The sequence below is a fragment of the Neoarius graeffei genome, chromosome 24, assembly GCF_027579695.1.
Source record: "Neoarius graeffei isolate fNeoGra1 chromosome 24, fNeoGra1.pri, whole genome shotgun sequence".
Lineage (NCBI taxonomy): Eukaryota > Metazoa > Chordata > Actinopteri > Siluriformes > Ariidae > Neoarius > Neoarius graeffei.
In genome coordinates, this window is record NC_083592.1 from 8,768,581 (window position 1) to 8,840,669 (window position 72,089).

General features: G+C 40.7%; 2 protein-coding genes and 1 long non-coding RNA gene across 5 annotated transcripts in view; 2 read left to right on the forward strand and 1 right to left on the reverse strand.

Moving 5' to 3' along the window:
• Nucleotides 1-2,113: 2,113 nt before the first annotated feature.
• On the reverse strand, nucleotides 2,114-5,285 carry LOC132872636 (uncharacterized). Of its 2 annotated transcripts, XR_009651464.1 has the most exons (4): nucleotides 5,265-5,285; nucleotides 2,534-2,663; nucleotides 2,391-2,438; nucleotides 2,114-2,276 (listed from the first exon to the last, which is right to left on the reverse strand). It is a non-coding gene; the product is annotated as an uncharacterized LOC132872636 (long non-coding RNA). The 2 variants fall into 2 exon arrangements; XR_009651463.1 differs by lacking the exon at nucleotides 5,265-5,285 and having other exon boundaries at nucleotides 2,534-2,795.
• A 3,376-nt stretch (nucleotides 5,286-8,661) lies between these two features.
• Nucleotides 8,662-54,448, forward strand: LOC132872637 (class I histocompatibility antigen, Non-RT1.A alpha-1 chain-like). 2 transcript variants are annotated; one of them, XM_060907590.1, is made up of 8 exons: nucleotides 8,662-8,772; nucleotides 12,709-12,774; nucleotides 19,597-19,854; nucleotides 33,609-33,884; nucleotides 34,161-34,457; nucleotides 49,894-50,019; nucleotides 50,724-50,750; nucleotides 50,846-54,448. In XM_060907590.1, exons 1-8 carry the CDS (start codon nucleotides 8,670-8,672, stop codon nucleotides 50,875-50,877), a joined length of 1,185 nt encoding a protein of 394 aa, XP_060763573.1. In that variant the 5' UTR covers nucleotides 8,662-8,669; the 3' UTR covers nucleotides 50,878-54,448. The 2 variants fall into 2 exon arrangements, with proteins under 2 accessions (XP_060763573.1, XP_060763574.1); XM_060907591.1 differs by lacking the exon at nucleotides 12,709-12,774.
• Nucleotides 54,449-63,152: 8,704 nt separating this feature from the next.
• The window catches only part of LOC132872888 (H-2 class I histocompatibility antigen, Q9 alpha chain-like), a gene marked incomplete at its 3' end in the record, with an annotated part of 281,775 nt that continues 272,838 nt past the window's right edge, over nucleotides 63,153-72,089 (forward strand). Inside the window, exons 1-2 of the mRNA XM_060908005.1 lie at nucleotides 63,153-63,210; nucleotides 70,011-70,265. Of these exons, the coding sequence (XP_060763988.1) occupies nucleotides 63,153-63,210; nucleotides 70,011-70,265 (313 nt within the window). The remainder of the gene's footprint in view (nucleotides 63,211-70,010; nucleotides 70,266-72,089) is intronic.

Genomic DNA, 72,089 nt, shown 5'->3' on the forward strand with positions numbered 1-72,089 from the left:
TAGTGCTAGACACACAACGGCTCTTGTGCTACTTGTTCAGCATCTTGATAACAAACGACGCTGGTTGAATAAATAACGTTAGCGCGGAAAAAAAATCCAGACATATGTTTTTTTTTTTTCATTTACCGTAGGCTACCCGGATGAAATTTAATACCTCCCATGTGAAATTTAATACCATAGCTCAAAAAATAGCGAAATATAATGCTTTTTAAGACCTTAAAAAACACATATTAAAAATAAGACTTCTTAAGACTTTTTAAGGATCTGCGGAGACCCTGGATTGTGAAGACGTAAAATCATGCAAATTAAAAATAATCATGAACAAATTTGGTTATACAGTTTGAGGACAGGAATAGAAACTGGGGTATTTTGAATTTAAAAAAAATAATGTTCCACAAAACTCAAGGTGTGTCGGATTTGCTTTGGGTACTCCACACCAAAAATAAAATAAATTTCCAAAAGACATTGGAATGCATGAGGGATGTCCATCTCCCCACTTGTGACAGTGACTCCATCCATCTTGATCGAGACGTTGTTGGAGCATAGGAGGGGATTCACAGCATTGTCGATGACCATGACTGGAAACAGGCTGCATGGCTCCTGTATGAATGAAAACAAAAAGTGTATGTAATGTCCTGATAGAATTTTGGATGTCGTGACAAAAGCAAGAGGGGCAAATTAATTACAGAAAGACTACATACCTCATCCAAGCAGTAGAAAAACTTTGATCTTTCTTTGAAGAGCTCTGGCAGGATGAGGATGGCAGCACTCTTCAGATGATCTAAAATGTCAAAAGAAACCTTGTTTTCATAAAACCATAGTTTTATAGAGGTAATTGAAGGTGTGAGTGGGGAAGAAGAGAAAAAAAAAAAAAACAGCTGGTGCCATACCATCTGTGGTGGCCTCTGTCAGCCAGGTGGTCAGTTGTTCCTTGTGGTTCCCCTGCTGAGCCGCCCTGATGATGTTTGGCGTGATTGTCGTGAGGGCATTCTGGAGATTTAGCTCCATGTCCTGACCGAACCGCAGCCTCATTTCATAATGCAACTAGAGAACAAAGCAACAAACACACACACACACACACACACACACACACACACACACACGCATTTTGAGAGAGAGTGAGGTTGTTTAAGGTTGTCAGTTTGACCAGACTGTCTTTTACAGTATTTAAAATTCGCTTCTCACCAGTTCGGGAATCTGAAAAAAGGGGAACATCTGCATGACTTCGCCTGTTGGCTGGGCCATGACTTCAACCCTTTTATAAAGAGTGCGCTTCATCCTATCCATGATTTGTGTTAGATCTGGCTGTCGCCGGCGTAGCTCATTATTAATCGTATTTAGATGTTCCTGAAAACTCAGGTCATCCTCCCCAACACTCTCAAGTTCCACTACAATCTAAAAAACATCCACAAGTGAGTAATGTGCAATATACAGGACTCATGCAATGTACAGGAATCATGTGAGCAATGAGCAGTGTTTAAATCACTCATATTTTGTGCACCTCTTGTGTTGGATCCAAGCTCCCCCAACATGCCTGGATTGCTTCTGTCCTGCGTCTCTTTGCCCTCTGAAATTAGTGATTAGATAATGGTCAAATTTCTGAACTGCACTGGTAAACAATGACCACACTGACTAGCAAGCTGAAAAGCAGACCCTGATGTTAGTACCTGATATGCAGGTGAGTCCTCCAGAGACTCATGGTCTACACTTCGCTGTTTTTGTCCCAAACTTCCTCTTCATCTCCATAACTTTTGGGAAGTTCACCAAGGGAGACCTTTCCTTTTTAAACTTGTTCCTTAAGCACTCCAGCAAGGTATCCTGTACATGTTGACATAGTTAAGTAACTGAACTAGATATGCTGTGTTTGACATAAAGAAAGTTTTAAAAAAGGGTAAGAAAGAACTTACATATCCAGTGCTGCTGTGGTCTCTCAAAAAGGGAAATCTGGTGATCAGACATCCGAGAACGTCGGTGTATTTTTTATGGTTAGGGTACCTGAAAATTCACAGAATAAAAGTGTTCTTAAATTAAACCCATTCTGACTATTCCAACATTCCTACTAAAACCAAATAATGAGAACGTGAGTATAGATCAAGGCTAACAATACCATGTGTACATTGTTATGTGGTCAAATAGAACTTGTATTAACAATGCTCTCAAGTGTGATTTATCCTTTTTTTTTGAAAGATGGATCTTTTCTGTGTAGAGCTTCCTGTAGCTCTGGTGGCATAACAGGCAGGGTATACAGTGCTGGCCATGACACATGAGCTTGTTGACTACAAACATAAATAGAGACAGATACCATTAGTCTTTTTCCTTTTGTCATAAAACATTTTCTCAGAAGGGCGGAGGCATTTAAGTAAGATAACACTGAAGTGCTGTAGACTTACTGAGTATTTGACTCTACAGGTAGTGTGTCACATGTTGGATTGGATTTTCTATAGACAGGAAAGACAACAATTTGGTGTAACACAGCATTCATGGCAAGAAATTATCCATTTAATGCTGACAAGTAATGTAATTCGGTAATTACTGTGCTGATGATGTGCTGCGCAACTTCTCCAACTCTTTCAAAAACAAGACCTGGTGTTTCATGATGGGAAACAGTTTTTCTACCATCCGCTCTGTTAGTCCCAGTAGTGTTTCCCCATCAATCTGTTGTTCTGTTGATATAAGAATTACAAACAATGCATTTCCAATAAGGGGATAGTCATACAGTAGGCCTACCTATATAATTTTTAACAAATCGATTTTTAAATTGTAAATCCACTTTTAGGCAGGATTTTACCTCTGCACGCAATGATGAAGTGGAAGGAACATGTCATCATCAATGATATAGCTATCCAGAGAATGATAATCTTTTTCATCCCCTGGATGAACAACAACCCATTCCTTTTGTTCCTCCAAAGAGAAGGCATGGTAGTGACAACTGAAATTCTTGGGGGTACGTAATTTTCCAAAGATAAGCCAAAGACTTCTGAACTGAATAAGCTTCGCTATTCTCATGAAGATGGGAATGTCCTCCTCTACCACATCAATTACAATGTTGTCACCTTCTTTGTACGTACAGTTGTTGGTCAGTAGAGTGCTAACAACTCCTACTCTCTCATGTGCTGGTATGTCTTCAACACCACTCTTTAATGCAATACCTTCCTGAATGTCCAATGGAAGAGAAGCGAATGGGACTTGACGTTCACCTTCAGTGTATGAGCTCTGGTGGAGAATGTCCAAGGATGTCAATTCCCAACACTGGCGCAGCTGGTGTCTTTTAGCTAGGGTGTGACAAAGATTTTTGAAGTTGCTGGTGTTGTGGGATAACCTCTTAAAATACTGATGTTTACCCTCAAAGCCCATGCACCACAGCTGTTTCAGTGGACCAAATTCCAACATCAGACGAGGATAGTGAATAAGATAGTGCAATTTAGGGGTGAAGGTCTCTGGGAAAACAGTCTTGAAAGGGGAGAGAAATTCACCAATTTGAAGAGTGAGGAAAGGAATAGTGCTTTTCCTGACGCAGGGAGCGAGGATTATGTCACCTATTTCTCTGCACTTGAGATAAATATCCCAGTGTGTGTCACCTTCTGGAATATAATGGCCAATAAGGAGTGGTAGAATCCGGAATAAACACAGGTTTTGTGCTGCTGATCCAGTTAACTTCTGTTTCAGTACACTCTGCGGTAGTGTCTGTGGAATGTTACCTCTATCATTTTTCCCAATCTTGAATGCTTCCAGCTCTGAGTTAATGTCATTCAGTGTCACAATTTTCAACTGATGAAGTGCAGTGATGACTTTACAAACAACAATTGGTATGACACCCTCTAAAAAATCATGCATTAAATCTGGTGGAAATTGTCGTGTGACATCAAAGTAGTTCAGCTCAGCGAACGGACACTCCTTCACTACACCATAGGTCTGTTTTGTTAACTGATTGTTTTCTTCAAGGGCAGTTAGGTGGTACTTGTGGACATCTGAAGACCTAATTTGAACTCCTTCATTAACATGGGTCTTCAAGTCGCTATATGTGGTCATGCAAAATCTGCACACACGGCCACTGTTAAAACAGCATGTGAATCCTGCTAAGTAGTGGGCAGACAAATTGTCAGCAGAAATAGTTGCTAGAGCCCCCTTCAAAACATGGTGTCTGTCATCCACACAAATGTCAATTCCCTTTGTAAATAACTCCTTCAGATCAAGTAGGAGAGGACGTAAAATGTCCTTATGAGGATACTTCTGAAAGAGCTGATGTCGAATCAAAAGACACAGATGTATGTGCCGTAATTGGGACTTGTATTTTTGTTCAAGATTTCCAATAGTAAAGTAAAAGGCCGTTACTTTATGTATTGCTTTTTTAGCACCTAATGGATTAACAACTTCAAATTCATCGGTGTATAGGTGAATACGCAGAATACTTGGATCACCACAAAATGGTGGAGTTTGGAAAAAACTACCGTCCGTGAAATCTTCCAAAAAATCATTTGAAACCTTCTCACATCCTCTTTGAAAAGAATAAAAAAATGTCCTCTTTCTCCAAAAAAACCTTTAAAACATCATTCAGTGGCACATATTGGAAACTGTCTTCCTTTCCCCTGCTATTAACATCAAGGACATAGCGAATTGGCTCCACAAAATCCAGATTCTCCCTACTAAACTGTATTAATCTGTACTCAGATTTAACATACTCAAATGCACGGTCAAAAACAGTTTCATTTGACAGTAGATTGTCCAATTCCTCATGGTCTTTTAATCTGAAACCCGACTGATCCAAGTGGAACTTAATGAGATCATTGTAATGTTGCTGAAAAAATTGCAGTACAAATTGAAGATTTTCAACAATTGTGTCTTGAGTAATTTTGGGGAGGAGGTGCTTCTCTTGAAGATTTAATATAAAAAGTGCCACATGCTTCTGAAGACCTGAGAGCAAGGTATTTAAATCCACCTGCTCGCTGTCATTTTCAATAGTAGATTGGTCTTCTACATTTTGGTCTACATCAGAGTCCGATTCAGGTTCCGAATTGATTTCTTCATGAGGCACAGTTTTTGTTTGCACATAGTTCCTGTGGTGTCTGTATAAGTGTATCCTCAAGGCTCCAACACTTTTGTACGTTTTTCTGCATGCCTCAACAACACATTGTGCTTGGAAATCAGGTTGGTGTTGGTGCGTGAGCTGCAAGTGGCTGAGATATTTTGGGATAGTGAACTTCACAACACTACAAAATCCACATCGAAAAAAACGCTCCATTATCATAAAAAATTGGGTGTGTTACCAAAGAAGATCTGTTTAGCCTCGGTTAAAGAATTCTGCTTCAGCCACAGACAGACCTCATGGGTGGACCACGCATCAACCATGTTTCCTAGAAAGAATACACACACACACCACAAAATTGTGAAAGTGCTCAAAATTCTGAATGTACTTCACAGCACTACAGGGTGTCAAAAAAGTACTCACTTTAAATCATTGCAATGTAGGTGTTAAATAAATAAATAAATAAATAAATAATAATTTCAAGGTGCAGTATTTATAGACAGGGGCGGCACGGTGGTGTAGTGGTTAGCGCTGTCGCCTCACAGCAAGAAGGTCCTGGGTTCGAGCCCCGGGGCCGGCGAGGGCCTTTCTGTGTGGAGTTTGCATGTTCTCCCCGTGTCCGCGTGGGTTTCCTCCGGGTGCTCCGGTTTCCCCCACAGTCCAAAGGCATGCAGGTTAGGTTAACTGGTGACTCTAAATTGAGCGTAGGTGTGAATGTGAGTGTGAATGGTTGTCTGTGTCTATGTGTCAGCCCTGTGATGACCTGGCGACTTGTCCAGGGTGTACCCCGCCTTTCGCCCGTAGTCAGCTGAGATAGGCTCCAGCTTGCCTGCGACCCTGTAGAAGGATAAAGCGGCTAGAGATAATGAGAATGAGATGAGTATTTATAGACAGCATTTTGTTGTTTTGTCACCACCTGTTTTCGAACTGACATCCTGACATTGCCAATTACACACAATTCTCTTGGTACTTTTGTGCATTCACTTTCAAAGGCTACATTCACTTTCACTGACTGATGGAGCAGGTCTCATATAGCAGCACTTTAGACATCAGGCAGTGGCAGAACAATAAAGTGTATCTGTACATTCCATTACACTATGGAAATTACATGGATTTAAATATATGTGGCATCTTGGCCCTCATAAACGCTCATACACACAACGAAAACAAATAAAACACAATATGTATGATACTCCCTGTTGTATCCAGTAATGTTGACATCTGTAGCCTTTTTAATGCCAGTGAACAAAAGTTATATATCCGCTAGCTAACAAGCTAACATCTGCGGAGCTGACGTTGACAAAGTTAACGCCCCTTGACGTTCAAAACCAATGACTACAACATTTACACACACGACACAGCCCTTGACGCTCAAACAAACACCACTTCACGTTATTAAAGGGAAAGCACCACTTAAGGTATTTTTCATTGGTGTTATAAAGAAAATACACGGAAGGACAAAAATCGTAGTCACTTACCAATGAACGCTTGAAGTGAATGGTTGCCGTTGGAAAGGTTCGTTGGAAATCAAATAAATCTTCACGTGCATAAAATAGCACCTTTCGCTGGAAATGGTTCCATTTTCCCTGAATTGAACTCACAGGGTTCTATTGAGGTATTTCACTCACGTGACCAAGTCATGTGATGCTGCCATTTTGGACGTCACGGCTCGAATCAGTTTGAATGCGAGGAAGGCGACAAACGAAAAACATAAAAGAAAAAGGAGCGAGATGCAGAAAACACCTTCACTATCCAGTGACGTAGGGCATTTACAGGGCGAGCAGAGGGAGAGGTATTTGCAAAAATTGAGGTTAGCAGGCTTAGAGAACGACGTTTACCTGCTTCCACCAGGATTGTTCACTGACGTACGGAAGTACACGAAGCCCTCGTCTTTACCTGACTTTGGCCCACAGGATCTGTATACCTATGTCGTTAAAAACCCATCGCCATACACAGGTATTGATCTGAAAGCGTATAAGAGTTTGGATGCCTACAAATATTTTGTCAGGCTGGGTAACATGCCTACATCAGCGGGTCGTCCCTGGAGCCGGTGGTTGCCATCTTATTACAGCTAAGGTTTGTTCACATTTTCATTTACTTTCGGTCCTCAGGATAAACAAAATGTTATTAAATGTCATTGAAATAACTTCTTAGTCTGTTGAGACATGGCCCGTTATAAATTTGCTGTTACCAGGAAATGACCAAGAACTGTATTATTAGGGTCGGTGTCTGTGTTGTAGCAGTGTACTAGCAGCTAGCTGTTAGCACTAGCTAATGTCAACAACATCGTAGCTAGTATGTTACTGTAGCAATGTTTACGTTCAGTCATTTGGATGACTGTTAAAACCTTTCAGTCTCAAGTTTTTCCTTTACTGGATTTACTAGTTTACTGAGCTAGCGCGCTCGGCCGAGCCGGGAGCCATCGCGCGCTCTCCGGCCGAGCCGGGAGCCATCGCGCGCTCTCCGGCCGAGCCGGGAGCCATCGCGCGCTCTCCGGCCGAGCCGGGAGCCATCGCGCGCTAGCTCAGTAAACTAGTAAATCCAGTAAAGGAAAAACTTGAGACTGAAAGGTTTTAACAGTCATCCAAATGACTGAATGTAAATATTGCTACAGTAGCATACTAGCTACTGTTGTTGACATTAGCTAGCTTGCCGTCCAAAATGGTGGACACCGGGGCGTCACGTGACCCTGTGACGTCAGGTGAAATACCTCAATATAGCACCCCCAAGAACCTTTTTTTCTAAGAGTGTACTCTAACGGGCAATTCCTTCTCATAACAGAATGGACAGGCTTTCTTGTTTTATTTGATCTCGGGTATACATCAACCTTCTGCATTTAACCACATTGGCTCCTGATACATTGCTCAAAATATCCTCACATGACAGGTCAGTTGAGACTCCAGTTATAACACCAAGCTCAAGTTTATTACGCTCCCGTTCAGTACATCTAATTTTCTTTCCTTCCATTACAGTCATTCCAAGTAGCTTATCCCGCTGTGCGGCATTGTAACAATCAATAATTAAACTACCGTCCCTTAGCGGTGTAACCTGCACTGTACCTACAGCTATATGAAGTGCTTTGGTAAGTCTCAGTGGGTTGATAGAGCTAGGGGGGTCAAACTGGAACTTTACCTTTAAACCGTTATGTTTTGCCACTCGCTTTGCTTTACTATCTCTATCTTTATCCGACTCTGAGTGACCATCAGACACTCTACCTCGTTTGTTTCCTTTCTTCTCCCATTTCTCATTTAAATTTCCCTCGTTTTCTCCTTCCATCTCTGGCTCACTTCCAAACAAACTACCGTCACTTCCTCCCATTTCCGCTCCATCACTCAACTCAAGCAAGAGCCCACCTCCACTCTCTACCGCCATTCCACCCCAACGTTAATTTGATCGCACCTTCAATTATTTTGTTTAAAGCCAAGCCGTGCTTTAAAACCAACTTCCCCTCGAAAGGCGTCTCTCTCTGAAAATCCTGCCCGACGCGGGCGGAGTCTGTTTCGTCAGTTGAATATGATTGGATAAACTGCGTCACGTGGCCCCAGCCTACCTGGCTCAGGTGCACGAGGATTGGTCTAGAAGAAGAGTCCAGAGCAGCCCGTCTTTTCGTTATTGGCTCGCGCCTGTATTTGCTCCTCTTCTTCTGATGAAACGCGGTGGATTGTTTAGTTCCGGCTGTTTTCCCGCCACGATGAGCTCCACCGCGGCTTTATTGATTCTGATATTGAGCTCCACCGGAGTTTCAGCAGGTGAGTCGGTTTTCTTCACTTCGGTGTCGCTCCGTTATTCGAGCTACAGTAACAGTTCTGTGCTGCAGTGTGTTGGAGAGTTACCGAATGCTTTGAGCGTGTAAGTTATAAAAGGATGTTGAGAACGCTGGGGGAAAGGGCTTGGAATAGTGTTCATTTGGAGGGAACAGATTTCCGTCTTCCGCAATCTGAGCGGGACAAGTTCAGAACCGGCGCGCGCTCCCGTCCAAAAAACCAAAGTTTTAGTATTTCAGTACCGATATAGTTATGTCCGCCGCTTATTTTAATTTAATAAGGTTCTTAAAATGACCAAAATAAATAAATCTTGTGGGATTGAGCTGTTATGGTATAAATGCAGGAGCCAGTGGCGACTGGTGAAAAAAACTCTTGGTGGGGCTGGTGTGTGCCAATAGATTTCCCTGCCTAATCCAGTATGAGCATTCAAATGAACAGTCAGAAAATGACAACAATTCCACAATAATAACTTTAATTTCCTTCTCAAAATCAGCAGTTTCACAGATAAAGTAAATTAACAATTTACAGCTTTATTAGGCTCCATTTATGCTTTGGAAAGGAACGGTATCAAATACAATACTCAAGTTCTTGAGAGAAGTTTACAGCAAGGGTATGATTTCAGCTGAATCTGTACAAATCAACAGTGTGTGTGTGAGAGAGAGAGTGTGAATGAGTGAGAGAGAGGGAGGCTTCTAAGGTGAGTGTGGGACTGAGTGATTGCATGAAAAGAGAGAGAGAGAGGTGGTGTGTGTATCTGATTCTAAGGTGAGCGTAAGATTTCTGTGTGAGAGAGTGACTATGAAATGGTGTGTGTGGGTGTGTTTTGAGCTAGGTGTATTTCTGTGAAACGGGGGGGGGGGAGTGATTATTGTCCAGTATGAACCAAAAGTCTAGTTTTGAACATCACCTCTAACCAGAGAGAGAGAGGTAGTGTGTGTGTGTGTGTGTGTGTGTGTGCGCGTTTCTGAGATGAGGGTAAGATTTGTGTGTGAGAGAGTGAAGGATTTGAAGTTACTGTCCAGTTCAGAACTGAGAGACAACACTAACTAAAACTAACAATAATAAAGAAAAGTTCTGATTCTGACCTGAGACCTCAAGTTTATCACCATAGCAACCAAACATTTCCCACATTTTCTGTAGCAGGGGCGACATTTCCAGCGCCCCAAAACCATTACATTCGGCGATGCTGATTGGCCAAATATTTATTATTTTTCCCTAGCAACCATACACGATTGGCTATTTCGCTGCACTTCTGGGGCGCTTTGTTGAGCGCCCAGGAAGAGAAATGATCCGAGTCTGTCGGTGGAAATTCACTGTTGAATGAGAGTCAGTTGGTGGAAATGTTGTTTAAATAATTTAGATTGCATGTAGGCACACACTATTAAGTAAAACTGATATTGATAATAAAATGTATATATTATATATAATATATTTTTTCCCTCCACATCTGGGAGGGCGGCGCCCGAGCGCCCCCTATGGGCCAGCCGCCACTGGCAGGAGCGTGGCTGAGGGGTCCTGGGTGGGATGATGATGATGACCCCCCCCCCCCCCCCCCCCCCCGGACCATACAGTTTTTCAGTAGCCGCATAAGAATATTAGAAAAGTGCCCACTATCATTTTTCTAACGTTTTTTATAACTACCGTAAAATACCAAATAATAGCCCGGGCGATTATTTGTCTCAATCACATAAGAGACCCGGCGCGTATTAGAGACTAGGCGGCTATTTGGAACAGGCGATTAATTCCTTCTTCACAAACACCTTCCCCAAAATCTACCTCAAAACGGGGAAAAAAATCATTCTCAGATAGGCCTACTTTTAACCAGTATAACTTACAGTTTGTTTAGAGTTAGATTACAGATAGCACGGTGCCGACTTCGGGGAATTTTGAAGACGCAGAATGCATCTTCGCATGGCACAGTCGGGGTGGATAAAGGATAAATCACACACCTTTTCCTGTTAATGACTAGTTAAGCGCATGCTTTACAAAATAATCAAGAAACCACACCATTGTCTGTGCGCAGCACTGTGATTTAATTACTCTGCAAAGTTATGGTCACTTGCTATCACCCTCACCCATGCAGCCTCCACCCTTTGCGCTTCGCGATGTCTGTCAATCTGAAATTGCATGGAGGGCGCAACGTTGAAGCAACATAATTAGGGTGCGAAGTGTCAAACCAAAGGGTTTTTTCTTATGCTGAAAAATAAGTGACCTGCAGTGGCTACATACTGTCATCTTGCATCACGTTTCTCTCCAAGACGTCTCCCTATTTGGCCGATATGAGCCTATTCCCCGAGTGAGTTGGTACGGTGGCTCGACCCCGTAGAAAACTTAAAGTTCGGATGAAAGTTAGTTGAATAGGTTACTGACTTGTAGGCCTACATGTTGCCTGCCTGACGCGTGCTTCTGCCCAACTTGCACGACAGATTACTTGTTGAAAAGGCCCCTTGGATTAGATTGGCCGCGAGCAGACTGAAATGCATGTTAGAACGCTCTCACCTTTTTTGTAAAGCGTCTTCCAGATCCGAATGGGTAAGGGCAAGTGAAATGGTATAAGGTCTTTAATAAAACTCAGTGTGTGCTTTGACGCATGCATTCGGCAATTTAGGTCGTTTAACAGAAGCAGCAGTCCAACCTTGGAAACCCGCAGTCCTCAATGTCACCACACACGCTGGCTTTCGTTGGGTATACCCAAAGGGGTGGCTAAGACATCTGTCAAAAGTTACGGAGTTGCATTCCTCAAGAAATATTACGGTAGACCAAGATTATAACATTGAAATGGCATGTTTATTATCACGTAACAAAATGTTGTAAACAGTATTATAGAAATAATTTCATTCATTCATTCATTCATTCATATTGTTTCGGTAGAAAACTATGCAATGCAAAATCGTTTAAACACCAGAAAACCAGAAAAGTGCTGGGCCTCAAGATTCTAGATAGAACGTTCGGACGCTTTTTTTTTTTTTTTAGACCCCGGCGAGTATTCGGAACCGGCCTTTATTTGTCACAACACACGCGTACACCCGGCCGTTAAAGGGAACTCGGCGGTTAATTGGAACTCGGCTATTATTTGGTATTTTACGGTAGTCACCTCAGCCTCATTAGGGTTTCTATAACCTTGTATGGTCTTCCTGTGATTTTGGCGCGAAAACCCAGTTTCGCGCAAGCGCAACACGATCGCACTGGAAAGCATGGGCAAGCTGCCTTCTCCTCCTTCTGTCAGGTTTTACGGCAGTTTACAAGCAGTGTCTTACCGCCATCTACTGGACGGAGGTGCAATCAAATGGACATCATTTCAAAGAAAAATTAAATAAAAGGAAAAACACAACAATTAACTAAATCCTATTTGCTAACTTTGTTTCTTTGATAAATGTTATCATAGCACGATAATGGCCATAGCCTGATCTCGGCTCACCTAATAAGGTGTCTAAAGAAAAGGCTTTCTTAACTGCGTTCACGTCCCTCTTCAGTTTTTCTGTCTGTAGAATTTTAATCATCTTAAAAGAACATGATCTACATCCTCTCTCACTCCACAAAGTTCACATTTTCCAGATAGATGTTTGTTTATAACGTATAAGCTGTTATTTAATCCAGTATGGCCCGTTCTCAGTCTTGTAAACCAAACCTCCTCCTGTCTGTTTGGGTAACGAGGTTTGCTGCTCAAGCTGCTAGTGTAGCTGCCAGTCTTTCAAGTTTCTTTTCCCTGTATTTTCCATCAAAGTTGCATTTTGTTGTTTCGAAGGCAAGTTTTAGTGCCGTTTCTAGAACACAGCATCAAGAAAATGTGGAAGAAACTGCAATAATGGAAGAGCTGGTTTCTAAGCTACCTAAAACTAGCAATGGAATTTTTTTGTTACATATTTTTCATAGTTCTATTCTAGTACTAAGTCAATTTTTTTTTTTTTAATGATACAACAGACTCGAAACAAGATGCATCAGCGCCTTCAGCAGACCAAGAAACACCGGCCCAAGCGGCAGTTGCTGGTGAGTGAGCCTGCTTTGGTCGCTGTTTGGTTTGATAGAATTAGCATATATATATATATATATATATATATATATATATATATATATATATATATATATATATATATTATGGCATGCCGTTCAGGAAATTAATCTTTGAATATATTGAATGAATCCCCGAATATATTGAATGAAACTCTGAATATATGGAATGAATCCCCGAATATATTGAATGAAACTTTGAATATATGGAATGAATCCCAAAATATATTGAATGAAACTCTGTATATATGGAATGAATCCCCGAATATATTGAATGAAACTTTGAATATATGGAATGAATCCCCGAATATATTGAATGAAACTTTGAATATATGGAATGAAACTCTGAATATATGGAATGAATCCCTGAATATATTGAATGAAACTTTGAATATATGGAATGAATCCCCGAATATATTGAATGAAACTTTGAATATATGGAATGAATCCCCGAATATATGGAATGAAACTTTGAATATATGGAATGAATCCCCGAATATATTGAATGAAACTTTGAATATATGGAATGAATCCCCGAATATATTGAATGAAACTCTGAATATATGGCATGAAACTTGGCTGACGTCATGAAGGCACTGCTGCCGTCCTGCAGCAAAAATGAGTCAGTCAGCTCGGGATTTGGTTGCGGCTATTTTAAACAATAAAGACATTGTTAACACTCTGGCGAATGCTTGTGGTTTTATTAGTGTTTACTTCTTTTATGTGCAACGAAGCTACGGTGACAGTCATTTCCCTCATGGATCATATTTGTATAACGGTATTTTCTGTATATAAAACTAATTTGTAAATTTTGTTTGTCGAGTTTTACAGCGTTTCTCAATATACTCTAATACTCTCCTCTGAGTCAGTTTTTCTTGGGACCTGTTGTCTGTCTGCCGAGCTGTGGGAGCGGGGGCAGAATACAAAGTTTAATTCCATATATTCAGGGTTTCATTCCATATATTCAGGTATTCATTCAATATATTCAAAGTTTCATTCAATATATTCGGGGATTCATTCAATATATTCAAAGTTTCATTCCATATATTCAGAGTTTCATTCCATATATTCAAAGTTTCATTCAATATATTCGGGGATTCATTCAATATATTCAAAGTTTCATTCCATATATTCAGAGTTTCATTCCATATATTCAAAGTTTCATTCAATATATTCGGGGATTCATTCCATATATTCAGAGTTTCATTCCATATATTCAGAGTTTCATTCCATATATTCAAAGTTTCATTCCATATATTCGGGGATTCATTCCATATATTCAAAGTTTCATTCAATATATTCGGGGATTCATTCAATATATTCAAAGTTTCATTCCATATATTCAAAGTTTCATTCAATATATTCGTGGATTCATTCAGTATATTCAGAGTTTCATTCAATATATTCGGGGATTCATTCCATATATTCAGAGTTTCATTCCATATATTCAGAGTTTCATTCCATATATTCAGAGTTTCATTCCATATATTCAAAGTTTCATTCAATATATTCGGGGATTCATTCCATATATTCAAAGTTTCATTCCATATATTCAGAGTTTCATTCAATATATTCAAAGATTAATTTCCTGAACGGCATGCCATAATATATATATTTCAGTAGGACTAAAGAAAGTAAATGAAGAAACAAGTAAATATATAAATGAGTGGTGGTAAGAAAAGAGAAATAACAAGTAAGCTATAGGTGTTATTGGGTCAGCACTAGAAAGCCATGACAGCGGTCTCAACCCTCTCTCTGTGAGTCAAAAATAGCTGCCATAAAGCATAACATTTCTGAGCACACCCTCTTGTGGTGTAGCGAATTTTCTCCAATGCCACATGGTGCATAAGATCTTTAACCCATAGACTAAAGGTGGGAGGGAGCGTTTCCTTCCATTTAAACAATATAAGTCATCTAGCTAAGAGAGTTGAAAAAGCGATCATACTTTTTGCCTGCCGACTAAGATTTATATCCTGTGGAGTTGCTCCAAATATTGCAATAATGGCAGACGGTTCTATGTGTACTTTTAAAACATTTGAGAAGGTTTTAAATATTAATTGCCAGAAATTATTTAGCTTTGTACAAAACCAAAAGATATGTGAGAGGGTGGTTGTTGTTTGCCTGCATCAGTTGCATAAGGGGTCAATATTCAGCGTAAACTTGGCTAGCTTTACTTTAGACCAGTGCAGATGATGAAAAACCTTAAACTGGATGATTCTATGTCATGAACAAATCAAAGAGGAATGTATCCTATCTAGAGCTGTCTTCCAAACTCCATCCGCAATCCGAGCACCAAAATCTTCCTCCCACTGATTCCTTAGCAGAGTCAAAGGTTCCAAATTGCGAGTTTAACCAGGAATATACCACCCCAATTATCCCTTTAGAACATGGCACAAGTCCTAGAATGGAGTCCAAAAGACAGCTGGGTGGGATTGTTGGAAAACGAGTAAAGGATGCAGACATAAAATTACGGAGCTGCAGGAACTGAAAAAAATGAGAGCGGAGAATGTTAAACTTCAGCATTATCTGGTCAAAGGATATGTAAGTATTATTGATAAATGGATCTCTTACTGTGGATATCCCTCCTCTGACCCAGACATCAAAAGCTCCATCTATAATTGATGGTGTGAACATATGATTTCTCGTTATGGGAGCATAAATAGAAAAGTCACTAAGTACAGTAAGGTGCGTCTAAACTGTGTTCATATCTTAGAGTGCTTCACAATCGGATTTAAAGTGTACCTCGACAAAGGTTCAGATAATGGAAGTTTTGAGCAGAGCAGGGCATACAAGGGAGTGAGGTTGCAAGATAGGTTTTCCAGTTGTAGCCATTTCGGAGTTGCATCATGGATTAAAGGTTCCTTCCAATACAACATAATCCTAATGTTAGCAGCCCAATAATAAAATTGAAAATTAGGGAGGGATAGTCTGCCGTGTAGGCGATGCCGCTGTAAGATACTCTTGCGTATTCAAGGGTTTTTACCATTCCAAATAAATCCAGATAATTTATCTATGGACAAAAAATGTTTTGGTTAAAAAAAAAAAAACTGGAATACACTGAAATGCATATAAAAATTTTGGCAGTACGTTCATTTTGATTGTATTGATTCTCCCTCCTAGTGATAAAGGTAGTAAGCGCCAGCGTTCCAAATCTTGTTTCAGACAAAAAAGCAATGGGGGGGAGTTAGCCTCAAAAAGATCCTTAAATTCGTGTGTTATCCAAATGCCCAAGTGCTTAAATTTATGTATGCTTACTTTAAGGGGGAATAAATTAAATTTAATTAGCTTGGCTGCAGTATTGACTGGCATGATCTCACTCTTTTGTAAATTAACCTTATAGCCTGATATTTTGCCGAAGTCTTCTAGTAAACTAAGTGTTTTTGGTAGACTAATTAAGGGGTCAGATAGGTATAATAGCAGATCAGCATAAAGGGATACTTTAATCCATTTCTCTGTATTCCCTTAATGTCGACTTCACCACGCAGTGCAATCGCCAATGGTTCAACTGCAATAGTGAATAACGGGCGACAGGGGGCAGCCCTGCTTAGTACCACGACAGGGTAAAAAATAGGGGGAAAGATTGGTGTTTATTCGGACAGCTGCCAACGGGGAAGAATAAAGCATTTTTATCCAGGAGGCAAATCCCGAGCCAAAACCGAACTGTTTAAGGGTATAAAAAAAGATAATCCCACTCCACCCGATATCTGTAAACGAGACCATGACAAGAAAACATGGCAGTGAAAAGACAATTTTATAAGAATCTTGTATCGTAGTTGCAAACAAGAAAAAAGTTCAGGCCACCAATCTTGGATAAAATATAGAGATGTATAATATTCCAAATAGAAGTAGAGTTTCTAAAAAATGTTTTATTTAAAATACAGAAATCCAAAAAGTCCAGCATTTTCACAAGAAATCACATGATGACTGTTCATGTCATGCGTCCAGTCTGTCCACGATGCTCTCGAAGTTCGTAGACGCTCTGTGATGAAGAAATGGACGGCTACGAGGTCGTTCAGAATGCTTCCTCTCGCAAAGTTTATTTAAAGGACCACAAAACAAACCCTTCAGCCGGTCTCTTTGTGCCGACTGACCGCAAGTAGGGTATAAGTTAACCTCATGGAATCTTTTAAAAGTGATGGTAAGAAATCGATCTGAAGTAAAATGAACAATTGTTATTTCATCTTTGGTAAGAAAATAAACTAATGATGGACTAATTAAAAGTAGTTTGTGTGCTGTGGCATTAGTGTTAATGCTACATGTCAAGTCAAATTTCAACATGGCTTTTGTTTATTTTGAAATTGTCCCTGTATGTAAATGGGGGCACATCATAAATAACGGGGAAACCCACCACTGCACTTATTAATGTCTCCTCTATTGTATTTAGGAACAGTTTGAACAGAAGTGAAATTTACACGGTTATGTTCTTTAGTATTCTTTCAAGTGGCGCACTTTCTAAATTCCGGTTGGTTGCTGCCGAACCACATCATGGCTTATTATCATAAAGTTGCCTAGATTTCAACTTTATTCTGACGCCCCCACCCACCAACAATCATGCCGCTGAGAGACGTTGGCTCTTGTACGAAATGAACGACAGACGGTTGTTTTGACGCTCTCGCCATGTTTGGTGGAAACACAGGTTTGGAGTTCCAGAATCAAAGTAGGATTTCCCCAAGAAAAATGAGAAGGAATCTTGCATCCACTAATTCTTTTTTCACTCCAACAACAAAGCACTTGAACGTGACGTGCTCGTAATTCTGACTTCACAAGTAGGAAGTAGCACCTGAAAGCAAGAGGTCAAACCAGAGTGGACATCTGTCTAGCTTTCCAACACTGGTGACCAGAGTTATTTGGTTTTTGTTATTTGGGGGATTTTTTTTTAATTGAATATGATAACTATGTGCGATGCTCCTCTCCCTGAATGCTGTATCTGGTGGACTCTTCATTCAGCAAGCAAGTGCACGTTTGTGTTTTGGAGGGAGAGCTGTAGGGAGGTGTGTGTGTGTGTGTGTGTGTGTTGAATCAAAGCAGCAATAAATTATTTAGGTGTTAATTTGGACCAATCATTGTCTGGTGATGTAATTGCTGAGAAAGTTGTCTCCAAATGTACAAAGTTGGTTAAATTCTTATACAGATATGGTAGTAAATTTGACTTGGATTGCTTGTTTCTGCCTCGATTCGGAGTCATTTCGACTAGGCTTGTTGTGCATGGTACAGTGGACTAACAGAAATCCCAGCGTCGATTACAGGTGGCACAAAATAAGGTTATCAGGTTCATGTTGACTCTCCCTCCTCCGAGTAGTGTTGGAGTGGATGAGTTCAAGAAAGTTGGTATGTTACCTGTTGATTTACTGCATTAAACGACTTAAACCACACCCAACATCCTATAACAACAATGCTCCAGAGTATCTGAAATCTAACTTCCAGTTGTCTACACATAATCATACTAGAAATAGTTTGGTTTGTTTATTGTAAATCATGTTGGTTCTTTTAGTAAAAATAGTTTCTACCATACTGGTGCTAAGTTACGGAATGGCCGACCTGTTTCTGTTGAAATGTTAAGGAGTAAAGATGATTTTTAAGAAAACTGTGAAGGAATATTTATGTTGCAATTGTTAAACGACAACCAAGATGATTTTATGTATTATTAGTATCACTCATGTTGTCTTTCCAATTATTGTGTATGTCAACTTTTTTTCTGTTCACCAATGGACTTTGTGCATTTTGCCCCCCCCTTCCTGAGGACCACAATGGAAATAAGTTTATTGCTTTTTGTGTGTTCTCCTGGGCAGTGCATTGCTTGTTTTATATACATGTACTTTTTATTGCCAAATAAATCAAATATAAATGTATGAAAAGCGTCCTGTTTGACACAGTGATCCCAAACCCTCGGTCACACTGTTATTGCTCAGCATTATTTCAGTGTCGAGGCGCCTGATTTCATTGATGTCAACAGACAAAATGAGATCTCTATGGTAAGAACCAGCAAACGGATACAGCATCTAATTGTGCCAAAAGCAAATGGCTCGTGTCCTGTTCTGGCTCTGCAATCCCCGACAAACTCAAAGCTCATCGGTTCCTCAAAAATAAAACTACATATGCACTTGTAAAAACTAACTAAACTGAAAGTTTAAAAAAAACCTGAAAGACTAAATAAAAACTAACAAATTTTGAAAGTATAATAACACTGCCATGAACAGCAACCAAATGCAAATTTAACTCTTGGAATCAACTCTTGACCTTTTGTCTCCTTAATTCCTCATGAAATAACGAGGAAACGGGCCACACTTGGACGAAGCCACTTATCAGTGAGTTGTCCAATTACTTTTGAGTCCGTGAAAATGGCAGGACAATGTACAAGAAACGGCTGTAATTCCTGAATGGTTAATGTGATGTTTTTGTTCATCTTGAATTAAAGCTGGAATTCTGTATTTTAATCACGGCTTGACTGCTTCACTTCCAAATCCACTTTGGTGGTGTCCAGAGGAAAAATTACAGAAATTGACACTGTCCAAATACTTATGGACCTGACTGTGTTTTTCTGAAATGCTGACGTGCATCATTAATCATTGGAAATTTTTCTGATTATTGATGCATGAAAAAGACCTCGATCCCAAGCCTACTCCACTGTTCTTATAAACCCCATCAGGGTGCCGTTATCCACAAGTGGAAGCAGCAGCACGCTACCATCAACCAGCTGCTCACAAGAGCTGTGTTGGTGACCTCTTTAGTAACTTTTATAGAATTTATACATCTTAGTTTTACTTCATCTGTGAGTTACTGAAACTATTTACCCTTTTACAGGCTCTCACACACTGCAGTACCAACACACTGCTGTCAGAGGAATAAATTCCACAGAAGTCATTGCTGTGGGTCTGCTGGATGGAGAACAGCTTGTGTTCTATAACGCCAGCATCAAGATGTTAAGGACCATGTGGATATGGAATATCAATGCTTCTTATGCAGATTACTACGACAGCGTGACAGAAAATATGGAGGATCAACAGGACCATTTGCGTGCCGTTATGAAACCAGCAATGGAGCTCTTTAATCACACTGAAGGTGACTCACACTCCGAGCTTTAATCACTGCACATGGTACATAGCACTCTGTACATGTGCGTGCACACACATCAGATTTATTAAATACACCACTGAAAAAGAAAATTAAACATGGTCACATACAGCACTGTGCAAAGGTTTTAAGGCGCGTACACACAGGAAGTGAGAGTCGCCCATTGCTTTGTCACCATGGCAGCCCAGATATCAAGTGATTGACTTGTTGCTCAGACATTCCAGGCGCTGGTTGCCTTTAACCCTTGTCTATAGAACTATATAAAGAGGTAATTATCTTGTATATTTCCCACCCCCAAATGTTTCCAAGTGAAACGAGCATTATCTAATTACCAACGAAACCATAAATATGTGCATATGAACAGCGCAACATTTCAACAGTGACGGTTCACCCACGATCAAAGCTGTAACTTTTTCTGGAACGCTTTAAGGCCTGTTTCTGCCTGGTTAACTGTTGAGATCTACCCAGTCATTGTGCTCACTAAATATCACTAATCATTCCTTTTATAAATCAGGAGTCTTTATAGCCAGCTATTTTTCTTTATAGGCTTTCTGGTGAGAGATCAGTGCAAGATTCTTTGTATCAGAAATTGGGTAAAAAATTTAAATAAAGATTTATGACTCAGGGATGAGAATTTTCTGCGGATCTGCGGAATTCCGAGTTTTTCCTACTGAAAATGTCACTTTTGTGAAACGTGTAAATCCGTTGAGAATTTTTTTTGAGGGGGTAGGGGTCGGCGCGAGGCAAGGCTTGTGGTGGCACAAGCAGGCAGGACCGACCGCCCGCCCGCCAGCATCTTTCGGCAACACTCATCGCAAAATTAGTTGCAGCTGTGATAATGGAAATCGTCATTGCTTTCTTCAATATTTATGCTAACGACAACTCACGACGATTTCCGGCAACGTTTTGGCGCTAGTTTCATCTCACTTCTACAATTCACGGAGAAACAAGCTACATGTACACGGTTTTGATCACTAAGTTCTAGTCATTTTGGTTAGTTTTCAAAGTTACTTTGCCAATATGGCAAAAGTTTTGGACCGCAAAAATGAGGATCGTGCCAGGGAAATCAATAAATCGAACGGGATAAAGAACTGTTTCCGATGGGCATGGCCCGATAGTAGCGTTACCGTGCAGATAGGGACACAAACTGTGATGACGTGCCTGACGGAACATATCCGAAAAGTGGCCATGCCGGGAAAGGTTCTGTGTATTCTGTGCTCAGATATGATCAATTATGGAAACAGAGGAGCTAGAAACATCCAGGAGCACATCAAAACAAAAAAGCACAAAGGTACGTTTTACTTAACCCTTTGGTGACTGACCCCTTGAAAATGGTTCCTCCAGGAACCATGACGTTTCAGTTGTCAAGACAACGGAAAAACTAAAATACAAATACAAGAGCATTTTGTTTTGTGCACAAGAGCATTGTGATGTATCTTTCTGTTTTTGTATTTTAGTTTTTCCGTTGTCTTGACAACTGAAACGTCATCGTTCCTGGAGGAACCATTTTCAAGGGGTCAGTCACCAAAGGGTTAAATTGTCAGACGGAGTCAAGAGGAATCTAATATATCGTTACGGTTACCTCCATTATCGCTCACGAGATCTGGGCTCACGCTAGCCGCTCGCACGTCCGCAAATTGCGAAGTTTTATTCCAATTTGCGAAAAGAAAATCATCTGTATTCGCATTTTATGCGAAAGTCATTTAAAGTTTAAGCAAAATCCATCAAACAACTGCGATTTCTCAAGATAAACAGTACCTTTCAGGTCCTGAATTTGGGCGTGGGATTGCGGGTATCGCGCATGTGTGGTTTTTTTTTTGTTTTGTTTTTTTTAAATTCCCGCACCTTTAACAATTCTAATGCAAGAGATTCCCGCACACTTTACTGCATTGCCTGACAACGTCAATCTAATAATGGATCAGTGTGAATGCGTGACTACCTTCTGTTCTCAAGGTTACTTGAATTTAACCCTCCTTTTACTGACTGACCCCCCCTCTTATCTCCCCCGTAGCCTACTCAGAAAAAAAAACAGCAGACACAGACCGTTCTCTCTCTCTCACTCACTCACTCACTCACTCACTCACTCACTCACACAGAGACAGATACAACGCGCGCACTCTTCCTCTCTCGGACTTTTGCTGTAAAACAAACCTGGACCGCTGGCTAAAACGTACAAGTGCAGTGGCAGAAGTTTCCCCTGCTAAGAGGAAAACTCCTGAATCTGATGGTGGTAATAGCAGTGTGAGTGATACCGTTGAGAATACTGCTAAGAATACACAGGACGAGACAGCTAATGTTAACATTGTGAAGGGGATTAGATCAGAGCATGGCTATAAGAAAAAAGTATTTACAAGGAAAAGCAAAGGACAGTGATGCTGACAAAAGAGATGACCACTAGGAGAAAGAGTAGGAAAGACTACATATGTACAAGAATCCTGCACTCAGCAAAGATGAATTGTTCAGTGTTGAGAACAATTTGATATTTTTTTAAATTAAAGATGGCATATGACACAGGAGACAGGGCTATATGGTATAAGACAGGGGTTCTCAACCTTTTGCAACCTGGGCCCCACCAAAGCTGGTTCATTGCAGTTGGGGGCCCCTCTTCTCGCCCCGCCCCCATCCCCCCAAACACACTCACCCGCAGTGACGCCACCCGACCTACAGCACCTTATATCGACCGATAGATAGATAGATAGATAGATAGATAGATAGATAGATAGATAGATAGATAGCTAGCTAGCTAGCCCTGGGCTAGATTATTATTAGTAGTAGTAGTAGCAGTAGTAGCATTATCCATAGTAGACTAGCAGTAAGAAAACAACAAAAACAACAAATTATTTGGGTAGAGCTGAAATGGGGAAAGCAAAAATACAGTGTGGGGTAGTAGTCTTTAAAAAGACTGTTTGGGTTTTGCGCTGTATCGATGGATTGATGATAGTAGACTAGCGAGAGTCGGCACGAGTTAACTCGGCAAGAAACCAGACTAGTGTGTGTGTGGCAAGCACTCACACGGTGGCCACGGTATGCAGACTCACTCACGTGACGTTGCGTCATGTTCGCGTCACGGGCTTAAAATAACCTACACACAAGATTTTATGATAGATTGATGATAGATTTTATAATAGTATTGATTTGTATGTAATAGTCCAATGTCCTGCATTTTGACATGGGTAAATGTGTTGCATCTGCTTAGCTACTATAGCCTGTTAGCCCCAGATTTTTTTTTTCCTCCATACATGAAGCCTACTCGCGACCCCCCTGGAGTACCTCCGCGCCCCCCCCGGTTGAGAACCACTGGTATAAGAGAATCCTGAAAAGTCAACAAAGACTGTCATGTTAACGTTCTACATGTGGACTGAAACAAAGTTTGTAAATTCATTCAGTGTTAAGAACAGTTTGATAGTGTTTTCTTATTTTAATTGTAGACATTAAACAGAGGACAGGGATGATCAGATCAGATATGAGAATAGAAAAATGATAAAGTTGATAAAAAAAGATGATATAAAAATATTATAAAAGGAAAAAGCAAAGGTCACTGATTAAAGAGATGGCCACTAAAAGAAGAGACAAATAACACATAGTTAAGAGAATCCTGAAAAGTCAGCAGACTGGTTTGTTAGATTTTAAGTTAGACTTGTTGTGTCAATAAATTCATTAAGTGCTATTAAGAACAGACTGATTTTCTTTTTTTTTTATAATTAAACAAAGCGGTGACACTTAAAGAATAGTGCATGAAGATGAGGAAGAAGCAGCTGTGTAAAGCAACACTAAGGAGGTTGTAAAATTAGCTTAACTAAAAGGCACACAACCTTCCAAACTTTTCCTAGAGCCTTACTCGCACTACTAGAAAAAGGCTATTGGTGTTTTTATGGCATAACAGTCAGTCAGCAATGTCATGCTGTAAAGGATCTCTTTCATTTTGTGGTGGTTTTCTACCCTCCACCCGAAACTGAACAGTCCATATCTTAGACGGCTGGTGGGAATAATACTTGCATTTATCCACCCTTTGTCTGACAATGCTATCCAAATTTGGAGATATCAAAATGAAAAGTCTACTGAAAGATACCTCAAATGGTGACAAAAGGTTACATACTGTAGAGATCTTCAATCTGAGTAGTGGCAGAAGGTAAGACCTAAGCTATTTAAGCCCACAAGTAGCATTCGCCACAAACTGTATAAATCCCCCCCCATTTGAGTCACGGGGGGGAATTCCCCCCATTCTGAAAAATGAAATTCAGGCCCTGCCTTTCGTGTCCATCTTCGATGTTTTGATTTATAACCAACGCCCCCGAGTTTCGAAGCTTCTTATTGGTTGACCGCAAATTATGTCTTCCAATAGCATTGGACCTTACATATAAAATGATCAATTTCCGAGTTGCGCCGATAATGTCGGCAATTCTTGCTCATTAGTGAACAAGATTATAGCGAGGTTTTTTTAAAATAAATTATCCGACTTTATGTATGACAAAAACTTATCTAAAAAGTCTCATCTCATTATCTGTAGCCGCTTTATCCTGTTCTACAGGGTCGCAGGCAAGCTGGATCCTATCCCAGCTGACTACGGGCGAAAGGCGGGGTACACCCTGGACAAGTCGCCAGGTCATCACAGGGCTGACACATAGACACAGACAACCATTCACACTCTCATTCACACCTACGGTCAATTTAGAGTCACCAGTTAACCTAACCTGCATGTCTTTGGACTGTGGGGGAAACCGGAGCACCTGGAGGAAACCCACGCGGACACGGGGAGAACATGCAAACTCCGCACAGAAAGGCCCTCGGGGCTCGAACCCAGACCTTCTTGCTGTGAGGCGGCAGCACTAACCACTACACCACTGTGCTGCCCACTATCTAAAAAGTGAGAACATATTAGAATATTCTGTTAGCTTTCTCAGTTAGGGATAAAGACACGATATAACCATTCTAAAGACGTATTTTCTACATAATATCAACCCTGACAGAACTTTGGAAGAATTCACAGATGAACCAGGATATATTGACCAAGTGTACCTTGTTTTCAGAGCGTTTTGACGCACATGGTTCAAAGTTTTGACTGCAAGTGTTTCATTTGAGAAATTAATGGTGAATATCATTATATTTGGGTTATGAGATTAATTTATAAGAAACAACCATTGATTTTAACTCCCTGAGCTCCCTTCATCCTACCCATAAAGACCCCCCCCCCCCCCCCCCCAACACACACACACACACACACACACACACACACACACACGCGCGCACACACCCGGATCCCAATTATACATACCCACACAGGCCAGTCAGCATACTACAGAGGGTGACTAAGGGCTAAAATGTGCATAGATAGCAAAGAATGCAAAGCACATCACACCAGATGTTAGATATAATTATAATGAAAAATATGGACTCCGTAAATCAGATTAAGCGGGTTAAATTAAACACACAATTTCATTACATATATACAGTTGATGAAATGATCAAAATAAGAGGATTCAAGAATAAATAAGCATGCTATGAACATAAATCAAGAACATGGAAAGACAAAGGCAGGAAGCTTGCAAACACTTGAAACAGCAACAAACTACAATAACAATTCATTTTTCAATATTGTCAGTGGGCGGCACGGTGGTGTAGTGGTTAGCGCTGTCGCCTCACAGCAAGAAGGTCCTGGGTTCGAGCCCCGGGGCCGGCGAGGGCCTTTCTGTGTGGAGTTTGCATGTTCTCCCCGTGTCCGCGTGGGTTTCCTCCGGGTGCTCCGGTTTCCCCCACAGTCCAAAGACATGCAGGTTAGGTTAACTGGTGACTCTAAGGCTACGTTTACACTAGACCGTATCTGTCTCGTTTTCTTCGCGGACGCACTGTCCGTTTACATTAACCCCCCTGAAAAAGCGGGGAAACGGGAATCCGCCAGCGTCCACGTATTCAATCTAGATCGTATCAGCTCCGGTGCTGTGTAAACATTGAGAATACGCGAATACGCTGTGCTGAGCTCTAGCTGGCGTCTCATTGGACAACGTCACTGTGACATCCACCTTTCTGATTCGCTGGCGTTGGTCATGTGACGCGACTGCTGAAAAACGGCGCAGACTTCCGCCTTGTATCACCTTTCATTAAAGAGTATAAAAGTATGAAAATACTGCAAATACTGATGCAAATACTGCCCATTGTGTAGTTATGATTGTCTTTAGGCTTGCCATCCTTCCACTTGCAAGTAATAAGTGATATGCGCTGGGATCTCACACACAGCGGCTCAGTCCCGAATCGTGGCTTGTTCACTTCACTCGCGCGCTCTGTGAGCTGCGCAGGGCCGGAGTGCGCACCCTCCAGAGGGCACTCGCTGTTCAGGGCGGAGTGATTTGGAGCGCAGGATGCCTGCGGAGCCGAGCGTATCCGCGTATTGGTGTTGCTGTGTGCACGGCTAACGGTTTTAGTGTCAACGCGAATCGTTTTAAGAACGTTAATCTGATGATCCGCTGATTCGACGTAATGTAAACGTAGCCTAAATTGACCGTAGGTGTGAATGTGAGTGTGAATGATTGTCTGTGTCTATGTGTCAGCCCTGTGATGACCTGGCGACTTGTCCAGGGTGTACCCCGCCTTTCGCCCATAGTCAGCTGGGATAGGCTCCAGCTTGCCTGCGACCCTGTAGAAGGATAAAGCGGCTAGAGATAATGAGATGAGATGAGAATATTGTCAGTGCAAGAAGCATTTAGAAGTAGAACATATCTTGCTAAAAAAATTACTTTGCTAAAAAGAAAATTGTTCTTTTAGCATTTCTTGCTAAGCGAAATTGCAAATTGCTAAAGAAAAATTTGAGTCTTTAGCACTTTTCGCAAAAACAATTTGGGTCCTAGAGTGAGGTGTGTGTATGGGTCCTAGAGTGAGCGGTGTGTGTATTTATATATATATATATTTGTGTTAAATATATATATATATTTGTGTTAAATATATATATTAAAAAAACAAAATATATATATATATATATATATATTGTGCAATATATATTGTGGTTTTTATATATATATATATAATTAATTAGTGTGTCACGGAGTGAGCTGTGACGCTCGCGCGCGCGCGCACACCTCTCACGCAAGCACACAGGCAACATTCAAACATCTTGGCTGACCTGTTGCTGTGAGTTGCACTTCATTTCCATTACTGTTTTCTGTATGGGTATTACTGGTTTTCAAGCATTTCATACTCCACCGTTTGCCATAGTTTCTAACGAGAGCAGCATTTGTTCCGAGTGCAGGGAAAGGCCTACCGGCATTCTAGTAACATTTGTTTGGCTCCACTCATGTAAAACGCATCACACATTTCTAAGCATTTTCATCTCCCATCTGTTAAGCATTGTCTATGGTCTAGGAAACACATGTGCAAACTGGTTTTTTCTAACGTCAAGTTTATTTAGTTCTAGCATTTTTATAACAAAATAGTTTTTAGTAACTCATCACGCGAACTCCACATACTTCCTGTTTGTTGTGGGAAACCGAGGGACTGTACCATTGGCTTGTTATGGAGGGGTTTCGCGGGTGTTTGGTAGAACGGACTATTTTAACGGGGTGTTTTACTGGTGTTGGGGAAACATATTTTACTATGCACTGAAGGGTTTTTGGTTAAAGAAAATTATTTTGGATGTTTGTATATTTTGTTTTGTTTCTTTAAATTATTTTGTATTTAGGATGTCATTATTTAGTTGATTAATTTTGCAATTTGGGCTCAACTGTGGGCGGGGCTGCGGGTATGTAAGCTCTGCAGTAGCTCCAGCGCCTCAGTTGTGGTTGGAACGTCTTGTTTGAAGGTGCTGTGGTTTGGCTGACTAATAGTTTTGTTCAGGGTCTTTTTGATTTAGTCTGGCAAACTTGAAGCCTCTTTTTTTTTTTTTCTTTTTTTTTTCTTTGTATAGTTTTCTTTTTGGCAATTTGAACCTTTGGTTGGCGCACTGTAAATATTTGTACTATTTTAAGAAAAGTTTTGAAAATAGAAAAAAATTAATGTATTTTTGGAGGAAGAAGTTTTCCGGCTCCACTGCCGTCAGTCCTTGCAACGAGTTTATAAACGTTTTAAACCATCATTGAATTTGAAATGATGGATGGATGGATGGATGGATGGATGGATGGATAGTGTGTGTGGGAAAGGCGGATTAGACCGGCCAGGCATTTCAGAGTTTTTTTTTTTTTTTTTTTAAATGTCCCATTCTCATCCCTGATGACTGGTTAAATGTTTCACCAAAATAACAAATCTGAAGTCTTTTTGCTATAAATAATTGCATTCTAGCAGATCAATTCCTATAAATTAGATCGAGCAGCTATAGTGGATATAAAACGTATACACACCCCATTAAAATGATAGGTTTTTCTGGTATTTAAAAAAAAGACCATGATAAATAATTAAGACTTTTCTTAACTTTAATGTGACCTATAACCTGTCCAATTCATTTGAAAAACAGACAAATCTGTTCAAGGGAAAAATAAATAAATAAAGTACTACTTGTTGAAGCACCTTTTGATTTAATTACAGCATTCAGTCTTTTTGGGTTCACGCCTGCCATCAATTAAAATGACTCTGATTAACCCCAAATAAAGTTCAGACATTTCCTCAGTTGCCTCCTCCAGCAAAAGCCAGAGTTCCCAGAGAGCTTACAAAGCATCAGAGGGATCTCATTGTTGAAAGGTATCAGTCAGGAGAAGGGGACAAAAACATTTCCACGGCATTAGATATACCATGGAGCACAGTGAGGACCGTCATCAACAAGTGGAGAAAATATGAGACAACAGTGACATTACCAAGAATTGGATGTCCCTTCAAAATTGATGAAAAGACGAGATGAAAACTGGTCAGGGAAGCTGCCGAGAGGCCTACAGCAACACTGAAGGAGCTGCAGGAATTTCTGCAGAGTACTGGTTGTGTACTACATGTGACGACAATCTCCCGTATTCTCCATATGCCTGGACTATGGGGTAGGGTCAAAGAAAAACATCCAGGCCCGGCTAAATTTTGCAAAAAAAAAAAGCAAGAAAGGCAAGAGGCTACTTTTCAGACAAAAACCAGAATGAAGCCTGCAGAGTTTTGCTGCAAAAACAGAAGCAAGTGTGGCAGAGTCTGTAAGATGCTCAGTAAAACTTATTTCCTTATAAAGCTGCACTCATTGTCCTGGAGTTGTCACACCAGATATTGACTTTTGGAAAGTTAATAGTATTTTATTTATGTAGAAATGTTTAATTTCAATATGTTTGACATCTTTGCTTTAGGGCATTTCATTACACGTAACCGGTGAGTGGCCTAGTGGTCCGCCTCTCAATCAGGAGATCACGAGTTCTACTCATGGTCTGGTCATACCAAAGACCATCATAAAAATGGTGCCTACTGCCATCTGGCAAGGCATGCTGCAATATAGATGCGAGTGGGGAGTCAAACTCTCACGGTTACCAGAGGACCCGCCCCCACTGTACCCCAGCTATGTAATATAGGCTAGAGGCTGAGGCCTACGAAACGGAGATCGGCGCCACCAAATGCGCCATGAATGGTGCGGGAAAGACTATGACTTTTGACCCAAGACTTGACATGGTACTGCAATGTAATGTGTTTATCACTTTGCAATAGAACTGGTCTGCCTCAGCCCTTTTTTTTTTTTGGGGGGGGATGTGCATCTTCATATGCCTCATATCCCTAAGACCTACAGTCTATCACCAAGCCTATGTAAATGAATAGCCTATAATAACTGGGGGGAATAAATTGTCTTGATCAAGAATTACAAAGTAAGACGTGTAAAATAGCTGTTGAGGAAAGATAGCTGAGGTGATTTTTAAAGCACTTCCTGTTTCTCACAGTACCCCACTCTGTGTGGCTGCTCACCTGCTGAACTCCAAATGAGTCGATGTGTTTGCTTTAAATGACCTGTTAAAGATAATCTCCGTGAAATAGTTATGGCTGTTCAGTGGTGTTGATGGCTGGTGAAACAGCTCTGTGTAATAAACCTGTTAAAGTAACACAAATACAGTTTCCTTTCTGACATCTCAGAATTTATTGTGAATCCACAAATGAGCACAGAACAATACTGATGTGCAAAATAACATTCTGTATTCTCAGTAGTACACAGTGGTTCTGTAACATCGATTAAACAGCAGCAGATCAGCAGCACTAAAATTAACTTCAGTGCCTGATCATCACTCAGGCCAGTGGCCCTGAATTTTTAGTGGCCCAGGCCAAAATAAAGTGGCCCTTAAATTTCCTCTAGTCGGGGGGGGATAAAAAAAATACAAAGCCATTTTTACTTTAACACCCCATGGTGTTTTAATGTATGCCCCCAGAAATGGATGCATCAACATTTAATTCTGTGTAATTGTTACATTATTTAAACATTTATTAGTGATTTAGCTGATTGTTTTTATTCAAAGTGACTAACGATAAATGCATGTAGCTGAGAGAATCCAAGAGCGAACAGTGCTGAAGTACGAGTGTAAACAAACAACCTACAAATGCCATCCAATATCTGGAATGATCAGGGCAGTGAAGAAGTTGAAGCTTGGACAAATACATCGACAAGGAATTAAGCATTGTATGTTTGTTTCCAAAGTTTGACAGCATTTGCATTAAAATTGTTAGCCTATGCTTCTGACTGAGCTTTTGCTTTGCTTGCTGACTGCACTTTTGTTCTCCTGATGGTGGACTCATTAACATTAGCCAATGTGAGCGAGGCCTTCAGTTGCTTAGAAGTTACCTTGGGGTCCTTTGTGACCTCGCCGACTATTACACACCTTGCTCTTGGAGTGAGCTTTTGTTGGTCCACCACTCCTGAGGAGGGTAACAATGGTCTTGAATTTCTTCCATTTGTACACAATCTGTCTGACTGTGGATTGGTGGAGATTAGATTAGATAGAACTTTATTGATCCCTTTGGGAGGGTACCCTCAGGGAAATTAAAATTCCAGCGGCATCATTACAGGATAAACGGAGAATAGAAAAAAAGAGAACTTCTAGATAAATTAAGTATTTACATATACAAATATGTAAAAAAAAAGAATAAGATATGGGGGGGGAAGAGTCCAGCAGGAGAGGTATTGCACATTATATTGCACATTGTCCAGTATTGCTTTTTGTCAGGCTAGGCTACTGCTGCTACTTCCCGTCCTCTGTCCTCCTGTTACCCCCCCCCCCCCCCCCCCCCCCCCAGAGAGTTGTAGTACGGTGTGAGGGACAAAGGAGTTTTTAAGTCTGTTAGTCCTGCACTTGGGAAGGAGCATTCTGTCACTAAACAGGCTCCTCTGGTTGCTGATGACGGTGTGCAGAGGGTGACTGGCATCGTCCATGATGTTCAGTAGTTTGTCCATAGTCCTCTTCTCTGCCACAGTCACCAGAGAGTCCAGCTTCACGCCGACCACAGAGCCGGCCCGCCTGATCAGTTTGTCCAGCCTGGATGTGTCCTCCTTGGATGTACTGCCCCCTCCCCTCCCCCCCAGCATACCACGGTGTAAAACAAGACACTGTTGACCACGGACTGATGGAACGTCCACAGGAGTTTCCTGCAGGTGTTTAAAGGACCGCAGCTTCCTCAGGAAGATAAAGCCGGCTCTGTCCCTTCCTGTACAAGTGGTTGGTGTTGCAAGTCCAGTCCAGCTTGCTGTCCAGCCACAGCCCGAGGTACTTGTAGGAATCCACAGCCTCCACCTCGACTCCCTCAATCAGAACTGGTCATGACCTTGGTCTGGACCTCCCAAAGTCAGTGACCAGCTCCTTGGTCTTCGAGGTGTTGAGCTGCAGAAGGTTCCTTTTGCACCAAATGGCAAAGTCCCTCACCAGGCTCCTATACTCCTCCTCTCTGTTGTCCCTGATGCACCCCACAATGGCTGTGTCATCGGCGAACTTCTGAATGTGACACAGCTCCGAGTTGTAGCAGAAGTCCGCGGTGTACAGGGTGAAGAGAAGAGGGGCCAGCACCGTGCCCTGGGGTGCTCCAGTGCTGCTAATCAGTGTCAGACGTGATGTCCTTCAGTCTGATGTACTGCAGACTAAACTCTTTAGAGATGGTTTTGTAACCTTTTCCAGCCTGATGAGCATCAACAACGCTTTTTCTGAGGTCCTCAGAAATCTCCTTTGTTCGTGCCATGATACACTTCCACAAACATGTGAAGATCAGACTTTGATGGATCCCTGTTCTTTAAATAAAACAGGGTGCCCACTCACACCTGATTGTCATCCCATTGATTGAAATCACCTGACTCTAATTTCACCTTCAAATTAACTGCTAATCCTAGAGGTTCACATACTTTTGCCACTGACAGATATGTAATATTGGATCATTTTCCTCAATAAACAAATGACCAAGTATAATATTTTTGTCTCATTTGTTTAATTGGGTTCTCTTTATCTACTTTTAGGACTTGTGTGAAAATCTGATGTTTTAGGTCATATTTTCTATTTCTGCATAAATTCTAAAGGGTTCACAAACTTTCAAGCACCACTGTACGTCATTACTGTCGCACAATTAAAACGTGCCAGATGAGTCGGCTGGTGGGTTTTCAAAATAATAAATCCGTATTATACTGAGCGTATTTCCCACATTAATAAATACAAAGTACTTTGTGTTTGCTGCATCTTTCAGTTCTTTTAAATCAAGGCTGAACACCTTCGCTGCTGCCTTTTATTAAATCAAATCTGAGGCTTTTGATTCATTCCTCGCTCTGCACTTTTTATTTTTTTTTTTTTTATTCTTGTATTTTGTCTTTTTTTTAGCTTTTCTGTTCTTACTATTTTTTTTTTAATTGGATTTGAATGTCCTTTTAGACTGTTTCTTCCTCCATCCATTCACCCCAATACACTATATTATTGCCATTTTTGCACCACAGCTTATAAATTTGTATCGTGCCCAGGTTCAGAAGGAAAAACAAACTACTGCAAAACTCGATCTAAAATACTTAACGCTCCTTATGAAACAGCTCTGATAATGCATGACCGCAGTGCATGATGGGATATATTGCTTGGTTCGTGCTCATTGGTTGTACACTACTCTTCACGGTGTATTGTGGGATACTCTGAGTTCACTATACAGGGTGTAATAATTCTCACTATGCATTCAGACCGCACTACAAAATGACGAACTCACTACAGAGTGGGTGATTTCCGGCACAGCAGTGGAAATCATGGCGTGATCTGAAAAATTCAAAGCCATTTGTGAGTTTGCACTTTAGAACGAAACTTTTACTAGAATTTATGAACTTGGAGTTGAGAAAAGGAAAGCAAATAAGAGAGGTATTCCAGGGAAGGGACTCCCCCCCCCCCCCCCCCCCCCCCGTATTTCTCAAATCATAGTCGCCCTTGGGGTGACCAAACCAAGTTTTAGTGGCCCTGGTAAGTTTTTAGTCGTCTCTGGTGACCGTGCGACTGCCAAGTTTCAACCCTGACATCATTATATCAGTGTCTCAAACTGCAGACTCGCACTAAAGAGCTTCTCTGTTTACCTTTAAATTATGAAATTTTCTTTTGCGAGTTGCCAGCAACAGATTTTCTTTTTCCTACCAGAAAGAACAAAAGTGACTGACTAAAAACAGTGTAAGGTTTTGAAATGAGTGTAGAAGGAAAGTTCGCTCACCTGAAGTGTGTGCGCGCGCCACTGTACAAAAGACAAAACGTCAAAAGGACGAGTAGAAAAGCGCAGTGTAGCATTTTGAATAGTGTGTGTGTGTGTGTGTGTGTGTGTGTGTGTAGAAGGAAAGTCATCTCATCTGATCTTGCCTTATTACTTTGTGTGTGTGTGTGTAGGAGTTCACATATTCCAGAGGATGTACGGCTGTGAGCTTGATGATGACGGCACCACTAGAGGATATGATCAGTTTGGTCTTGATGGAGAAGATTTAATAAGTCTGGATCTGAAAACTGGAACCTACACTGGAACAAAACCTCAAGCTGTAAAACTTGTAAAGAAGTGGGATCCTAAAGACACTCGTGCTAAATCCCAGAAGAGCTACCTGGAGAATGAATGTATTGATCGGTTAAATACATTTGTGTCTTACGCCAATGAGACTCTGGGGAGGAAAGGTAAAGTGTGTGTGATCTGCTTGGTTACTATAAGCGCAGCGGTTATACACCATGTACACACTCCTTCATCCTTCACAACATGCATTCTGATAGTGCAATAACACACACTAACAGACTAATAACACACTTGTTTACTATGGCATACACTGACTACAATGCATGCACACTGCCATAGTGTACACAGTAATGATGTACTCTGTCCCTGCAACACACACGAGTGTTATTTACAGTCTAAATAATAAATCTGAGATGATATTTATGTCCATGTCTCTGCAGTTCGTCCCGAGGCGTCAGTGTTCCAGAAACACTCATCATCTCCAGAGGTGGTGTGTCATGCTACAGCTTTCTTCCCCAAAGCCCTGAATATCACCTGGCAGAAGGACGGAGAGGACCTGATTGAGGATGTGGAGCTCACAGAGACGTTACCCAACCAGAATGGAAGCTTCCAGAAGAGGAGCATTCTGAAAGTCCCAGCTGAGGAGCTGCAGAAACACAAATACACCTGCGTGGTTCAGCACAGCAGCTTGGAGAAGGAGTTAGTGCTGCCTGTGAGCGAGCGGCGAATCCTGAGAGGTCAGAGAAACACTTTCCTATAAAACTCCAGATTTAGAGTGAAAGCTGATTTACTGCTGCAGCAGAGAATAAAGACTGTTTGTTTATCAAGTGGCGGAGGAGTAGGTAGATGGCGGATTGGTGTCATGATTGTTGCTGCCATTTGTTATCTGGAAGAGGAAGAACCCCTCTAGTGAGGGGAAAATCATTCAAGAATAAAAATAATTTCCCAGAACTGTGTTTAAATATACATATTTTCATATTACATTTATTACCTCGTCTGGGACGGAGTCCACCAGGGGGCGAGGTATTGTTTTCGGTCGGGTTTTTTGTTAACAGTATTACAGGAAAACAGCTGGGCCAATCTTCATGAAACTTTTAGGATAGATGGGCATTGGTCTCAAATAGAACCACCATCATTTTGAGTGTCATCTGGTCAAGGTCACCAAAAAGGTCAAAATTGTTTTTGTTGTATCTACTGCCTCATACAGAGGCACTTGCCATTTAAGTCATCGTGCTGTAAGAGTGTAACAATCGCGCATACACGTGTTCTGATTAAAATGGGCAGTGAGTGTATACAATTCAGTTCATCATTTGAAATAAATGGACTAGACTAAAGAAATCACTTTCAGACATGTTTATGCTTATTACAGACGGAAAGTGTGTTCCACTGAGCTCTAGCGCCGGGCCATTTCCAGGAAATAAGAGTTTGGATCATGGCGACAGGGTGTGTACGTCTGCCTCGGTTCGAAGGTTTCAGTTTCGAAAACTGTAAGAGTCGAATAATATAAAGTACAGACACTTGGTATATTTTACTTTTTTTTTTTAATTGTTCATTTTTGGATTGCGCTTAATTTTTGTGGCTACTGACTGTATGCATGCATGCATGCATGCATGCATGCATGCAACCGGAATTTTTTTCCTATTGGTTCGTTCCGAACAGAAACGGAATTTTAACGTTTCCGGTTTGGGGTTCCCCCATTAAATAGACGTTCCCGAACCGGTTAGAACAAAAAAATTTCGTTCCCGGAACGGTTAATTACGTTCCCTGTCAGCTGTTTAACAAATGGCTATAAAATTATGTCTCTGTCTCATCCAGCTTAAGCCAAATGTAGGCTAATTCTATTACAACCTTCATTAAATAAGACAAGAAATAATTCAAAACAATTATTATTTCAAATGTTGGCGATTTGGATTCTCAGTATGTCTTCCCATCTACACAAACAGAAAAAGTGCCAAAAATGAAAGATAATTCGTTTAGTGTGTTACCAAAGGCTAGTCAGGCCCTATAGAGGGCTACCGCATGACGTCACCGCGCCGCGAGATTTTGTTAGGCGCCATATTGGAAGTACACATCTATGCAAGTACATACATTCATAAACTACAGCTGAAATGTAGCCAGGGCCGGTTCTGCCCTAATCTGGACCCGGGTGCAACATCGCGCAACCCCCCCCCCCCCCCCCCCCCCCCCCAAAAAAAAACAACAGTCTAAATCAGGACAACCATCACATAACTATAAACATTTTATATCAACTATTTTAACTAAATGGGCTATAATAAATAAGCCTGCAGGCAGCCATGGCGGGCTGCCTCAGAAAAGTAACCATTTGTCCTACCTTAAAACTCGTTTTGCATTTTCTGCCTCCTTTTTTGTATTTTCGACCCTCCGTTTATTTTCTTTCCTTTTCTGAAAACCCGATTTGTGTCCAGAGATTTTGTTCTGCTACCAACGAACTAACTCGTCAGGTCTCGTCTCTCGAGCCCGCGATGATTCCCGTGGGAAGGGCAACAACTGATATATTTTTACAAACAGCCAATAGGGAGGTTACATCGTTCAGGCTCTTCTTTGCTCAGAGACACTCAGTAATGCATTTACTCACTAGTAGTCCACCTTCCCGCTCTCTCCATTCAATCAGCGAACGTCACACAGGAAGTGAACCCCAGCGGGTCATAGAAACTTGCGCAGGAGAAGAATGACTATTTGTAGGCTACAGAAACTTTGAGGAACGAAATAAAAACCGGTATTAACCGGTTACCATTATTTTTAATAAGCGTTTCTGTTCCGGAACATAAAAAATAATAAAGTTTCTGGTTTCGTTTCTGTTCCATGTGAAATAGAAAAAGTTCCCGGTTTTCGTTTTCGTTCCTTGAACCGGTTCAAAGCCCTGAGATATATATATATATATATATATATATATATATATATATATATATATATATATATATATATATATATATATATATATATATATATTAGGGTTGGGCGGTATCCAAATTTTGATACCTTTAAACTGTCTCTGTGTTTTCCCGGGGTATACGGTATTACCGAGAAAAAAATAATATTTTGTTTCGGCCTACTGTGTAACGTGCGCCTATGCCTCAAATGTACTATTTAAAAGCAGCATAGCGAATTGTGTGCATTGTGGTATGGATTAAGCAGCAAAGCGAATTTTGTGCATTAAGAGATATTTCAAAGCATCACGCAACTCTTCCTTCATCTTGAAAATAGCATTCAACTGTCGTTTACACATGTCTGCGTTGAAACGCCATTTGCAGCACTATTTCACCTGCTCCATCAAAAAAAAGTACACGATGAGCAGGATCTTACCCTTTCAAGCATGGGAAATAAAAAAAAGAAAAAGAATCAACCAACACCCAAGTCCGTTTAGACTGCGCGATAAACCATATTCTTCAGCGCAAATGAGGCGAACCTAATTCAAATGCGTGATAGCTGCACAAGGCAAAATCATATGGGCCCACATCATGCCATGGCGGGGAAATTAATAATCAAATGGCCTTACCTTGCTTAAAACGTTGTCTTGATCACATGACTCCTTACAATTATTCCACTTAAATCCATACGGTTTAACACACCCAACAAAGATAGCAAGCGCATTGCTAATTCCCACCAGAAACCGAACAGTTTACGCTACGATGTTTTCTTCCGTTTCTTCAGTAGATGACATTTCAAACGTTTATTACCCACATCCCAAATGTCATACGTTATATTATTTTACCTTGTTGTTACTCATGTAACCTACTCAAAACACAACTCATTGGAGAGATCTCGTGGAAGTGGAGTACCCCAGGCTATGGTGTGCCTTAGGGGACATATTAGATTTTTCGTTTGGTTTGAAACCAAAATACTGCCACACTGCCGATGTTGTATTTTTTTTTGCCACTAACTCGTTATCTTGACTTGCCATCTTTCAACCGCGGTCTCAGTCTCTTTTTTTTTTTTTTTTTTTTTTTTTTTTTTTAGATAGGACAGTATAGAGAGACGGGAAATGAGCGGGGGAGAGAGAGACGGGATCGGGAAATAACCTTGGGTCGGAATCGAACCCGGGTCCCCAGATTTATGGTACGGTGCCTTAGCCATCTGAGCCATGACACCCCCGGTCTCAGTCTCTTGCGAAGCTTTCTGTCAGACTCCAAAATGTCACGCAGGGTTGCCATGGTAACGACATAAACAACCCTGCACGCGATGAGAACTTCTTTAGGAAATTGATAGAATTAGTGAAAATACGATCACACAGTTATTCGGGATGATCTTCAATTTATTATTTTATATTATGACCTCATGTACTCCATATTTATTTAGATATTATATATTTTTTTAAAATGACGGTAATGAGACCGATACCGTTGGTACTTTTGGATACCTCGGGATACCTTCTTACCGTAATACCGCCCAACCCTAATATATATATATATATATATATATATATATATAAATAAAATATGCTGTATTTACTGTATGGACATGGGATCAGAAAACTATTTTATTTATAATTGGTAGCCACATGGACCTAAAGGGGACCTTTTTTTTTTTTTTTTCGCGAGATCATCCTTCATATTAATCATAAATGCTACTGGACGAGGTTTGTTTTGCCTGGCAACACTTGTTTTTAGTTTAGTTAAGAAAACCAATATTGAGGGGGTTCAACAATTCACACCAGGTTATTTTTATTTTTTTTAAATAATGTTGAAACATTTCATTATTTTTAAGCCATTTTTGATCTACAGCATTTCTTTACATGTGCCGAAGACTTTTGCACAGTACTGTGTATTTACAGCTTAATTGTGTAAACTGATGTTTAGTGATGATGGATCTGGTGCTAATAACGGTCTGTCCATAATGTCTTTCAGACATAAAACATGATCCAGTCAAACCCTGTAAATGAGCTTCCGATAGTTAGTGTAGAATATTGGATTATTCCATTTTAATAGGTTTTTTTTCTACTTTTTCATAGAATTGCTTTTTTAAAAAAAAAACGGCTCTTGAAGCTTTTACAATGATCAGTGACGGGGGTCTCCTGCCAAAGAGAAGAGTTCTGCTGAAGAATGTTATTCCAGTGTTCATCAGGACTAACTTAGTTTAAATGATTTGCACATGTATGAAATACAAAAAAATCCTACTGCATCAGTAGTGCATTACGCCTGAGCATCAGTTATGATCGAAATATTGTAGCAGATCTTGACAATTCTTTTTTTTTTTTTTAAATATATACTAGGTATGAACAGTCATTGTCCCTTTTATGAATGAGGTCTTGTAGGTTTACTGACTTAGTGAGTGACATGGCAGCAGTGTTTTTGAAGTTTTCCCTGAGCAATTTTTCCACAAAACAGGCCATGGATACCGACTCCTTTTCTGGTCCTCAGGAACTCCTCCATATATTCTGGAGCAGCACTCCTGGTCTGTTATTTTAGAGTCTAGCTTGACTTGTAGCTTCAACACTTCTTTAAAGGTGCCCTTCCGCCAAAAACATTTAATACTGGCACTTTATGAAATACCATAGTCCACTCCGAGTTGCATATGCATGCTGCATGTGAAAATGTAATTCTACTCCCATTTTTTTTTTTTTTTTAAAGAGATTTTTTTGGGGCTTTTTCCACCTTTTATTGGATAGGACAGTGCAGAGACAGGAAATGAGCAGGAGAGAGAGACTTGGCTGAGACTTAGCAAGTATTAGCTTATGAAAGAAAATAGTCGGAAAAACGAGCGGATCGGAAAAAGCCATACGAACTTGGGTCGCTTCGTAAATTAGTATTCATGGCCTCGCCCACCTTGGCTTGCGACCGCCCACGGGAAGGAAGCACGAGGAGAGAGCCGTAATTCGCCCCGCGGCGCGGTGTTCCGCATCAGTTTCGTTTCTATCGGAGGCTCCAGCCTGACTTTGCACACTCGTAACTCGGCCAGGGGAGGTCCCAGCCTCCCCAGACTTGGCAGCCAGCGGCCTCTGCCCCCTCCCCAACGAACCAGCGCTGCCCGCGCCTCGGGACGCGATTCGCCTCAAGGCAAGCCGCGGCACTCTGCTTAGGTTTTGTTTCTAAATCGCACACACATAACACGCTATGGTAAAAAATAGAACACGACTCATTTTATAGCTCAGAAATTCATACAAGACCAGCTACCATCGTAACATTCTTTAAGAAACATATTCTATACCTAACTTTCAGCTTTCGTTTTAAAAAACAAAATCGCAGATTTATAACTAAATTTTTATACGGCGTAGTGATTTTAAGTTACTACTTTTGGTGAGGTAGTGACCTCGACCCTGAGGCTTTCCGTTTAGATCAAAACACACGATCGTATTGGTTTTGGGTTTGCAGAAAAGTTACAATGGTGATCAAATATTTTGCATGATGTTTTATTACGGTTATGATTATTCTGTGAGCGCACCGATTCTTAGGTGTATAAAGTTACAACTTAAAATACAATTGGTGATAACCGTAGACTTTTCAGTGGACTACAACCTTTTTAAGGGAACCCAATGTAGTCAACCATTTATCATGTCCCAGATCAAGCCGCCATTTTTCCGCAAATTTGCAGAATTTTTGCCAAATTCTGAATGGAGTATTCACATCAAAGATTTAGTTTTATCTGTATTTCTTTCATCATTTTATTTCAAATTAAAACCAACATCACCATTCAAAACCATATAGTTTATTGGCTGAGTATATTTAGTGGGGTTCCCCCACAGTACCCAGTTTCTGAGACAGACCCATAGACTAAAGAAGTCTGGAAAAGTACAAATGTTCTCTCTGTGGATCAGTTCACTTACCGTACATCTCAGTCATTTCAGTTTAATATGTGGACAGGCTCATTCAGTACTCTCTCATATTTGTCTCGTTGCCTGTCCAGTTTTATCCTCTAGTCCTGCTTTTCCACGTTGTCCATATGTCATTTTTTCCCCCCCTTATTCCACAGAGATATCTCCTTTGTCAAGCAACACTTTTGATCTCCATTGGTAATCCGGTAGTTTTTCCTCTTGCTTGGTGCACAGCTTCCCATCTCCATTCTTTCCCCCTCACTCTTTGCCACTCCATCGCTCTGTGCATCCTCCCCCTCCTGTAGGATCGGTGTCCCCACCAGGCATGTCCACCTTGTAGCCTCTTTCATGTCTCCTCTTTCATGTCTCCTGCTGCTTTCATACATCTTCACTCCGTTGCGTCTTCACTCTGTTGCTCCAGGGTATCTGTATTTTCGTTTTTATATATAACATGACTTTTGTTTCTGGACAATCTTGGCAGGGTAATCATGATCAAAGAAGAGTCATTTACCCCCTACCTGTATCTTCTTTTGCTATGCTTTCTTCAGAATCATTTCCTTAATCTCAGACTGTAGGAAGTTTATCACAATCTGGGAGTAGCTGTTGGGTTCGGTTTTTGAGTGAGGGCTTGGTGTGCTCGCTGGAGATGGGTTTCTTCAGGTAGCTCAAGTTTGGTTTTAAGGAGCTGTTCCAGGCATTTGATAATGGAGCTCCCCTTGCTGTCCTTTACTAGGCCAAAGATTCTGGTATTGTTTTCCCTTGATCTCCCATGAGATGAGATCTGTCAGGTCTGCTCCCACATCTCTCTTAATGTGTCGTTTGCCTCTGTCTGCCATTCTTCCAGTTCAGCGATGCGTGTGTGCCTCGATGATGTTCTCTTTCTGTGCTTGTAGTTCGTTGTTTTTCTGTGAACTTGTGTTCTATTTCTTGTTGCAGGCTAGTGATTTTCTTCCTTCATCTCGCTTCAGCTCGTCTTTTGAAGTGGGATAGCTCGCGTCTTAATTCCTGTTTAAGTTCTCTTTGCTAATAGTGGCTAGCCCAGCTCGTAGCGTCTCAGTGTGGTTGCTTGTTGCTCCATTTTCCTGGCTGCAGCTTCCTCACTTTTGCTGACCTCACGGTCGGAGATTTCTTCCAATTCAGGTTGCTCTTCCACTTTTTTTGTTGCTTTTCCAGTTCCTTCGTTTGGTTACCGCACTCATTCCTCAATTTGTCTGTCGAGTTGCCGTTATTTTGGGAGATTTATTTAACCGACTTGAGTGCGCGAATTAACTTTGCTTCTACTCTTTCCGCTATCTTCCCGGAACTCTATATGATGGATTTTAATGCCTTTATGTAAATTGTTTTATTTTAAATGTGAAGAGTTAAGGGACCTTACACTGATTTACATGGTTTACTGTTTACCCCAATGAAGGAATGTTTACTGATACTTACTAATGTATTCTATATACTGAATGAAGGCATGGTTTTTATTTACTTTATTACACATGAAATTTTTAGACATTAGTGTATGTTCCTTGCTGAGTGCAAAAGTTTGCACACTAAACCTCAGATGATATTTTACAGGACTCCCCCCCCCCCCCCCCCCCCAATAATTTTTTTTTCTCCAATTTGCTGCCAATTCCCACCCACCAGTCAGCTCTCCCCATTGTGACCGCTACCATCTGAGGAGGGTGAAAGCTAACACGTGCTGCTGCTGCCTTCTCCAAAACGCATGCAGCTAGCCACCCTCATTGTTATTCCCATATTGCTGATCCTGCTGTGTCACATTGGACTGTAACACTAGTTAGAGACTGTAAATGGCGACATGCACAGATGCAGCGGCTTTGTGTTCCTCAAATAGGTGCTTTATGTAGTGTTCTTTTTTACTGACTTTTGTTGTCTCACAAACGAGTGCGAACTTTTACTCCAGCCGCCAGGAGCTGCTACTACAGATCAGCACGAACTGTAAAAACCACGATTTCAACTCGGGCCATTCCACAGGAGATGCTTAGAACACTGGGACCAGCATTAACCCCTGCACTCAGAAGGAGACGACACAGACGGCGCAAGGAGAGGAAACAGAAAAGGGGCGAGCGAGCGGGCGTGCAAGCTAGATTAAGAGCTGCTCCTTACAAAACCCCTCTCCCAGGGCAAATTTGAAAAAAGGCATCAGGTCAGCAAAACACAAATACAATCAACGGATTGAAGAGGACTTTGGCAATGACTCCAATACACAGCGGATGAGGCAAGGCGTCCAATCACTGATTACAAAAAGAAAAATGACTTGCAGCGCACGCCGTTCAAGAACAGTAATGACCTAGCAGAGGAGCTCAACGCTTTCTTTGCTTTGTTTGGCAAAGACGATAACCAGCCTCCTGTCAGCATCAATCTGACCGGAGACTCGCAGCCTCTTGTCCTACACACACAGCAAGGACGACAGACACACTGCAGCATTAACACAAGGAAAACAGCAGATCCTGATGGAATACAAGGATGTGTGCTTTAGGCCTGTGCTGACCAACTAGCAGACGCATTTACACACACATTCAACTTCTCTCTCTCTCGTGCACAGTTCCCACATGCCTGAAATCAGCAACCATTGTTCCCATCCCCAAAAAACACAATAACCTGCTTCAGTGATTATCGTCCAGTCGCTCTTACCCCTGTTCTTGCCAAGTGTTTTGAGCGGCTGATAATCACCCACATCAAAGACTCTGTCCCAGCTGATCTCGACCAACACCAGTTTGCCTACCAGGCAAACAGATTGACTGAGGTGTGGCTCTTCATGCAGCCCTTTCACACCTGGAGAAGCCCAACACCTACGTTAGGATGCGGTTTGTTGACTACAGTTCAGCGTTTAGCACCATTGTGCCAAACCAGCTGATCAACAAACTGTTTGCACTAGGATTAACTCCATACATATGCAAATGGTTACTGGACTTTCTGACCAGTCGCCGCCAGTCTGTCAGGCTTGGCAGACATGCACATGGGTGCAAGTATAAAATTTTTTCAAAAACCTGAAAAGTCTGACAAAGTCAGACGTGCATGGCACAGCCATGCAGGGGGGCTTACAAAGGGGGGTGAGCCCCCCTTAGGGCTCGAAAAAAAAATTTAAAAGTTAAAATGGTTGTCTCTCATGCAATCTCATGCAAACATTTATAATATAACTTAACTGATGTCTGCAGTTTTTCTTCCTGTTTTTTCTGCTTTTCAAGTTGTTTTATGTTTCTTATGCGTGGCAAAAGCACTGATGCAGGATTTTTTCATGGCTGTAGATACTTTGAGGTCTGTGCTTTTCACGTTTTTTCCTTAAGGCAGTTTTGATGATGGGCACAGCTTCATAATTGGTTACAGTTATGACTTCTATATTCACATGAAATGTTTAATACATTTCATCAATTCATCTGAAATAACTCAAGTACAAGGCTTGATATTTCAAAATATCTAGCAACTACTAATTTAAATGTTGAAACAACTATTTTTAATATGCTTTTGCTGTGATACCTTTTTTACAATATATGCACAGCTTGAGTTAAAATAAGGGGCCACATGTCTTGATGTCCTCAGAAACTCCTGGATTTTAGCAAATAAGATTCAGCTTTTTCCATATACAAAAATGTCTATTTTCTAATCCATTACTGACTACCAATGAGTTTTCAACCTAACAACCACATTAGAAAAGATGATAAAGCAAACAAACTTATTTCAAGACCTACCTTACTTTTATTTAATAATTGAAATGTAATCAAATGTCCAAAAAAACATGTTGTTTAAAGCAGATACTTGTGATGAATAATTTCAATTCTAGAAGAAAGCACATTGCATTTGCACATCACACAATATCAGATAACAATTTAAATCACCAATAAATGTTTTGAACTCATTACTACATGGCACAAAATCAGAAAAGTGCACGGCCAATATCATTAATTTCAAAGTTCTTTCCTTAGGAGCAATACTTGCAGAAAACACCTGGGCCAAAATTATCCATGACTTTACATTTTGACCATGTGAAAGTTACTGTTACTTTGTTTTGATGCGTTTCCACTGACGGGAATTGCCAGCAGAGCGCTCACTCTTTCTCTTCTGGTTTTTATTGCTGCCTTTCTCTCAAATTCTCTTTTTCAGCCTCATCAACTTTGCAACTCTCTTTGCCTTCTCTAATTTCAGTAACTTAACTGATGTCTGCAGTTTTTCTTCGTGTTTTTTCTGCTTTTCTTCAAGTTTGTTTTATGTTTCTTATACGTGGCAAAAGCACTGATGCAGGATTTTTTCATGGCTGTAGATACTTTGAGGTCTGTCCTTTTCACATGTTTTTCCTTAAGGCAGTTTTGATGATGGGCACAGCTTCATAATTGGTTATAGTCATCTTTGTTCCATCCTTCTCTATGATTTCATCCATGATGTTGAAGGTTGCCTCTATCAATGGTCCCAGAAAATATTGTTAGTATTGATGTCACTAGCTTTTTCAGAGCAGGGTATTGCACTTGATTGAAGCTCTCCAATGAAAATACCCTTGCCCAAAATCCACTGTCAATGTGATTATCTTTACTACCGGTATACTGTGATGCCAACTCCTTCACCTGCTGGTCTGTATTGTATTTTTCTGCATCGACGGACAGCTGACCTAATTCTTCTGATGGAAATGCCTGTGGTATTCTCTCTGCAAGCATTTTCAGGGACTTTTCTGTTTGTGCCCTACAAAATCTGGGTCAAGAACAGACATCAGTCGCAGAGTTTTTTGTTGTCGATAGGCATCTTCAGGGCAGCCATAACATAGCCTGTTCTCAGATCACTGTAGGTTCTGTTCACCCAGTGAGTACATGTTTTGTCTAATCAGCTTTATTCAAGTCATCGTATGCATACTTGCCAACAGACATCTTTATCAGACTTCTGGATGCTTTTGTGTGTTACCGTACATTTAGATTCTTCAGCTTGCTTGCACTATCAGGAATGTGTTCAGGTTTCACAAACATTCCCATCAGACGTTGAACAACTTCCACCATTTTGCTGTGAAGGATGTGAATCCTAGGTTTTTCAGACTGAAATGACTTGACATAATCCTGGAAAATACTCAACATACCTTGAAACATGTTCAACATGATTAGTTTCCCTTCTTTTCAGAAACAAACAATTCACTATCCTCTCCTTTCTGTCTGAACTTGTTGTAGACTTTTGTTGTTCCTGTGACATCTGCATCAGTATGACTGCGCTTCATCTGACATCTTGTTCCGCAGAATCTGGCTGCTGATTTCTCTGAAATTCAATCACATAACTGTTATAATATTGATATGATACTAAACTGTATATACATAAGTTCTAAAATGTCAGAGGAATGGTTGTAGGGAAATCTAGTTTGCAAATATAAATGTACACATTACCATAACAGTTTTTAATTCATATCTAATACCTCATCATGGATACAAAATGAATCTCATTTAAATTATAAGTAATATTTTATAAATGGTGTATGTATGCATGGTCCCTTGTAGAGAAACGAATCATGACGACAAATTCATGTTAATGATCAGAAGTGAAAAAAAATTGGGCATAATGTCCCCTTACGCCGGCCTGACCTGGCTGGTCTAGGGGCCATGTGCCCAGCTTCATACCCCCTTCCCTCAATCATTATTAAACTTGCATCATATACACTACCTATCAAAGTTGTATGTATGTGGTACAAGTTTAACAATGTCCCTTATTTCACAAATCAATTCAATAACGATACAGTCTGACATTAATAAATAAACTGTTACTGTACCTGGTTTGATTGGACAGTCGTCTTGTTTTTCAAGTGATTAGTCTCATCGGCGTGACCTTAAGTCCCTTATTCCCGCTGGAGCCGTACTTGATAGTCTTTAACAGCAGTCACAATGCGCAACTCCTGGGATGTCCGGTTTTCTCAGCCATATTCCCCATTTGTCACTGTTTGTCACACTCGCTTAACCATTCCCATCTCCATTTATTTCTAGACGTCTTTCTTTTCTAATCCTTTTGTATTGGAGCCTTCCGATAACTTCATTTTGACATATTTTGATCAGCAACCAGAAGCAAAGCACGTGGATCTGTCGCAAGGGAGGGAAGCGAAATAAGGCTTATTATAAAAGCTGAAGTTTCATTGGACGGCAGTTAATAGTGAGCCAATCAAAAGCACCGTTCTAACTTGCACCGAAAGAAACGACGACTCATGAGAATAGCTGTGTTGATTTGGTCAAACTACGTGCGTGAAACATATCACACATGTATAGCACCGTGAAACAACGGGCTAGTCAGGACCGCTCGTCAGTGAGTGACGTATAAATTGAATGAGGTTTGTGGCAAAGACGAGATGAAAAGATTTGTCTCGTGCAGAGACTGTACCGCGGTAACCCAGTAATACGCTGAGAGTGAGGCAGTGAGAGGGCCACCCCTATACCCCCCCCACACACACGCACGCGCGCACACGAAAATCTCAATGGATTTACACGATTTGGAAAAATTACTTTTTCAGAACTGAAAAAACCGGAGCTTCCGGCACATGCCGGAAAACTTGCATCCATGCATGCGCCTTCTATTGAGGTATTTCACCTGACGTCACAGGGTCATGTGACGCCCCGGTGTCCACCATTTTGGACGGCAAGCTAGCTAATGTCAACAACAGTAGCTAGTATGTTACTGTAGCAATATTTACGTTCAGTCATTTGGATGACTGTTAAAACCTTTCAGTCTCAAGTTTTTCCTTTACTGGATTTACTAGTTTACTGAGCTAGCGCGCGATGGCTCCCGGCCCGGCCGGAGAGCGCGCGATGGCTCCCGGTTTGGCCGAGCGCGCTAGCTCAGTAAACTAATAAATCCAGTAAAGGAAAAACTTGAGACTGAAAGGTTTTAACAGTCATCCAAATGACTGAACGTAAATATTGCTACAGTAACATACCAGCTACGATGTTGTTGACATTAGCTAGTGCTAACAGCTAGCTGCTAGTACACTGCTACAACACAGACACCGACCCTAATAATACAGTTCTTAGTCATTGCCTGGTAACAGCAAATTTATAACGGGCCATGTCTCAACAGACTAAGAAGTTATTTCAATGACCTTTAATAACATTTTGTTTATCCTGAGGACCGAAAGTAAATGAAAATGTGAACAAACCTTAGCTGTAATAAGATGGCGACCACCGGCTCCAGGGACGACCCGCTGATGTAGGTATGTTACCCAGCCTGACACAAAATATTTGTAGGCATCCAAACTCTTATACGCTTTCAGATCAATACCTGTGTATGGCGATGGGTTTTTAACGACATAGGTGTACAGATCCTGTGGGCCGAAGTAAGGTAAAGACGAGGGCTTCGTGTACTTCCGTACATCAGTGAACAATCCTGGTGGAAGCAGGTAAACGTCGTTCTCTTAGCCTGCTAACCTCAATTTTTGCAAATACCTCTCCCTCTGCTCGCCCTGTAAATGCCCTACATCACTGGATAGTGAAGGTGTTTTCTGCATCTCGCTCCTTTTTCTTTTATGTTTTTCGTTTGTCGCCTTCCTCGCATTCAAACTGATTCGAGCCGTGCCGTCCAAAATGGCAGCATCACATGACTTGGTCACGTGAGTGAAATACCTCAATACTCCCCCTCAGTACCGGTGTGCCGCAAGGCTGTGTGCTGAGCCCCCTCCTCTATGCACTTTTCACCCACAACTGTCAACCCACCCACAAATCGAGCATCAAGTTTGCAGATGATACAATAGTTATTGGGCTTATAACCAATAACGATGAAGCCGCATACAGAGAGGAGGCTCACAACCTGGCAGCGTGGTGTGATGACAACAACCTGGTCTTGAACACGAAGACCAAAGAAATCATTGTGGACTTCAGGACCTTCAAAAAGACCGCACACAGCCCAGTGACCATCAGAGCAGAGGCTGTGGAAAGTCTCTCCAGCTTCAAGTTTCTGGGAGTGACCATCACGGAGGACCTCTCCTGGACTGATAACACCTCAGGGGTAGTAAGCAAAGCACAATGACAACTCTACTTTCTGAGGAGATTAAGGAAAGTCAATCTCCCCCAGAGGCTGCTGGTCAGTTTTTATAGGTGCACCATAGAAAGCATATTAACAAATTGTATGACCGCCTGGTACAGCAGCTGCACCAAAGCTGCCAGAAAAGCCCTACAGCGTGTTGTGAAAACAGCACAGGCCATCGTTGGCACGGAGTTGCCATCTCTGGATCTGTTGCACAGCACTCACTGTGTCAGGAGGGCTAAAAACATTTATAAAGGACGTCGCTCACCCCACGCATCACTTGTTTAAGCTCCTCCCATTAGACAGGCGCTTCAGATCCATACGCACGCACACCAACAGACTTAAAAACCGTTTCCTTCCAACTGCAATAAACTTGGTGAACTCTGATATCTCCACAGTCTGAGAGAGGATATGTGCAATACATTTGTTTTTCTCTTCAATCCACAACCTGTTCATATTGCTTGATTTCCATATTGTTTTTGTTGAGTGTATTTATGCTCATTTTGTATTTTATCTATCACCTTTTTAGCTCTCAGGTACTTGCTAAGGACGTGCTGTGTTTTTATATATTTTTGTCTTAATTTTTTGCACCTTTGGGACTAGTGCAAAAATTTCGTTGTGCCTTAATGACAAATTGCTTGAACTTGAGCTTAACACACTTGGATGAACACACTGTCTGCCCTCTTCCACATACATGAGCTCAGACACCCACAATTGGCCAGTAGCAGAGTGATTGACAGAGGTGAGGATATGGTGAAATCCCCCCCGATTCATATTGATTGTCGTCTATAATTTTGACGAGTCATAAGCCGCCATTGACGGACATTAAATTCCTGCCTCTTATAGTCACAGTTAAATTCTGACTAATAATTTCTACTACAGATGTGTAGTTTCATTTCTTTAAGACCATTGTAAACATCTTTTAATTATATTTTTACGTGTCAAAATTATGGCTATGTGGGCTTGGAATTTTCAGGAGTAAAACTTTTTTTTTTTTTTTTTTTTTAAATATAAATATCTGCAATGTGAATTTCTAAATAAAATATCTGCAATTATATTTTTATGAATTAGTCATCATACCTTTTTTTTTTATTCTACTTTTCTACCATTAAAAGAGAATGTCCCTCCCACCCAGAGAGCATGGCCAGATTTTCTCTCTTGAAATTGCGATTCAGATTTCTGATCTCAGCATGATGCAGTGATTTTTTTTTTTTCCCTCTCTCTCTCAGGATTGGTCTGCTCTGTTATTGTAACTGACACACACGCACTGCATTTATCACTGATCTTTTCCTCTGTCCCTTGTCAAACCCTGCAATCTGAGAGTTTTAAGGGCAAATCCTGAGAGATTGAAGAAACCCTTCCTACACAACTCCAGATTTACAGAGTGAAGAGAGATTTATTGATGAGTAAAGACTGTTCTGATTTAACAGATGGAGGATCAGGACGAGGTCGAATTGGCATTTTTGCATCCATCATACTCCTTGCTGCCGTCCTTGGCATTGTTGCCTTCAGTGTCCTCCTCATTGCTGGAATCCGCTACATGAAGAAGTGGTGTGGTGAGCAAAACTCAAACATGAAGTTCAACAGAAACAATCATAACATTCCCCTGAGAGATGTCTTAAATTTTAATATTTTAATTAAATTATACAGTGTGTTTCAAAAAATGTTATATTATTTGAGATGTAAATATCCCAGAAACTACATAGTCTCGGCAAATGAAACTGAACAGGCTTAATGTTGAGCAATATAAGATTTATTCCTCAAAATCTGAATGAGAAATTCAAAGGTATGTGAACAATTTCACAAATTTTCAATATGCGTGCTGCCTGACACACACACACAGAGAGAGAGAGAGAGAGAGAGACAGCCTTCCTCTTTGAACTTTTTGTGCCGTGTCCGAATCTGCATTGCAGTTGGTGCGTTTTTAGAGAATTCTCTCATAAATGCACGCTGCAGTCTTGTTGGACTGTTCGATCGTACTCTCACACACAACACCTTTTCTTTTCCAGTGAATGGCATTTCTATACCTAAAAAGATCAAAACAAACATTAAACATAAAATTCTGACCTGTTTCCACACATGCTGTTAAAATTTGAGGTCAACTGAGTAAGAATTGGCAAAGTTATTAGATTGTGAAATGATATCAGATTTTTTGAAACACCCCGTATATATTTACAGCTTAATTGTGTAAACTGATATGTAGAGTGTGTAGTGATGATGGATCTGGTTCTAATAACGGTCTGTCCATAATCTCTTTCAGAAATGAAACATGATAAAGTCGAACCCTGTAAGTGAACTTCTGATAGTTACTGTAGAATATTAGGTTATTTCATTGTTTTTTCAACTTTTTCATGGAATTGCTTTTTTTTTTTTAATAAACAGCTCCTGAACGTATTCGAATGATTGAAGTATGAGGGATCTCCTGCCAAAGAGAAGAGTTCTGTTGAAGAATGTTCCCAGTGTTTATCAGAACTAAATCAGTGACTTGTGCCAAAATGCGCACGTATAAAATTAGAGCATTACACCTGAGTATTACCCACTGAACATCAGTTATGATGCATTATAGCAGGGCTTGAGATGGTTCATACCCATTTATACCCATTTTAAAGTGTATGAACCGTCATTGTCCCTTTTTATGAAGCAGGTCTTGTATTTTACTGACTTGGTGACATGGCAGTGGTGTGTGTGTGTGGGCACAGGGCAAGAAAAGTATATATTTAATTTAAAAACTTCAAGACCTTAAATGCATTCAAGCTTTTTATAACATTACCAAGGAACAGAATTCTTTATCGTTCTGTTAAGACCATTTTAAATCTATTTGGTATTTTAACAGGAAAACAGAGTAAATGTCCCAGAACAAGCAAAGTTTACTGTTAACAGCCTGCTTTAGAATTTACAATAATTTGTTTGCGAGTCCTACTAATTATAAATTAACTTATTTATCAAGCACAAGGTTTTATGTTTGCCTCGTGTATAAAAACACCCTTCAACGCGTTCCCTCTTAACGTATGGGCATAAGGTTTTATATCAGTCACATGTCCAATCTCATTTCTCCTAATAAAATTAAGAGATAATATACATAAGAAATATTAAATTATAAATCTCCATAGAATATTTCTGTAAAAGTCCCTGTTTGTCCTGTTTTGTTCCCCATTTAGTCTAATACTTTTATATTTCACTCTGATCAGCTGCATCACTCTGTGTACCTGCACTAACAGCTGGATGTATTTAATTTTTAAAAAGATCAAATCATAATAGTTCTAAAAGGCGAGTGTCAAAGGATCATGGAGATCTATAATATGAGCTTTACACTTACAGCATTACAGATCCAGGGTTATTGTAGTAAACTAAGACAAACAAATTTTCATAAACTGAAATACAGTAATTTACTAGGGGTGTGCAAAAATATCGATACGGCGATATATCGCAATACTTTGTCTTCCGATTCAATATCGATACTCAATTTGAATATCGATATTTTTTTCAAATAATAAAATTGTTTCAGACGGGTTGTAAATCCAGTACGACTTCCGCACCTCCGCTCCGCGAGGTGTCGCTGTGCCGCTACCTCACTGCAAGGCACTCTTCGTCTTCTCTTTTTTTTTTCCCCGGTGGTTGCAGTGAGGAAAAAAAAAACAGGCAAGCATGGCTGTTAACATAAACCTAGAGACGCCGCCGAACTTTAAGGCAGATGTTTGGAGGCACTTTGGATTCCAAAGGAAAGGAGAAAAAAAAACAGTGAGCCGGACAAAGAGGATGCACTTTGCAAAACCTGTTTTGCTCCAATTAAATTAAGATGCTCCAATTAAGATGCACACTGCACTTTTCAATGTGTTTCAGACAGTGTGTTGTTCCTGCAAAATAAGCACAAGTTAAATGTTCTCAGCAGGGTCTCCGCGGATCCTTAAGTCTTAAAAAGTCTTATTTTTAATATGTGTTTAAGGTCTTAAAAAGCATTATATTTCGCTATTTTTTGAGCTATGGTATTAAATTTCACATGGGAGGTATTAAATTTCATCCGGGTAGCCTACGGTAAATGAAAAAAAAAAAAACATATGTCTGGAATTTTTTACCGCGCTAACGTTATTTATTCAACCAGCGTCGTTTGTTATCAAGATGCTGAACAAGTAGCACAAGAGCCGTTGTGTGTCTAGCACTAGTTCTAATAGCGCAGGAACCACGCCACAGGGGGCAGTGTGTTCTTTTATCCATGTAGTAGAACCATTGAGAGTAGAGCAGACGAGGAAGAAGTGGTTGAACTTGAACATGAACGGAGATGGGGAAGTGTAAGTTTAGTAACAAGTGGCTTGAGGAGCCAAAATACAAAAGTTGGCTAACAACAGCAACTTCAGAATATGAAGCGAGATGTAAGGTATGTCGGAAAGACATCAAGTTAACAACAATGGGCTGTAAAGCCCTTGACGCTCACTCGAAAGGGGAAAAGCATATGCGCTATGCTGCTAGTCGGGCAACAACAGTCCCCATGCCAATGTTCGCCTCTACGGTCACAAAAAGTGCAACGCCAGCTTTAGCGTCTCCGGGTCCCAGCACAAGTGCTTTCGCGGCATTCGCCCCAACCACTACGATGAAGGCAGAAATACTGTGGGTTCTGCAGAAGATGCACTTTATTAAAAAAAATGCTTTGAACTTAACCTAGAGTGTGCTTTTTTTTTTTTTTTTTTAAACTGTACGTATTTGTTCCGTGGTAGTGGTCTTATTTTTTATACTCAGTGGTCTTAAAATGGTCTTAAAAAGTATTATTTTTGCTGGTCAGAAATGTGCAGAGACCCTGTCTCAGGTATATGTTCTCAAGTTTACAAAGAACAAACTGATATTAGTGTTAGCACTGAAATGTATGTGCAGTCTGCAGTGCAAGTTTTAAGTTTTCATAAAACAATTTGATTCTGCTTGTTAAGCAGCACTGATGTGTCCATGCTTACAGAAAAGTTGAGAATACTAGCACAGAAATGGGAATTTTCTGTATGTTGTAGTGAAGCAACTCTTGGTTTTGCCAGCAGTGGAATAGAGACACATATGTCTGGCAAGAGTGTGTAGTTATGTATGTGAAATGTAATTTTACAGTGGTCAATAAATTCTGATTTTCTTCAGTGACGCAGATATTGTGATATGGTTGAAATTTCTTGCAATATATCGATTATCGCAGAATCGCTGTACCGTGATATCGTTATCATGGGCAAAATATCGCCATAGTATCGTGAGGTATCTGGTGGTACCCAGCCCTATAATTTACCCAAAAAAATTTAAAACTAAAAAAAAAAAAAAAAAAAATCTCGTTTCAAGTCAGTAAATGGCCTACAGTGACCTCCCAAAACATGCCAGTAAATGGTGTTGTACTGGGCTCCAGTAAATGCACACTACAGATGCAGTAAGTTGTGCTTACAACATGTACTTCATGTATTTACATTTTATCTGTATGCGTCATGGTATGGCACTTTTTTAATTTTTTGAATGTCTTTTTGTGATGTACTGTGACTGTTTGAAATGTGAAAAAAAAATGAAGTGACCTTGCACAGATTACATAACTGTTTATCTTAATGAAGGATTGTTTACTGATCTGTGAAAAGTTGAATCAGGTTTATTATCCAGTATGTTCTCACACCAAAGCAAATTCCTTGTATGTTTGATGCATGAATAATTAAGATAAAAATATTTAAGTAAAGAGACAAAAGCAGAGATATAAATGGAATAAAAAATTATGAATTATACATTTAGAAAATACATTTGTAGAGGTGGCACGGAGACTTGTCCAGGGTGTACCCCACCTCTTGCCCATAGTCAGCTGGGATAGCCTCCAGCTTGCCCGCGACCCTGCACAGGATAAGCCGTTACAGATAATGGATGAATATTATGTGCAATAAAACTTGTTCAGATGGATGGATAAACATATTAGTTTGTGCAATGGATTATTTCAGTGAATAAGCTGTACACTGAGCCAGAATGTACAATAAAAGGTTACAGAATGAAGATGTGTCGTGTCATGAAATGTGCAAACAGCAATCCAGAGGGGAAGTGTGTTAATGTGATGCAGTGGGTGGGAGGGTGGTCCGAGTCAGTGGGGTCTTGTCCCTTATTGATGAGGCAGCTGCAGTGGGGGGGAAGCTGACCGGTTTTGGTTCTCATCAACTGCAGCCTCCTACCAGAGGGAAGTGATTCAGTTTGTGGGAGTGGAGGGGGACGGCCACAATCCTTTCTGCTCTCCTTGGGGTCCTGTGGTCACAATTGCCATCAAAAATGAGGATGCATTACCATATTCTCTTAAGTATGGAGCTTTGCTTGGTGCTCTGCTATAAATTCACACTTGGCTTCGAGCAGTCACTAGCCTGTATTTGGACCATATAAACTATTATGGCACGTTGCACGTCTACAGTGGATATAAAAAGTGCACACACCCCGTTAAAATTATCGGGTTTACTGATGCAAAAAAAAAAAAGACACCACGATAAATCATTTCAAAACTTTTCCCAACTTTAATGTGACCTATAACAGGCCTAGAAATTCATATTTTTTTCACCAGCCAGCCGGACTAGTTACCTTCCAAAGTAACTCGCCAAACAGAAAATCAACTCGCCAAAATTTGTTCATGTATGAATTTTACTTCTGTCAAAAATAACCCAAAAGAGAGTAGTTACCATTGTTCATGACTAATGTGCATCTATTTCAAGACCCGATTATTTTGATACTGTTGTTAAATACATAAATGAGAACACAGAGCACCATAATATAATATCAACAAATAATAATATATTGGAAAACTTGGCAACTTGGTGTATGAGTATTGAAAACAAATATACTTACTATCATGACTATAGCACCCAAAATATGTCCAACATGCTTTCTGTATTTAACCATTTATGAGAGAGAAAGCATTAGGAGCTTCATATTGACTAGGAATCAACTTGAAAAAAAATTATTCCATAAAAATCGTATCGCAGCCAAGGCCTACCCTGCTCTCACGTTTGCTTACAAGTCCTTTGTCGTTTCTCCTTCTCGTACGCTTTATCGGCAGCCTTTTTCTCCTCTTCAGACCGAGGCCGCTTTGTCCCAGTCTCTGGCGGTTTCTGTGAGCCATTCCACCAAATCAGTGCCATTTCCGTCCCTAGGAAAATATGTATAAATGCACATAAAAATGTACTTTAAAATACATTTCCTTATTACGCAGAATGTCCTGCACATTTATCTGATTTCAAATTTAAGATATATAATTGTAAGGATTAATAAAAACTACCTAAAAACACTGAAAAATAGCATGTGTTACCTGTCCCTGCACTCTAACTTTATACTTAACTATGAAATAATATGATTAAAATCCTTCAGAAACAGTTTCTTTTGCACTGTTGTGTGACTCCATATCCTATCCATGGTTTAAATATATTTTTCATAAGAAATCCACAATATCCTAGTTAAAATACACATTTTAGTCGTGTCCCTGGGTTTTCACTCAGTCCTGTTACCCAAACATATTACCCCATCTGACAAATTTGGAACATTCCATAAATCACATGCTCAACAGGAAGTTACATCAGTTGTGTCTTCTGAAGGCCATGGGAAGACCAAAAGTTAGTTCTCTCATTTAGTTTTCTGTATATTTGATGATTTTTTTAACTTTGACTGATAAGGCCAATGTCAACATACTGTCCTGTTACTTAAATTATTTGTTAGATATTTATTTTAAAAATACAGACTTTTGGTAAATCACCAAAATGTGCTGTGGTCATGCTATTAGCAATGATGCCATCTGGCTTAATTCAATGTATTAGCTAATCCTAAGCTAAAAACTCAGTCCTGTTACTTTCAGAGTTTCGGTAACAGGACTGAAAAAAAAAAATGCAGCCATCTTTGACTTCCAAACCTTGTAACCTGAGGTTGACCAATACACATTTGAACAGTTAAATATGTGTTATTATAATCAGTGTTAAAGACATAAATTAAGTTTAATTTGGGAGTAGTACAACAAGCAAATGGCACCCATTCGGTGGAATGTCCCCTGTACACCTTTCAGAAAATTCTACATCGCAACGTAGCTTTGGCAGATGTAGATGTAAACAACAACAAAAACACGTTTAAATGGGCGATAACGTGGCCACATCTATTGACTTTGATAACGTGATTACCGCGATATTCAACGAGATGTTATATGCATGCGCAGTAGTGAAAAAACCGACAGCCTGACTCGTACACAATATGATTCGGAATTCTTCTGTATTTTCCATCCTGCCGATAAACACATCGATTAACACAGACACGGCACACGCTTAATATATGTGGCGGCTGTAGTTGACGGTGTTTCTGAATCTTCGCTTCATATATATATTTTTTTATTTTCAACTAGCCAGCCGGGCTGGCTAGTGACAGGAATTGCCTGCCAAATGACAAATTAAGTCGCCTCGGGCAACTGGACCACCGCGAATTTCGAGCCGTGATCTCAGTCTGATCTCTCTTAGCTTCATTCCCAAGCTCTCCACATGTGCTGTCCCTCTGATGTGCTCATTCTTTATCCTGTCCAACGTCGTCACTCCCATCGCAAACCTTAACATCCTCAACTCCGCCACCTCCAACTTTGCCTCCTGTCTCTTCGTTAAGGGTACGGTCTCCAATCCATACATCACAGCTAGTCTCACTACTGTCTTAATCAGAACCTCTCTCTAATAATCTATAAAAACACGTAAAAAGGAAATGGTTAGTGTCATGGGCCACATAAAAACAAGCGAGCATTATGCATTTATGAATTAAAGACAAATTAAAAAATGGTTGGATTTTATGATAAAATACCACACACAATTGTTAGTTTTTTTCTTTATCAGACATCTAATTTTTTAGGTTTGTTTACCTGACATGTTTCGACGTACGACTGTCGTCTTCCTCAGAGTGTCACCGGATGTTATTGGTGACGCATCTTTTATCAACTGATGTTTCCGAAGGCGTGGCCTTCCTGTCTGGATTGACAGGTCGGTCACGCCTTCTACTGTCAGTTCGTCCCCTGCAAGATGGCACTCCAGGTATGGGAGAGCATGTATGCTCCCTCATCTCGGTTGATGGTCCTCGGGCTTCGCTTACGGATCTCTATGGCCTCCCTGATCCAGCGCTGATGTTTATTATCTTCTGTGCGGATGACTCTGGCATTCCCCCAGTCCATAATATGATTTTCCCTTTTGCAATGATCTGTTATGGCTGACTTATAATTTTCCTGTTGTGCCTTTTCTTTTATTGTTCGGGTTTGTCTTGTAGCTGTCTCCTTTTCGCACTCTTGTGTTCATTTTTTCTTGTGTTGAAACTCCTTCCTGTCTCCCCAATGTAAGTTTTATTGCATAATTGGCATGGAATCTCATATATGGTGTTGCATCTGTTTTCCGGATGTATTCTGTCTTTGGGATGAACCAGGATCTGACGGAGTGTTGTGTGTGGTTTGACAGGTGCGTTAATGTTGTATTTCCTCATTGCTCTTTGAATGCGTTCCGTTATTCCTCTGATGTATGGTAATGTCGCTACTCCCCTGTGTTCTTGTTTGTTGGTTTGTTTTTTCTCTTCTGTGTTTTATTGTTTTTGACCTGTTCCGCCCCTTTGGATATTGCCCGACAGGAAGGCCACGCCTTCGGAAACATCAGCTGATAAAAGATGCGTCACCAATAACATCCGGTGACACTCTGAGGAAGACGACAGTCGTACGTCGAAACATGTCAGGTAAACAAACCTAAAAAAATTAGATGTCTGATAAAGAAAAAACTAACAATATTTAATATGACATATTGAACGTAATCGAAAGATACCACACATAAGTAATATTATTAGTACTGGATGTCACTACACAGATATTCAGACTGACAGATCACAAATGTAAGTCAATTATTCAAGTAGTGTTTCTATCTTTTCATAAAATGTGTACGCTAGCATGTCTCTTTTGTATAAGTAAGAATAGAACTTACTGTCTGATCTGGTATTTTGCTGTGGATCTGTACTCCTTCAAGGTCCTCTGTATCTGAGACAAATTTGCAAAGCAATTAATATATTGCAGAACAAATGGAATTAAGTTAATGGTAAGATTTTACTGTTTGTTTTTATGAATGTAATATGCAAACCTTGGAGATAAATGATATTCCCAAGAGATAAAAAGAAATTCCACCTAAGTGAATTTTTTTTTTTTAGATTGCATAATAAAATGCATGTAACAGTAAAACAAACTGAAGTAGTGTGGAACAGCTTTATGAAACATTCCAAATACCCCAATAAGTAATCTACATATGTTACAGAATAAATTGTGAAACAATTTAGTTTTTAAATTTCACCAAACATTCATATTAGGATGCATGTTTATCAGTAAATATTGGAACAATACTAAATCACTGACCAAAGTCATCTTTTGATTGAAATCGAGAGGTAATTAAACCTTCACAGCTTTAAACCATAGTTTAAAAAGTGAATGAAATTACCCCATAAAGGATCCACACTAACATTCAATAACAGGGTTATCACTGGGAGGCGGGACTCCGACACTACGCTCATCATCCGCCACAAACAACATGGCGCGCTTTCCTGCGGTGGAGACTCACATGCTAACATTCATTAAAATAAACATTTAACGATAACGTTTGAATATAATATATCGTCAGACTTAATCACCTTACATTCAGATAGTGACAACAATAGCAAGGGTAACATTCTTACCCTGAAAGATTCTGTCAATCAAAGCTCTCCAATTATAACCAAACACCTTCCCTTCGCACCAATAAAAACAAACTGGGAGGCCGGAAGTAGCTCCTTCAACAGGTTTTGAAAGAACGGTGCGATCCGGAGCTGCAAAGCATGATGGGATAGAGGTCAGCCAGCCGCCAAGTTAACAGGGTGGAGGGGGTCGCGGGTTAGGGGCGGGGATTGGATTTGGAAAGAAAGTGGGGGATATTGATCATTTCTACGAAAAGCGGCCGACCTTAATCTGATAAATAACACATTCATTTTTTCTTTACCAAATTCTAACAGAAAACGAGAGCGCCCGAAAGGGAAAACCAAGCCGAGCCGCCATTTTGAATCCTCATTCACGGCTGTAATGCAAATGGCTTCCTCCTCGGTATACAAGTGCACTTCCATGGCAGGGAAAAAACTACATTTTGCCGCCTATGTCGTCCCTTATTTATACAAATAGGAGTCATTCAGGATTCAGCCATGTTTTTGCTCGGTGTTAGCAAATTACAGGTTTTAGCTTTCTCCTGAAATGTTTTATTTCTTCTTCCTCAGGGTAGTAAAACTCACTTTCGCTGTGAACACTGTCGTTATCGCTATCCATGCTGTAAAATTAATGCTATTCTCCTGAGAAATGCTGGCAAGCGTACAATATTTTTGATAATCTTATAAATAAATCTTGTAAAAAAAAAAAGATAAATGTTGACAAAAAATGCTACTATAACTATGTTTGTTGTTGTGAACAAGCGAGTCGCCAGAGGTCCGTAACTGGAGTCCGTACGGTAGGATACAGACCCGCTCGCCAGCCAATCAGAGCGCAGGATTGGGACCGAGAAAATAATAATTTCACTTATTTGCTTCATTCACTTGTGAATATGTTCACCACTCAGAGATAAACTTCATATTTGTGTGACCGTGTAATATCCTCTCTATATATAGTTTGACCAAGTAGCCTCAGGCAGTTAGTTAAAATATGAATTAATGACACATTCTGAATGAAATTCCAGCCATCCCAAACTGTTCTCCACCATTAGATAAAAGTGATGCATTAGTGCTCAGATGATGGCTGACAGAAGAGTTATATTCACTACAGACAGCCTTTTTCCTGAAGCTGTGAGCGACCTGTACCTTTAAAATAATCTGTTTCAGAAATCCTGAGCAATGGAGGCTATAAACTGTTTGTTTTTCTGTTTGAAAATGTGCCCAATAGCCCACTGACTGCAGAGGCTCTGCTCAGATCATGGCAAGAGTTTTTCTGCTCAGTATTGTGAGCGACGCGGAGTTTGTTTCGTCAGTTGAATATGATTGGATCAACTGCGTCACGTGGCGCCAGCTTACCTGGCTCAGGTGCATGAGGGTTGTTCTAGAAAGAGTCCAGAGCAGCCCGTCTTTTCGTTATTAGCTCGCGCGATAGCTCACGTCTGTATTTGCTCCTCTTCTTCTGATGAAACGCGGTGGATTATTTAGTGCCTTGTTGTTTTCCCCCCATGATGAGCTCCACCGCGGCTTTATTGATTCTGATATTGAGCTCCACCGGAGTTTCAGCAGGTGAGTCGGTTTTCTGCACTTCGGTGTCGCTCCGTTATTCGAGCTACAGTAACAGTTCTGTGCTGCAGTGTGTTGGAGATTTACCGAATGGATGTTGAGAGCGCTGGGGGAAAGGGCTTGGAACAGATTTCCGTCTCCCGCAATCACGCCTGAGCGGGACAAGTTCAGAACCGGCTCGCGCTCCCGTCCAAAAAAAAAATTTTAGTATTTCAGTACCAATATAGTTATGTCCACAGCTTATTTGAATTTAATAAGGTTCTTAAAATGAACAAAATAAATAAATCTTGTGGGATTGAGCTGAAGAGTTTATGGTATAAATGCAGGAGCGTGGCTCAGGGGCGCCTGCAGGGTTGAACTGTAAGGTACGCACTAGCGGTGTAATCCTCCCCCCCCCCCCAAAAAAAAAAAACGCTTGCGTGCTGCAGTTTCTATGAAGAGTCGATCTATAGGCTTGTACACAAAACAACGATAGAACTTGAAATTGAACAATAGCCTTCCATGAACACAGGCTGATATTTGAACAACATATGTGAACTACACACGACAATAAACTCTATATAGCCTCGATTAGATTCTAGTGAACTTGCTCAGCACTACCGCACGCACGAGTACACGCAGACCTACACCGCAAGCGCAGTCCTGTCCCCAGGCCACCAAGCTCTTGGTAAAGGCGCACCCAATCACCGAGCAAAATTGTGCCTATTTAAAGTTAATTCGTCTTCTACCTGTAGCGTCGAACTGCCTCATAATCTCTGCGCTGTCAATCTCCATATCAAAATGAATGTTCATGAGCGCAAGCCCAGTGAGCCTTGTATCAGCAACCATCTACTTCTGATCGTAATGGACATGGGGAGATGTAGGTGTTCTTATATGAAATTCACTGGATGTATGGCTAGTTTCAAACTCGGAGGTAGATGAAGGCAATTTCCTCAAAGGAACTGAGCTAGCATCCAGCTGCAGCGTACTGCTGCTCGGTTGCGGAGGAGTGGAAGCTGCCGGTGCCGTGTTACTAGCTGATACTGGAGAGGACTGGCAAGCAGATGACACCCCTGGATCACTGCTTTTGGACTTTTTCGTAAAAGTCTGAAACAAGCTCGTTTGTTTCAGGGTTCGTTTACTCATTTTTGACTCGCTTCTCAATAAATTCTCGCACAAGCTCTGACTACTGACGATTGTCTGTCTCCGTTTCTCAAAACTGGAGAGAATCTCAGTGGTGCAAGAAAAGTATATCTGCATTGACCAATGAGCTTTCTTGGTCACGCACACCCCGCCCACTCCTGAAGCACACAAATGCGCCGGCACACACACGTGTCTCTCTCTCTCTCTCTCTCTCTCTCTCAAATTATGTTGCATTGCCAAAGCATTCAGGTAACAATTATAATTAAAAAAAAATATCTCTCTCTCCCCAAGGTACGCCTAGTGCGTACGGCCATACGCCTGGCGGCGCCACTGGCGTGGCTGAGGGGTCCTGGGTGGGATGATGACCCACCCCCGTGTCGGACCATACAGTTTTTCAGTAGCCGCATAAGAATATTAGAAAAGCGCCCACTGTCATTTTTCTAACGTTTTTTTTTTTTTTGTAACTAGTGAGTCACCTCAGCCTCATTAGGGTTTCTATAACCTTATATGGACTTACTGTGGGTTTGGCACGAAAACCCAGTTCTGCGCAAGCGCAACACGATCGCACTAGAAAGCATAGGCAAGCTGCCTTCTCCTCCTCCTGTCAGGTTTTACGGCAGTTTACAAGCAAAGTGTATTCCGTCCAGTAGATGGCAGTAGGTGCAATCAAATGGACGTCATTTCAAATAAAAATTAAATAAAAAGGAAAAACACAAAACAATTAACCTAATCCTATTTGCTAACTTTTTTGTTTCTTTGATAAATGTTATCATAGCACGATAATGGCCATAGCCTGATCTCGGCTCACCTAATAAGGCGTCTAAAGAAAAGGCTTTCTTAACTGCGTTCACGTCCCTCTTCAGTTTTTCTGTCTGTAGAATTTTAATCATCTTAAAAGAACATGATCTACATCCTCTCTCACTCCACAAAGTTCACATTTTCCAGATAGATGTTTGTTTATAACGTATAAGCTGTTATTTAATCCAGTATGGCCCGTTCTCAGTCTTGTAAACCAAACCTCCTCCTGTCTGTTTGGGTAACGAGGTTTGCTGCTCAAGCTGCCAGTGTAGCTGCCAGTCTTTCGAGTTTCTTTTCCCTGTTTTTTCCATCAAAGTTGCATTTTGTGGCTTCGAAGCTAAGTTTTAGTGCCGTTTCTAGAACACAGCATCAAGAAAATGTGGAAGAAACTGCAATAATGGAAGAGCTGGTTTCTAAGCTGCCTAAAACTAGCAATGGAAATTTTTGTTACATATTTTTCATAGTTCTATTCTAGTACTAAGTCAATTTTTAATTTTTTTTAATATATATGATAAAACAGACTCAAAACAAGATGCATCAGCGCCTTCAGCAGACCAAGAAACACCGGCCCAAGCAGCAGTTGCTGGTGAGTGAGCTTGCTTTGGTCGCTGTTTGGTTTGATAGAATTGGCGCATATATTATAATCAGGGCCGCTGACAGCTTTGGCTGGGCCCCCCCGGGTCAACCCCCACACACACACCCACCCACCTCTCTTATCCCAGTCTCTACTCACGCGATTGGGGTGCTCTTGAAGGAGCAGCGATGGACGGGGGATTTCGGGCAGGGCTGGGGGCGAACATAGTATACTGTGCGTGCGTACTGTCCAGTGTGAAAAGCAGAGAAGAACACACCGCTCGAGAAACGGCGGGATATGATTGTGGGCTAATGTGAATATTCTTAGCTTCAATCAGATATATGAAACACAATGTTAAGCCGTTGTGGTTATGAAATGATTGAATGCCCTGTGCGTTTGATATGGTGTTGAGTGTGACTTGCTCTCCCCTCGTTTGTAACATGAATTGCGTGCCGCGCGTGCCTTGGTTGGGGTTACTTTACGGGGCTGGAAAAAGTTGGCTGTGTCTTACCTGGCTCAGCTGCCCCACTGCCTTTGCTAGTACCTGCTGCATCATCCGAATCTTTTTAAAAATATTTATGCAGTGAGCCCCTGAGTCTCTTGGTTTCTTCCTCTCTTTTTCTCTCTTCTTTTCTGTGCTCCTGACTTGTGCATGTTAGCAAATGGCACGCACGCTGATTGTCGAAGCGCTATGATCGAACGATGTCATTTTTTTCCCCTTAAAGGTGGAGTACGAGATTTTGGAATAACGGTTCCCGCAAGCCATATTTTGAAAAGAAACACGCCCGCCCTCGCCATGCTCCCACCCCCCTCCCCGCGTCTCCACCCCCTCCCCCTTATAAAGCCTGAGAAATTCCGGCTTTACAATGGGTGTCTATTGCGTTACACACCAGTGGAGCTCGTTAAGTTAGTGTAGAGAGCTTGGAAAAATAGCTCAAACTTTCTCATTTAAACTGTGTTTTCAGCCCCAATTTTCACTCCACACACAATTTTCTCAAAAGTAGTAGCCACACTTGTCCTGATTCACACAATGTGTCTACCGACACGATAGGACTTAGTTTTTGAATGAGAAGCCTGAAAGTAAGGAGAGGACAGCTGCGCTTCCCCATAGACTGCCATTATAAATTTGGCAGAAAAGTCACTCGTTTTTAACTTGCTCTAATGACCTCATGTTTTACACTACAGACAAAAATTACATCAGTGTGTTCAGGAGAGCCTTGTGGCGCTTGCTGTGAAAGAATTTTGTGAATATCTCCTTCCGTTTTCGTGTAAATCCCCGTTGTTTGGAGGGAGTGCACTGAGAAAATCCTGTGACACTCTGCTCGCAGCGCGCGGGTTGGGGGAGGGGATGCTCGCGCTCTCTCTCACACACACACACACACACACACACACACAGAAGGGACGGGCTGAACGAGTCAGACCAAACCATTTTTGCATTAGGGGTGGTAGGGGGTTCTTGACGCCTTTTTCAAAGACAATAAAGGCAAAAGATCTAGAAATAATTTATTGAATGCAAATAAAGCACATTTCTCCCCCAAATCAACACATTTTGAAATGAAATAAAATAATCACAACTTCATGAGAGCCCAGTTCTGCGCCCCCCCCCCCCAATTCCTGGGCCCAGGACAACATACCTGTTTGTCCCCCCCTGTCAGCGGGCCTGTATATAATATAAAAAAAATACTTTCAGTAGTACTAAAGTAAATGAAGAAACAAGTAAATATATAAATGAGTGGTGGTAAGAAAAGAGAAATAACAAGTAAGCTATAGGTGTTATTGGGTCAGCACTAGAAAGCCACGACAGCAGTGTCAACCCTCTCTGTGAGTCAAAAATGGCTGCCTCTTGTGGTGTAGCCAATTTTCTCCAACGCCAAATGGTGCATAAGATCTTTAACCCATAGACTAAAGGTGGGAGGGAGCGTTTCCTTCCATTTAAACAATATAAGTCATCTAGCTAAGAGAGTTGAAAAAGCGGTCATACTTTTTGCCTGCCGACTAAGATTTATATCCTGTGGAGTTGCTCCAAATATTGCAATAATGGCAGGAGGTTCTATGTGTACTTTTAAAAACATTTGAGAAGGTTTTAAATATTAATTGCCAGAAATTATTTAGCTTTGTACAAAACCAAGAGATGTGAGAGGGTGGTTGTTGTTTGCCTGCATCAGTCGCATAAGGGGTCAATATTCGGAGTAAACTTGGCTAGCTTTACTTTAGACCAGTGCAGATGATGAAAAACCTTAAACTGGATGATTCTATGTCATGAACAAATCGAAGAGGAATGTATCCTATCTAGAGCTGTCTTCCAAACTTCATCCGCAATCCGAGCACCAAAATCTTCCTCCCATTGATTCCTTAGCAGAGTCAAAGGTTCCAAATTGCGAGTTTAACCAGGAATATACCACCCCAATTATCCCTTTAGAACATGGCACAAGTCCTAGAATGGAGTCCAAAAGACAGCTGGGTGGGATTGTTGGAAAACAAGTAAAGGATGCGGACATAAAATTACGGCGCTGCAGGAACTGAAAAAAATGAGAGCGGGGAATGTTAAACTTCAGCATTATCTGGTCAAAGGACATGAAAGTATTATCGATAAATGGATCCCTTACTGTGGAGATCCCTCCTCTGACCCAAAAATCAAAAGCTCCATCTATAATTGATGGTGTGAACATATGATTTCTCATTATGGGAGCATAAATAGAAAAGTCACTAAGTAAGGAGCGTCTAAACTGTGTTCATATCTTAAGAGAGTGCTTCACAATCGGATTTAAAGTGTACCTTGACAAAGGTTCACATAATGGAAGTTTTGAGCAGAGCAGGGCATACAAGGAAGATAGGTTGCAAGATAGGTTTTCCAGTTGCAACCATTTCAGAGTTGCATCATGGATTAAAGGTTCCTTCCAATACAACATAATCCTAATGTTAGCAGCCCAATAATAAAATTGAAAATTAGGGAGGGATAGTCTGCCGTGTAGGCGATGCCGCTGTAAGATACTCTTGCGTATTCAAGGGTTTTTACCATTCCAAATAAATCCAGATAATTTATCTATGGACAAAAAATGTTTTGGTTAAAAAAAAAAACTGGAATACACTGAAATGCATATAAAAATTTTGGCAGTACGTTCATTTTGATTGTATTGATTCTCCCTCCTAGTGATAAAGGTAGTAAGCGCCAGCGTTCCAAATCTTGTTTCAGACAAAAAAGCAATGGGGGGGAGAGTTAGCCTCAAAAAGATCCTTAAATTCGTGTGTTATCCAAATGCCCAAGTGCTTAAATTTATGTATGCTTACTTTAAGGGGAAATAAATTAAATTTAATTAGCTTGGCTGCAGTATTGACTGGCCTGATCTCACTCTTTTGTAAATTAACCTTATAGCCTGATATTTTACCGAAGTCTTCTAGTAAACTAAGTGTTTTTGGTAGACTAATTAAGGGGTCAGATAGGTATAATAGCATATCAGCATAAAGGGATACGTTAATCCATTTCTCTGTATTCCCTTAATGTCGACTTCACCACGCAGTGCAATCGCCAATGGTTCAACTGCAATAGTGAATAACGGGCGACAGGGGGCAGCCCTGCTTAGTACCACGACAGGGTGAAAAATGGGGGGAGAGATTGGTGTTTATTCGGACAGCCGCCAACAGGGAAGAATAAAGCATTTTTATCCAGGAGGCAAATCCCGAGCCAAAACCGAACTGTTTAAGGGTATAAAAAAAGATAATCCCACTCCACCCGATATTTGTAAATGAGACCATGACAAGAAAACATGGCAGTGAAAAGACAATTTTATAAGAATCTTGTATCGTAGTTGCAAACAAGAAAAAAGTTCAGGCCACCAATCTTGGATAAAATATAGAGATGTATAATATTCCAAATAGAAGCAGAGTTTCTAAAAAATGTTTTAAAATACAGAAATCCAAAAAGTCCAGCATTTTCACAAGAAATCACATGATGACTGTTCATGTCATGCGTCCAGTCTGTCCACGATGCTCTCGAAGTTCGTAGACGCTCTGTGATGAAGAAATGGACGGCTACGAGGTCGTTCAGAATGCTTCCTCTCGCAAAGTTTATTTAAAGGACCACAAAACAAACCCTTCAGCCGGTCTCTTTGTGCCAACTGACCGCAAGTAGGGTATAAGTTAACCTCATGGAATCTTTTAAAAGTGATGGTAAGAAATCGATCTGAAGTAAAATGAACAATTGTGATTTCATCTTTGGTAAGAAAATAAACTAATGATGGACTAATTAAAAGTAGTTTGTGTGCTGTGGCATTAGTGTTACTGCTACATGTCAAGTCAAATTTCAACATGGCTTTTGTTTATTTTGAAATTGTCCCTGTATGTAAATGGGGGCGCATCATAAATAACGGGGAAACCCACCACTGCACTTATTAATGTCTCCTCTATTGTATTTAGGAACAGTTTGAACAGAAGTGAAATTTACATGGTTATGTTCTTTAGTATTCTTTCAAGTGGCGCACTTTCTAAATTCCGGTTGGTTGCTGCCGAACCACATCATGGCTTATTATCATAAAGTTGCCTAGATTTCAACTTTATTCTGACACCCCCACCCACCAACAATCATGCCGCTGAGAGACGTTGGCTCTCGTACGAAATGAACGACAGACGGTCGTTTTGACGCTCTCGCCATGTTTGGTGGAAACACAGGTTTGGAGTTCCAGAATCAAAGTAGGATTTCCCCAAGAAAAATGAGAAGGAATCTTGCATCCACTAATTCTTTTTTTTCACTCCAACAACAAAGCACTTGAACGTGACGTGCTCGTAATTCTGACTTCACAAGTAGGAAGTAGCACCTGAAAGCAAGAGGTCAAACCAGAGTGGACATCTGTCTAGCTTTCCAACACTGGTGACCAGAGTTATTTGGTTTTTGTTATTTGGGGGATTTTTTTTTTTTTAATTGAATATGATAACGATGTGCGACGCTCCTCTCCCTGAATGTTGTATCTGGTGGACACTTCATTCAGCAAGCAAGTGCACGTTTGTGTTTTGGAGGGAGAGCTGTAGGGAGGTGTGTGTGTGTGTGTGTGTGTGTGTGTTGAATCAAAGCAGCAATAAATTATTTAGGTGTTAATTTGGACCAATCATTGTCTGGTGATGTAATTGCTGAGAAAGTTGTCTCCAAATGTACAAAGTTGGTTAAATTCTTATACAGAAACGGTAGTAAATTTGACTTGGATTGCTTGTTTCTGCCTCGATTCGGAGTCATTTCGACTAGGCTTGTTGTGCATGGTACAGTGGACTAACAGAAATCCCAGCGTCGATTATAGGTGGCACAAAATAAGGTTATCAGGTTCATGTTGAATCTCCCTCCTCCGAGTAGTGTTGGAGTGGATGAGTTCAAGAAAGTTGGTATGTTACCTGTTGATTTACTGCATTAAACAACTTAAACCACACCCAACATCCTATAACAACAATGCTCCAGAGTATCTGAAATCTAACTTCCAGTTGTCTACACATAATCATACTAGAAATAGTTTGGTTTGTTTATTGTAAATCATGTTGGTTCTTTTAGTAAAATTATTTTCTACCATACTGGTGCTAAGTTACGGAATGGCCGACCTGTTTCTGTTGAAATGTTAAGGAGTAAAGATGATTTTTAAGAAAACTGTGAAGGAATATTTAATGTTGCAATTGTTAAATGACAACCAAGATGATTTTATGTATTATTAGTATCACTCATGTTGTCTTTCCAATTATTGTGTATGTCAACTTTTTTTCTGTTGACCAGTGGACTTTGTGCATTTTGCCCCCCCTTTCTGAGGACCACAATGGAAATAAGTTTATTGCTTTTTGTGTGTTCTCCTGGGCAGTGCATTGCTTGTGTTTTATATACATGTACTTTTTATTGCCAAATAAATCAAATATAAATGTATGAAAAGCGTCCTGTTTGACACAGTGATCCCAAACCCTCGGCCACACTGTTATTGCTCAGCATTATTTCAGTGTCGAGGCGCCTGATTTCATTGATGTCGACAGACAAAATGAGATCTCTATGGTAAGAACCAGCAAACGGATACAGCATCTAATTGTGCCAAAAGTAAACGGCTCGTGTCCTGTTCTGGCTCTGCAATCCCCGACAAACTCAAAGCTCATGGGTTCCTCAAAAATAAAACTACATATGCACTTGTAAAAACTAACTAAACAAAGTTTATAAAACCTGAAAGACTAAATAAAAACCAACAAACTTTGAAAGTATAATAACTCTGCCATGAACAGCAACCAAATGCAAATTTAACTCTTGGAATCAATTCTTGACCTTTTTATCTCCTTAATTCCTCGTGAAATAACAAGGAAACGGGCCGCACCTGGACGAAGCCACTTATCAGTGAGTTGTCCAGTTACTTTTGAGTCCGTGAAAATGGCAGGACAATGTACAAGAAACGGCTGTAATTCCTGAATGGTTAATGTGATGTTTTTGTTCATCTTGAATTAAAGCTGGAATTCTGCATTTTAATCACGGCTTGACTGCTTCACTTCCAAATCCACTTTGGTGGTGTCCACACTGTCCAAATACTTATGGACCTGACTGTGTTTTTCTGAAATGCTGACATGCATCATTAATCAATGGAAATTTTTCTGATTATCGATGCATGAAAAAGGCCTCGATCCCAAGCCTACTCCACTGTTCTTATAAACCCCATCAGGGTGCCGTTATCCACAAGTGGAAGCAGCATCACGCTACCATCAACCAGCTGCTCACAAGAGCTGTGTTGGTGACCTCTTTAGTAATTTTATAGAATTTATACACCTTAGTTTTACTTTATCTGTGAGTTACTGAAACTATTTCCCCTTTTACAGGCTCACACACACTGCAGTACCAACACACTGCTGTCAGAGGAATAAACCTCCCAGAATTCACTGTTGTAGGTCTGCTGGATGGAGAACCGTTTGTGTACTATGACTCCAACATCACGAAGATGATCCCAAAGACAGAGTGGATAAAGAACATCAGTAATGATGATCCAGATTACTGGAAGAGAGAGACACAACGTGTGGAGGGTCAACAGGACAGTTCCCATACCATTATGGATCAGCTTTTTAATCACACTGAAGGTGACTCACACTCCGAGCTTTAATCACTGCACATGGTACATAGCACTCTGTACATGTGCGTGCACACACATCAGATTTATTAAATACACCACTGAAAAAGAAAATTAAACATGGTCACATACAGCACTGTGCAAAGGTTTTAAGGCGCGTACACCTAGGAAGTGAGAGTCGCCCATTGCTTTGTCACCATGGCAGCCCATATATCAAGTGATTGACTTGTTGCCCAGACATTCCAGGTGCTGGTTGCCTTGGTAACTCTTGTCTATAGAACTATATAAAGAGGTAATTATCTTGTATGTTTCCCACCCCCAAATGTTTCCAAGTGAAACGAGCATTATCTGACTAATTACCTCCAAAACCATAAATGTGCATATGAACAGAGCTACGTTTCAACAGTGACGGTTCACCCACAATCAAAGCTGTAAGTTTTTCTGGAACGCTTTAAGGCCCGTTTCTGCCTGGTTAACTGTTGAGATCTACCCAGTCATTGTGCTCACTAAATATCACTCATCATTCCTTTTATAAATCAGAGGAGTCTTTACAGCCAGCTATTTTTCTTTATAGGCTTTCTGGTGAGAGATCAGTGCAAGATTCTTTGAATCAGAAATTGGGTAAAAAAAATTTAAATAAAGATTTATGACTCAGGGATGAGAATTTTCTGCGGATCCGCGGAATTCCGAGTTTTTCCCACTGAAAATGTCATTTTTGTGAAATGTGTAAATCCGTTGAGAATTTTTTTTTTTTTTTGGGGGGGGGTTGGCCCGAGGCGAGGCTTGTGGTGGCACAAGCAGGCAGGACCGACCGCCCGCCCGCCCGCCAGCATCTTTCGGCAACGCTCATCGCAAAATTAATTGCAGCTGTGATAACGGAAATCGTCATTGCTTTCTTCAATATTTATGCTAACGACAACTCACGACGATTTCCGGCAACGTTTTGGCGCTAGTTTCATCTCACTTCTACAATTCACGGAGAAACAAGCTACATGTACACGGTTTTGATCACTTCTTAAGTTCTAGTTATTTTGGTTAGTTTTCAAAGTTACTTTGCCAATATGGCAAAAGTTTTGGATCGCGAAAATGAGGATTGTGCCAGGAAAATCGATAAATCGAACAGGATAAAGAACTGTTTCCGATGGGCATGGCCCGATAGTAGCGTTACCGTGCAGATAGGGGGACAAACTGTGATGACGTGCCTGACGGAACATATCCGAAAAGTGGATGTGCCAGGAAAGGTTCTGTGTATTCTGTGCTCAGATATGATCAATTATGGAAACAGGGGAGCTAGAAACATCCAGGAGCACATCAAAACAAAAAAGCACAAAGGTACGTTTTACTTAAATTGTCAAAGACGGAGTCAGGAGGAATCTAATATATCGTTACGGTTACCTCCATTATCGCTCACGATATATAATATATTAGTGTGTCACGGAGTGAGCCGTGACGCTTGCACGTGCGCACACACCTACACACACACCTACCTCTCATGCAAGCGCACAGGCAGCAATCTGCCGGCAACGTTCAAACATCTTGGCTGACCAGTCGCTGTGAGTTGCACTTCATTTCCATTACTGTTTTCTGTATGGGAATTACTGGTTTTCAAGCATTTCATACTCCACCGTTTGCCATAGTTTCTAACGAGAGCAGCATTTGTTACGAGTGCAGGGAAAGGCCTACCAGCATTCTAGTAACATTTGTTTGGCTCCACTCGTATGTAAAACGCATCACACATTTCTAAGCACTTTCATCTCCCATCTGTTAAGCATTGTCTCTGGTCTAGGAAACACACGTGCAAACCGGTTATTTCTAACGTCAAGTTTTAGTTCTA

Coding starts and splice junctions, on each gene's coding strand:
- LOC132872637 (XM_060907590.1), top strand. CDS start 8,670: ATGAAACGCGGTGGATTGTTTAGTTCCGGCTGTTTTCCCGCCACGATG. Junction 8,773..12,708: donor CTCCACCGGAGTTTCAGCAG/GTGAGTCGGTTT, acceptor ATGATACAACAG/ACTCGAAACAAGATGCATCA. Junction 50,020..50,723: donor CTACATGAAGAAGTGGTGTG/GTGAGCAAAACT, acceptor AATCTCTTTCAG/AAATGAAACATGATAAAGTC.